Source organism: Ascidiella aspersa, chromosome 2 (genome assembly GCF_963924565.1).
Source record: "Ascidiella aspersa chromosome 2, kaAscAspe10.2, whole genome shotgun sequence".
In the NCBI taxonomy this organism is placed as follows: domain Eukaryota; kingdom Metazoa; phylum Chordata; class Ascidiacea; order Phlebobranchia; family Ascidiidae; genus Ascidiella; species Ascidiella aspersa.
The window spans coordinates 16,800,811-16,851,896 of NC_139448.1; the positions used below are offsets into that span (position 1 = coordinate 16,800,811).

A 51,086-nucleotide genomic window follows, 5' to 3' on the forward strand; every position below is an offset into this window, starting at 1 on the left:
AACCCTTAACGTAAATAATGCGCACATTTAAACTTACGCAAAAGTCAGTGTAACGAAGTTGTGTTTATTAGTATTTTTTTGTCTGAAGGCTTAATTGTTGGGGACTGGAATATTTTTAGCCCACTAATAAAGCCGTTTGTAAACCACGCTGTTTGGCGCTCAAGTCCCTCGCTGGGAGGTGTGTTGTATGCTCCCTAGCCAATAGGAAAACGGTGGCAAACAGAGTAGAAGGCGTCACTTAAAGGACATGGATGGCTAGCTTCCAAAATTTCAAACATTCTGGAGAAAAAAGTCTGTCCTATTAGTTAGCTTCCAAAAAATAAATGCGGAGATGGTAGTATAAATAGCACCAATGTTTGGCGACCTGCCGTTTTTGTTTTGTTTGTTATCTACCTAGGCGCCGTTTTAGTTGGAATTCAATGTTACTAGGAACGAGTTGCCGAAATGTTAAGACTGTTGATTAATTGATTGTGCGATATAGTTTACAATAAATCCACGAGTGCCACTGTGTCGAAATGGAAATAAGTATGCCTAGCAAAAAAAACTCAACTTAAAATGACATTAAACACCACTTTTTGTGGGCGTGTACAATCGTAAAACTTAAAATACGTTTATTACATGTATTCACAACGATGTGACGAAGGCAAGGCCTTCAAACTTAACGAACAAATAACTTTTTCCACAGGTTTTACCTAGGCCCGCAATCATTATATTTAAACCGTTACTAGCCCCAAAATTGGAAAAATGTCCTGGAGAGATCGACTAAGAAGTTCAATGTCGCAAGGCCCTGGCAACAATGGGTGCGTCAAGATGCTCAAACGCCAGGCTCTGCTCATCGCAACAGTGGCGGCCGTGATACTGGGACTTGTACTTGGGATTGGTATGCGATACGCCAACCTGTCCAAGCTCGATATTGCGTACTTTGCCTTCCCGGGAACGCTCTTTGTCAGGATGCTAAAGATGGTTATCGTGCCCATCATTATTTGCAGTCTGGTAACAGGTATACTTTACGAGTTTCTTAACTTTTCTTCGCGGCGACCCAAATAAGTGTAAGATAACAACGAAGCTTCGGCGACACACATATCTTTATTAAGCTTTTTGTAAACTTAAAGTGAACAAAACACTAGTAAGAATATGCCCTAGCACCTAAACCTGTAAAAACTTAAATAAAATGAGCAACGTCTTCGTATTGCTTCCGCAATGTTCTCTAACTTCGAAAAACCTTGCTCCCAACCAATCTATATAAATATAACCATGTGAACTACTACCGTTGGCAACCTAAATCAAACGGCGACAAAATTCTGGGCCGCGATCCATGAGTTGAGAAACACTGCACGATATAAACACTGCACCAATACATTCAATTCTCCTCTCTTTTAAACTTTCAACCATATTTCATATAGCTTACAATCGAAAATAAAAAGTTATTATTCTAGCAGAAGACCTCAAAGGTGTACAAAATATTATGTAGTTGAAAAATGCTGCAATTTAACAAAAGTTGTATTGCTTAATTTGAGGATAATACACCAATACATTGTATATGCAAGGTGGACGTGTATTTTTTCTGATTTACATTTATATATCGTACAAACAGGTAACAGGTATACTTTACGCCAGTGTTTCTTGACCTTTCTTCGCGGCGAAATAAACTAAAGTTTAACAGCGAAGCTTCGGCGACTCACACTTTTTTTTTTCTTTTTTGTAAGCTTAAATGAACATAACACCAATAAGAATAGGCACCATGGCACTAATAAATGTAGAACGTTTTCGTATTGCCTTCGCATTGTTCTCTAACTTCGAAAAACCTTGCTCCGAACCAGAGGCGTAGATAGGGGGGTGCGGTGGGGTACATATGTCCCCGGGCGCCAAGGTACAGGGGCGCCAAAATGAGGCTTTCAAAAGCCAAAATAAGGCTGATTCTTCTTTAAATACAATGTTGTATTAAAATTTGAAATTTTTCGTATAAAGTAAGGTATATTATGTTATTGTAATAGAAAATGTGATTAAACATGAAGGAAGGGGCGCCAATTTTATAGTTTGCCCCTGGGCGCAAAATACCCTGGCTACGCCTCTGCTCCAAACCAATCTATATAAATCTAACCGTGTGAACTAGAACTACTGCAGTTGGCAACCTAAATCATTTGTGTGAACTAGAACTACTGCAGTTGGCAACCTAAATCATTTGTGTGAACTAGAACTACTGCAGTTGGCAACCTAAATCAAACAACGACACAATTTTGGGTCGCGACCCATGAGTTATGAACAAAGCTTCACACACTAGAGCTCATTAAAATCGATATGCAGATATGTTTTTTATTTTGTTAGAAATTGCATTTATCAAACATATAATTTAGCAGTTAGAATTGGCATTGCTAAAATAGGTTTCCAGCCTTCCCCTTGATCATCCTTAATGATTTAACACAGGTATTTATATAAAGATTTTCGACTTCTGAACTGTCTTTAAAAGTCATTTACGCTGAGACCTGTTATCAACTTGATGGTAACCTCTCAATGCATTGGGCTGAAGGAAATAAATTCAGTCTCACCAAATACGGTTTTCAATATCCATATTATATTTATTGGTTTACGGTAATCAAGCACGACTTATTTTCCACGTGTTCATATATTTAACAATAACACCTATTAAAATTTAAGCTGAACGACCAACAGGTTTGTTTGGTTACTCACAATCTGATATTGTGTTTTAGCTGTGGCCACCATCCCTAGAACTGCGGCGTCTAAACTTGGAGGAAGAGCTGTGATTTACTACCTGTCCACAACATTGCTCTCCGTTATTATGGGCATTATTCTTGTTGTCTCAATAAATCCAGGTAAGTGTTCTAGAGTCTGCTGGGTAAAACGCTTTTGAATTACGAATAAAAATGGGCCTCGATTAGATCCTGTGGAATACGCAACAGTAATCAGTGAAAAGACTGAAACAGCAATAAGCTGAAGTAATTTTCGGTTTATATCAATTTATAGGTGGTGCAAAAAAAAGCTGGGCACGTAACCATGTTACCACGATCAGGCGAGAAACTAGGATTTTTGTTAGGTTGGGGTCATGACAATTTTTACACAGATGACGTCACAAAGTTACATTATACCGTGACGCCACACAGTTACGCCAACCGTGACATAAACGTGACGTCATAAAGATAAAAGTAATCTTAAGAACATCACATTGTTCGTTTATTTTGGTGAAGTTATAGGTTGGAGAGGTGTTACTATTAATACAAAAGCTACTTTACAGAGAAGTTATCGATTCGCGCAAAACGCCTTTATAATGTTTAAGTTGCTAAGCGATGGGAAGCACGACTCCTTTGGCATCAAACCATTTTAATAAATGGGCTAAGATATACTGCAAACGTGCCATGGCCATGTAGCCCCCTTGGATCCGCCCCTTATCACTTTGTACATTGTTAACTAGACCAAGCATTTTGGGGTATGATTCAAAGTCTAACTAGCCAAGTTGCTTGTGTTTATTTAATTGTGTCCTTTACCCATGAGGGGCTTTTTTGCTTAAATCTCTTGTGTTTGTTTATACGTTTTTGTTGACTTGGGTTAAACATAAGCTATAGACGTTGCTTAAAATTACTCCTTAAACGCAATGACAGTCAAAAAATTGTAGGGCAAATATTTAGTTTGGATTTCCATAAAGTTTGCGAAATTAACAAGGTAAATGCCTAAAATTTTCAAAAGGCCTGTTTTTCGACCGCTTCTATGGCAGTGGCTCATAAACGTCGCACCTTGTTTACAATTATAATCGATTGCGACCAACCTCGAATAAACCACACCAAAAACAAACAATGAAGTACACCCACGTCGAAATTTATGAAATAAATTTATTTTATTTTGTAGGGGGCAGATTTAACCAAAACCGCAGTGGATCTGTTCGCAACGTAGCGCCAGTGGACACGCTTCTTGATTTGATCAGGTATCGACTTCATAGATCAGGGTTTCCCAAACTGTGGTCCGTGGCGATATGACAAGAAACTAAAAAGTCGCACATATACGTTGTACAGCACGTACTCTTTCATATATGATTGCCGCAGTTATTCACAACTTAATAATTTCGAAAGCTTTTGCTATCCAGTATCGTAAATCTTACTTGTTGCGCCTTTGTTGTAGTCAAAGAGTTGTTTACGTAAAATTCTCGTATTCCTCGTCTATGACGTAATAATATAATACTAATAATATAATAATGCAAAAGTTAGTGAAACGAAGCAGAAAGAATCAATGGCATTCGTCCCACTGATGTTGTCAGTTTCGTAAATAATTAAAGTTCGGTTTTATTTATTATTTGCTTTGTATTGCGGTCCACGAAAAAACATATTTACAAATAGTAGTCCGTGGTCCAAAAAGTTTGGGAAACCCTGTCATAGATAACATTAATGGTCTAAATATTCAATCATACAAGCATCAGTATTAAAATGTAATAACAAAATCTAAAATATTTGATAGAATCAAAATATTAAAAAGGTTCGAAAAATATCTGTGATTAACATAGTCCTACATTTGCAGAAATATGTTTCCGACTAACATCGTGGGAGCAACTTTCAGTCAGGTAATAGAATGTATAATTACTTTATGTATGATTATAAGTTAATAACTAAGGTACAAAGGTTTACAAGGACTAAATAACAAAAACTGTTTTGAACTTCTATTCATCGTAAACGCTATACAATGACAAGACCAAAAAAACACATTGATATACCCACCAAAATTAGAATCAGAAACAAAACCGATCAAACAAACCCGAAGCAAGCTAAATTCAGTGAATTAAGTCGCATAGAAAGAAATTCAGCAATTTATAATATGTCCCTTTATAAAATGACAAAACCCTAAAGTAGAGTAAAGGTTCGAAACTTTGTTCTAAAATGTCATTTTTAAATAAGACGACTAAAAATGGTTTTGGGGCATTTATTCTTTAGAAAAACAAAAAACGATATAGGATTAAATGACGTCACTTCAGCTTAATTTTGTTTCCCAACACGATAAACGTGAAAGCAATTGAACCAATGAATGGAATTTTTCAATTTGCTGCTATTTTTATTGAAGGAGTTCTCTGAACGCCTGCCCATAACTGAGCGCAAGAATGTGTCTGTACCGGTTACAATGGCACCCGGTATCACTGGTACTCCCCAGCCAGCCACAATGTATGAAGAGCAAGATGTTGTGGTGGATTATAGCTTGGTAAGCGTATACTGGGTAACCTTTTTCTTCAACAATATAAATCTGAAAATCTAAATCCAACTTTCAAAACAAGATCACATTTTATGCGATCTTTTTTATCTCTAGTTTGTTATAGCCACTTTTTTGTTTGTATGCTTAAACCTTAGAACCCGTAACTAATAACTTGTAAGACCCTTGCAAAAAATCACCAAAACTGAGTCGGGGTGGTGTCTAAACTAACCAATCGGCCTCGCGGAAGCTGATACTATACTTTAATGTAAAAATTAGATGGCTTTTTACAAAAAATCATCCTCAGAAATTGAACCTAATATAGTACTTTCATATTTAGTGTTTTTGATGAACCAACGGGTTTTTTCACAGGCTCTCAGAAGCAAATCTGGTCTCAACGCTCTTGGCTTGATCGTTTTTTGCCTTTTCTTTGGTGTTATCATCGGTAAAATGGGAGAAAAGGGAAAGGTTGTGGCCGATTTCTTTTCCGGAGCAAATGAGGCAGTGTTGAAGATGGTTTGGATTATTATTTGGTAAGAAAAATAATTCCAAAATGAACTGATATATTGGTGTAAAATCAGGAGAGAGCTGTTTTTGTTTCTGATTAGCCAAATAAAAAATGTATAAAGATAGGTCGAGACAGTTTAATTTTTAGGAAAAAACGTTTAGTTTTATTGTTTAACAGACTTTTGTTTCGATAACACACAATCACCTAAGTCAGCGTCGATGGGCATCGTTTGTTTGACACTTCCCTGTTTTTTAATAAGTTAACCGAACCCAACACTCATTTATAGTATTAACCTTAAATTTTGCCAGTAACTAGTTCAAGTCAAATCAAGAGGCACTTTTAATATAAAAATCACGTCAATTTACAAGGCACAAATGTTTAAAAAAAAGTATTAATTTCAGCTTGGGTGTCGGTAACTATAGTAACTATACAATTTACATTAAAAGCGAAACAAATAGAAATGATGAAAGTGGAGAAAAATATTTATCATTGCGTCTTATAAAATAGGTTACTTTGATTATGCCAGAGAGTTAAAGATCCTTAATTGCTTGAAGACATTGTCGTTACTTACCTGTAAAGAAGGAATCTTTCTATAAACAGTTGGACAAATATAAGTAAAGTAAGACATTTGAACGAAGTATGCTATATTTGGCGTTAAATATTTAAAAACAAGATATCGTCCGAAATATTATTTTCTAGATTACATAATTCTTTTCAAAGGCTATGATTCCTAATATTGAGACCTCCCCCTATCCCCGACAAAACACTATAGCGCTACTCTTACGTTGGGCAAGACGTATTCGATTTCATTCTGGTTGTACGAATTCGTGGTAAACGAAATAAATTGCCTCCGTCTTGTTTGCGGAACGGGGTTCCTTTACGTGTTGCCAAGGAGATGTCGACAACCTGAGGAATGATGAATGCCCCGAAGTCACGAACAATGCGTCAGGGGCTTTTGGATTTGCTTCAGTGTGATGAATTACCTGCACGAATATATATATAGGATCAGAAATGTAAAAGTTAGACGTAAATTTATTTAAATTCCAAACTTATATTTGCTGTATTTTCTTAATATACTAATTAATGAAATATTGATTTCTACCAAAAATGTTTTAAACCTATACAATTGCTGCATAACATGTCCAACCATAGTCAATAAAGTCAAAATATTTTCAGGAACTCGTCTGTCCACGAATCAAAGAATAAAGTTGTTTTCAGCACCTAAGGGATGGTTTCTAAGAAGTTTATTGGTTAAAATAAAATTAAAATTTACAATAAAGTCAAAATTTTCAAGAAACTCAAAATTTGTCAAATTATGGCTTTTAACAAAGTTTTTGTGTTTCTTGAGAGTAGTTTTTGTATAAATCGTCGTGGAAGAATTGTAAATCAGGAAGTGCGACACAATTAAACCATATTAACCCATAAAAGCAGGAAATATGTCACAATGCCCACTTGGATCAGTAGGAACTTTTATCGCAAATTGTCCATTTTTTATTCATAGTTACGCTTACGCATTTAAATAATTCTTCCTCTTCATAAACGTGGTACTTTCGAACATCAACAGTTTGGATCTTAGGAACAGCCTACTGACATTCTGTAATACAAAAATGCTTAAGCAAGCTAAATCTAACGCCAGAAAACACGACGCACTTTTTAAATCCATAAAACACCTTGACTTTTCGACAAAATGTTACGTTTGGGTAACTAGCATCAATTCAAGGAAGAACTGTAGCCTCTACAAATAAGCAATTTCGTTAGGTTAAAATAAAGTTAAAATTTGATAAAAATAAAGTTAAATTTTTTTTTAGGTTGAAATAAAAATGGCCCTAGGCTATTTATGATACATCGAATTAGAATGTGCGGAATATGGCTTAGCCTTGGGTTATCAGGCTAAAAACTAAATAACGCTTATTTCCCAACATTTAAAAATAAATTAATCTTGCCATGAAATGTAAAAAAAATACTTGTTTTATAGATAATTGATCAATTGTACTAAATCTAATTGTCTTATAAAGGTACGGGCCTATCGGCATCATGTTTCTGATTGCTTCAAAAATCATGGGAATGGAGAATCCTAATGAGGTAACTGCTGAAAATGAGTCGCAATGACTTCCTCATATAAATAAAAAAAAAAGCTATGGACTAACTTAACCATGCCATTATTTTTTATTACGCCTCTTTTGTATTTATTTTACCTATCATAAAGTCTTCTTTCTTCTTCGTTTTCTCTATGCAAGTTTATGAAGACGAATTAAAAAATGTTCTTGCAGGAATTGGCAAGATTTGGCCTCTACATGGTAACCGTGATTGTTGGCCTCATAATACATGGATTTATCGTGTTGCCGATAGTTTACTTTGTGGTCATCCGACGAAACCCGTATAGCTACTTGCTGGGAGCGTTGCAGGTCGGTAACAAGGATTGTATGCATAGTTTACACAACGTCATAAAATTAACCCTAAAAACAAAAAATTGGATTCCTAGAATGCAAAGCAACGTATTGTACTCGGCCGAAATGTTGCGTGATTTTAACAAACGCACAAAAATTGTTTTATTTTGGAACTAATTACGTTTTAATGAGGAATACCAATGTTACATCTTAGGGTACAATATATATGCAGAGCGCGAAATTCTTTTTGTTGGCATTGGTGCCAATAACTGGTCTATGGTGGCCCATGACTGCCATCCTGTTTTTTTTCAATTTAACAAAAAAAAAATTATTTAAAAAAAAAAAAATTATTTTTTTTTTTTTTTTAATAATTTTTTTATTTTTTATTTATTTTCATTTTTTTTTAAATTTTTTTTTTTTTTTAATTTTTTTTTTTTTTTGTTAAATTGAAAAAAAAACAGGATGGCAGTCATGGGCCACCATACTGGTCGCAAATTGTTTGTTTCACATTAAATCTTAGTTCAACTTTGCGAATATGAAGCTCTTTAACTGGCAAATCTTGTGTTTAAAGCAATCGCGGTCTTTAGGCCTACTTGGTTTTTCGAAAAAAATATTTAATAATATATTATTGACAAACAATGAAGAAATTGGCATTTTAAAGCTTTTGTTAATGCAGCGTTGTTTTTGTTGGAATATATATTTTGCTCCGTTTATATCAAAAACAATGGTCAGGCTATAGTTATATGGATCTGTTTAGTGAGTATTTTCCTCCAGTTACCTTAGAACAATTTTGCCAGTCTAAGCAACAATTAAGTATAATTTTATCTATTTACTCTAGCAAAAGTAGATCAGGCAAATATATAGTCGCACTTAGTGGCACATTTTACGTCTTTCCATCGTGGGGGTTTATGGCCTATTTTCTGACCTAAAATGATTCCAAAATACTACACAATCTCACCAATATACATAAATTGTTTTCTGGGCTTTAAATGCATGCAATATTAGCGTATTTATAATCATTTTTTTAGATATTAGTTTACTCACTGAGTTAATTCTTATGTCAATATATGGCGTCATTTCGTAACATCTTGTTTAAAAACTTCGGGCATCAGGACCTGGAAACAGTAGCCACTCTTAAAATGTTAGTAAATGTCTTTATTAAAGGCAAGGGAAGTTGAGTTATGCTTGATTGGTTATGGACGCCAAATACAAAATATAGCGACTTCGGTCACTCGAACATGTTGAAAAACAACATGACTGCTTGTCAGTAACGCTCGGTATTTTCAATAAAAAAAATCGTTGAAGCATGCACCAGTCAGCGGTAAAGTTTATATGTTCCAGGCACTGCTTACCGCGCTCGCCACCGCTTCAAGTTCAGCCACGCTTCCAATTACAATAACTTGCGCTGAGAAAAACAACAAAGTAGATTCGCGTGTAGCCAGGTAACGCTTGCATGTAGACCAACAAATACTATTTGTTCCTTTCTGTAACCTACTTTTAAAAAAAGCTTAAAAATTTATTGTACTGTAATGAGCTGAGTTATTCTTTTTCTCCTTTTTACTTTTATAAAAGTTGACATTAAAAAAATTTAAAGTTTATTTTGAACTCTTGATAAGTTTTTCTATTTTTGATTTTCCCTATAATTTATGAAATAGTGAAGCCCTTTGCTTGTAAAACAACGAATAAATGTGCTTGTAGATTTGTACTTCCTATCGGGGCCACTATTAACATGGATGGCACCGCGTTGTACGAAGCTGTTGCTGCCATTTTTATCGCACAAAGCAATGGGATTTACCTCAGCTTTGGACAGATTCTCGCTGTCAGGTGCGATATTGGACAAATATATTTGGTATTGCTATTTATACTCACTTCGCCGAAACGTAATAAAAATACTTATTTTTATAATACTATAATAATAAAATTCTTCAGCCTATAGCAATCAAAACACAACGGTAAGTGGTGTTGCTTGATGATAAAAAAGTCAATATTTTCATCCCTTTGATTTAGCATAACAGCCACGGCCGCTAGCATTGGAGCTGCAGGAGTGCCACAAGCTGGATTGGTGACCTTGATTATCGTTTTAGCTGCTGTTGGTTTACCGGCTGACGACATAGAACTTATCTTAGCAATTGATTGGCTTTTGTAAGTATTTTATTTAATAAAAGTCCTACAAATTGATTAAATCTGTTGGCTGAACATTTTTAAAAACAAAAACACGCCAAAAGTAAATTGGTTTAAATAAAAAGCAAAAAATTAGTGTCTTGCGAACAAACATACCACGTAGTAAAATCTATGATTACTCACTTTGGCTACCCAAACTGCGAACGAGGTTGTTCAAATTAAATGAGAGACTTTTGACATGACACAAATTAAGCAATTGACACAAAGCAAATTTAAAAACGATAGCCTACCCAAATCAGATATTTCTGAAATTTTTTTAGCATTGTTTTATTAACATTTGAGAATTTGTGCGTTCTGTTAATATTTTTCACTAACTTGCAAAACATTTATAGGGATCGTTTCCGCACTAGCATTAATGTGTGGGGAGACTCTGTCGGGGCGGCTATTGTTGCCCATCTGTTGAGGGATGAGTTTGAAAAACTCGATGAAGAGAAAGCAGCCGAGGCGAACTTAAATGGAGTGGAAAACCGCGTTTTTGAAAACGGCGAAGACGAAACCAAAGAGTCAAGCAGAGTTTAAAAAAAATTTAAGTTGTATTTGTTACTGAATCGTGCATAACACTAACTCTTGCATTTATTGTAGTGACGGTTCCCGAAATCGCTAACTCTTTCTAACTTTAAGAAATGGCTAAATAACAACATGTTAACGAGAGGAACTATGTTGTATAAATGACTAAACCACACGAAGTACAACAAATTGTTTAAAAATCCAATCGTTAGAGGCTGAAGTAAATAATATGTTCTTTTGTTTAAAAACGCATTTGAAATTCCATGTCGCCTTGATTGACTGCCTTTAGGTTTTTTCACAAATCTTCCAGTCAAGCTACTGCATAATGAACGTAATGTACAAAAAGCTTTTCTATACTTTCAAGTACATGAACTTTGAAATTAAACAATGTATATATGTTCTTATTGAATAAAAAATTACTGCAGCTATGAACTTGGCGAAATCCAAACTGCCTGACGGGGCAAAACGGACAACGCTAATAACAAAAATAATTGTATTGCTTTGGTGCGTGTACGTGCCGGATCAAAATTTTTTTATTTAAGAGGGGCATCAAAAATTTAAAGATATTGTTACAATTTGCGTCACAACGTAACTTCATATTTCAAGGAATGGTTTAGACCCACTTGGCGCCTTGTAGGCTGAAAATATTTTAATAAAAGTAGGCCAAAGCATACTTGCAAACCAAAATAGCAATAACCTATGCGTAATGGGCAAATTGTATCAATATAAAAGTTAATGGTTATAAATAGGACGTACAACTCATCAGTAATTAATTAAATATCAATCGACTTTTTTACAGGAGTTCTTATGAAAATTTCTGATTGTCTAACCTTAAATATAAATGTAAATCTACAAAAATAATAATCTAAAACATACAAAGTACTGTAATAATCTAAAACTCTAATTTTTTTTAAATTGGAAACTCAAAAAGTCCACCTGTTTCGAATTAATTAACAGCCCATAATCTATTAATTATTTAGCCAAACAATAATATCGCCTTTTATAGAACTTTAGTAGCCAACACATAATTTTTCAGTGCTATTCTTATATCAACATCCCAAAAACACATTTCCTCCCCTTTCCGGTTTTTCAGAAAGTGCTTAGAATTTGAAGCTTTTATAATTTACATTACCCTTGAAAGTAGGCTACTCTGCTGCGTTTTGCTGGTAAACGTATTTGGGTGGCTATAGGAGGGTCACGGGGAAATGCTCCACCCAAACACTGTATTATTTGCCTATGAAAACCAGTGCTCCGCAACTCTTTCATTTGCAGTATACCAATAGAGCTAAAATATACGACGATCTTTTTTGTGGTTTTACGCCCTTCTTAAAGTGTCTTAAGACGGTCAAAGGGATTTCAACCGTTAGAAAGGGATTCCGACTGTTAGAAATTAAAGCAACATATCAACGTCGGAATAAAACACTGTTCGGATGAAGACCACACTAGAACTAACATCTAATGGTCGTAAGAACGTGTAAATTGGAAGAAGTCCCAAACCCGTCTGAGTAAGACCTAAATCCTTTTACCTAACCTCAAATTCCAAACCCTAAATTCATTCATAACTCCCCCAAATATTCCAACCCTAACTTAATGTATAACCCCACCATTACCCACCACTAACGGCGTCATAAGCGCTGTTCAAACTAGAGCGACTAAACGTGGACACTAACATTCAAGATTGGCGCTCCTAGAGCACGGAGCAAAATGAGCGAAAAAGCTAGTTATGCACAAGCGGCAGGCGAAAGCGCAGTGAGTGCACTAAAAAGGCCTTACTGTTTAACCTTAGTGGAGCTATGCAGCTTAAAAGAGAACACTTATGGAATTTATTGAAAGAGGTTGATTTTTCTCTGAAAAAAATTATAGCAATTGCTGAAATGAAAGGGACGCTATAGACGTGACGTGTACGACCAGGGAAAATGTACTTGACCTTCATAGAAGACTACTGAATGTGTCATACATTCGAAATGCTCGTCTTTACGAGTCCGATGTGATTAATGTGGGAATTGGTTGGGTACCAATTCCACTCCCGAATAAAGCTATTGAAAGCCGGATTGAAGAACAGTTTGGAGAAGTCAAAAAAATGACACACAGAAAAGACAAAGAAGGGTTATTAACAGGAATGAGAATTGCAACAATGAACAAAGCGGATGTAGAAAAAAATCCAATACCAAGCTATATAAGAATGAACGGTTGTGAATTTTATGTTACCTACCACGGACAAAAGATTACTTGCAAGTATTGTGGCGAAACTGGCCACAAACAAGCTGATTGCGCAAAGCGAAAAGCTGATTACCCACAGCTTCACAGTAAAGCAAACCAATCAGCAATTGCGCCAGGCCAGATTATCAGCTCATCAACGCCTCTGCGCTCAAAAGCGGGTGACAAAACTGCAGTGCAAACGCTCGAGAATAAAAACGACCGGGGTTGATGCAATCCCCGTTGATAACCAAAACAACGCAGAATCTCCAAGCTTGCAACTACAAACATCCCGAAAGCGATTCCGCACCAGTCCACCTTTTCTCCCTGACAGTAAATCAAGAAGCATGAGCGAAGTTACCGTCTCACTGGATTGCCCAAATTGTCACACGGACAATCTTCTGGATCCCCAATGCCGTCATTTTTACTGCTGCAAATGCAAACAAGAATATAGAGTTACCAACGCATGCTGTGATGACACCGTCTTGAGGAATATATTCGTGAATCTTTAAGAATTTGATTTTTGCTCGACTTTTACAACGTTTTGTGTAAGATTAGAGTTGAAAAAATACAATTCAAATTTTCTACGTTATGCAGAGTTGATGTGTGTTGTTCCAGTTCCGTTCATTGTGACATTCTAGTAATTTACCCACGAAACAATCTTGTAGGTGTGCCGCAAGTTATTTATTATTTCTGAGGGGTTCCCCAAGCCATAAAAGGTTGAAAATCACTGGGTTAATAAGGTATTTTAGATATTATTCTGTCGTGGATATTATTGCGTATTTGGCTTTATTATGTCGTTGTTTTTAATACTATGGTATTGTACATTATTCTTATTTAGATATTGTTGATAAATTGTAGGTCCTATTATGTATTGTCGGTCAAAGTCCTGTAAATTGTACCTCCTTAGAATGCCGCATCAGACAACATTGAGGGCTTTTAATAGAATATTTAAAAAACTACCTGACATGTATTGCTTTCGGGCGTGTGGATAACCTCCTTTTTCACTGGTGTAAAGTTGGAAAACATATGACGGTGTATTTATACTCCTGATAGTTGAGTTAGTTTTTACCTGTTTTAAAAATCCGGCGTTTAAACTATAGGTTTTTAAAAGGCTTTAAATATTAAAGAAAGTTCATAAAGTTACACCTGGATTATTGCATAAGGTCAAAACGCCTACCTTGGATGTACCATTTTCTTTTCGTGCTATTTTTACTGTAAAATATACCCTTTATAAACGCAACAACTCAGCTGGCATGGTCTCACACCGGTTGCGGAATACTGATTTGGAGCACTGTAATAAAAATCTGCGCTTGGCCCGAATGTTTTTTGATTTGTAGCCTACTGTGTTTAGCCCGAAATCGGGCTTCATTGTGGCCGAGGGGTTCTGTTGGCACCCGTTATTGAAAGTTTTGCCGACATAGCTGCACAAAATTATTTTTGCGATTTTTGCGATGCGGATGTTTGCTGTTTAAAGCTTAATGTACATGCACCCACTACCAACAAACGTAAGTTGTTTATCGATCGGTTAGGTTAATTTATTCAAATCAGGGGGTCGAACCGAAACCGAGCGGGAACTTTATGAACCGGTTTTTGGTCAATTTTTTGTGAACCCTAACCGAACCTTAACCATTTTTGTAGGATTTTAAGGAGTCGAACCGGAACTGAAACGAATAATTTGAAAGAACATGAACCTTAACGAACCAGAAACTGTAAACTAAAGCAGTTCATTCCAGCATGACGTTACAACTGTTATTTCACAGAGTCAAATTATGCTTTGTTCGAAATTTAATAATAAAAAATATAATAAAATAAATAAAACGTTGATTTTCTATTTTTTCGATATTTCAATAATAAGTTTCTGCTTTTTTAATGTCGCGTATCTCAGATTAAATGGCCTTCAGTTCAAAAATTATTCTCTACATTTATTTACCCACATTTTTAGATTTAACAAAACTTAGCCCAGTGCTTCTTAAACTTTTTTAGTTGAGTTCACCCCTAGCATCTATATCCAGATTTCATTCACCCTTGACTCATGATATGTCAAAACTATATTGTCTATAAATAGCAGAAAAGTGACCTAGGTTGTTTCGTTTTTTGTTAAGATTTACTCACGCTTAGTTTTACCATTGCAAATCTACAAACAGGTTGAAAACCCGGAATATCCACCCTGCTCGCAAGCTATCATCCATTTCTGACAGTTCACCCTTATTCACTCCTTTTGGTTGGTTCACCCCTGCAAAAAAAAATTTCACCCAAGGGTGAAGCATTCACCAGATTAAGAAACCCTGACTTAGCCTATATTGTGGGCTATATCCGAACCGGAACTTTATGAACCGGTTTTGAAATAACGGTGGTAAAACCAAAACTAATCCGGATTTTTTAAATTGCTCAAAACCGAACCTGGAATTGAACCGGATTCCGAAAAAATCCCTAAACCAGAACCGAACCTGAACCGGAGAAATCAAACCGTTGGACTCCCTGATTTAAATATGATGTCAAAAAATATTCAGGCCATAAAAAAATAATTTATGGTTAAAAAATCTAGGTACATCCAGTTGTACCATATTTAAAAGAATTGGATCGGCGCCAATACCCCCTAGGACAAGTATAAATACTACCACTAGGCTAGGGTTACCATGTTTTCGTGGCCTAAAATCCGGATATTCTTTAGTCCCCACTAGCGGTTTTTAAAATGAGGTATGAACACATTGTCTGTCAATAAGACGTCACACTGGCAATTATTTGCCTATCAATTGTATACTGGAGCGGATTTTTGAACATAGTGTCGTGAATTCACTAGACAAGGGGTGTTTAAATGATTTCTGTTATGGGCCACCACAGCCAACCTGACAACATTATGAACATATTGGACACGCTTTAATTTTTATGGTGCTTTATTTAGGTAAATGTACCCTACAACATATTAATAACTTTGCAAAAGTCAAAAGTGAAGTGTGCTACAGCAGCAAGATTGTTTCTGTGAGAAAAATGATGAGTTGGTTTAGTCCAGGGGTCGGCAACCTTTTTCTAGTCGCGGGCCAACACCAAACTCAGAAAGGTCTTTGCGGGCCGCACAAAATGTTAACTGAGAATTGTGTTATTAAAATGTTAGAACAACTTTTGATCAGGCGGGCCTCGGATCGTTTTTTCACTTAAAAGCGTGTTTAATTACATTTATGGAGGCAGTAAAGTGTTGGCGCAAAGCGCGGAAAAAGGCGTTGTTTGCCCAAACGTCGTCATCCATACTACTAATGAAAAGTGTAATAAAAATACTTTGAAGAAACGCGATAACTTTAATAGTTAATCTTGTTTAGGTTTGTTAACTTTTTTAAGTCAAGGCGCACCTGGCGAGCGAAGCGAGCGCGATTTTTTTGTATACAGACATTTCTTTTAAATTTCTTGCAAGTTTTTATTACATTGCCGAAAATAAAAATGTTGAAAAATAAATGTGCAATATTTTTGAATACGTTTTCATTAACGGCAACGAAGCGCTTATGTAGTTCAAAAGAAAGCATCAAAACGTTATGAACTTTGACGTAGAAAGATCATTCGAATTTTTTTGCACGTATAGTTAAAATACCCAAAAAGTATTTGAAATGGACTCGTATCTAGTTTGTTAAAGCAGCGGCGGACCAAATGAATTACATTGACGGGGCGCATCCGGCCCGCGGGCCGTAGGTTGCCGACCCCTGTTTTAGACTTTAGGTATTACAATAGCATCGAATTGGGGCTTTTTGTCGCTGACTGATATCCTCAAACGCTCACAAAGATTAGCATTTGAGAGTCTCGTTCAATGCTTGATTTTTTACAAAATTCATCAACACTGACAATTAGTATTCACATAAGACACTGTAGAAAGTTTATTTTTTAAGACTACTTTAGAAGATGCGCACAAAACGTTGAAAAGATCCGGAACCGGATCTCGATCCGCCATTTAAACATGACCGCCATAGACTATTGGGTCATCTCTAATTTGACCTCTGGTGATCGCTAGTCTAGGGTTACTATATTTGATACTGCGCAATCCATAACAAATTTACCTCAGTTGCATGGTAAACCAATTTTAGAATATTACCAAAGTACTTTACCGCCATTGTTTTTTGTAAAAGAAGGATAAACACGAAACTATACACTAACAGAAAAGAAATGTTGTATTGCAATACACGAATGCAAGTCTCATTAAGCATTAAACAAAACGACAATTTCCTTGGTATTCTCATTTGGTCTGCAACAGACTTCTTGTTGAGCTATTTTTCTACTGCTTTATAATTTTTTTCAGCGAACATACGCTCTTATCGTTTCAGACATGTTCTAAATTTTGCAATATCGACCAAGATATAAGGCCTTCAGCTACTAGCCGAGCTCCACTCATCCATGTATCCCAAATAAACCGCTGTATTGTCGTTTTTGACGTAACAATGAAATTATTACCCGCAAGCCGCAACGCAACAAACAATTTTAAAAAATTCCGGACATTTAAGCATATTTTGGCATTTCTCCCCGGACGCAGTTTGAACACTAAAATTCCGGACATGTCCGGGGAAATCCGGACGTATGGCAACCCTACACTAGGCCAAAGGTATCGGCTCCGATCCCAAATTATATTATCAGACATCCCAAGAACAATTTGTGTTTTGCTTAATCTTTTTAATTGAAAACTTTGAAGAAAATAATCACAAGTCATTTCGATTCGCCGAAAAATTTTCAGTTAAATAAAATTCTATAAACTTTGGATCAAAGACTTTAGTTTATAGAAATCTGTGAAATGTATAGTTTCTATGGACTTTTGGATAGTGAGTTTTGTTAATAAAACGTCAAAATTCCAAAGCACAAAAATGCACACATTGTGATAGTTTTTATAGGCTTTCATTATTTATTTTGAGGTAACTCGTTTTCCCAAAGTAATAAATATTTTTCTCAATGTAATATTTATATTTAAAATTGTTAGTTTTGACAATTTTTTTTTTGCATAGTAGATTAACAACACTTTGATACCGTGTCAATCTCCCTTTACTTAAAACGTTCTATTACAACACATGTTACATTTAAGAAATATAAATATTAAAAATGACTTGTCGATGCAGAAAACACACAAACTTAGAATTAGTTGCGTTAAAAAAGTCTCCATTTGACTACAACAACGTGTAATACAATACAGATCAATTTATATTTGTAACGTGCCAGATATTTATATATAGAAAACAAGACCGATGTAATACAATATATAGCACTAAATGACTAAAGACCTTATTTTACAGCTCAAGCTTGTAGATTACTCCAAATATGGCTGTTCATAACAAACGAAAGGCGAAGTTCAGCCGAAAGGCTAAAATGAGAAAACTTGAAAGTTCTGAAAAGAATGTTGCTGATGAGGAAGAAATAACGAATGAGGTTACTGACATGGCACCAGTTTCAAAGGTAACACCTTGTTATACTTGAGTCTTTGTTTCAAATTTAATAAACCAATATTCATATTTATAAGGGTAAATGGAAAAATAAGCAACGTGTGCTTGTATTTACCTCTCGTGGAATAACATACAAAGGAAGACACTTGGTAAAAGATTTAAGAAACTTAATGCCTCACGCTAAAACAGGTAAATATTTTCAAACTTTTCTTCTGCATAGACACAGTAGGCTTTGCACTACAATTTACACTTGATTTTGTATACAGATGTCAAAATGGATAGAAAAAGTGAACTGTTAATTGTAAATGAAATAGCAGAAATAAAAAATTGTAACAAGTGTATATTTCTGGTTGGGAAGAAAAAGCGCGATGTCTATATGTGGGTATCCAATGTACCACATGGCCCCTCTGCTCTTTTCTACATGGAATATTGTGAGAAACTTTGTGTTAAAGCTGAAATTTTAAAGCATGTTGAATATCACTATATTTTCCTTATTAAATTAATAAGAGGCTATTTGCTATGCAACCTGGTACCAAACTTCGAAATTCAAAGTACGATAACCAATCCATTTTCCATATGGGGAAGAATGAGCCAGTTCCTGAAGTTCAAAATTTAAAGTTTGGTAAAAGCTATAGAATTAGTTTGCAACTAACATCTACCTTCTCCTGAACAATATTTGGATAAGGGTACTGGTTAGTGTTTAGAGAAGGGTGGGTCAAGTAATATTTTAATTATTATCCAATAATATTGCTTGACATACCCAAACCGAAACGGTATCCCGCACCTTACCAAAATAATGATTTATTGATATAAAGTTAATTGAACTAGAACTTTGGATACGTGTGAGCCGGGCAAATAGCCTCTTCTATGAAATTAAACCTGAAATACCTACATGTTTACCTATATGTATGATGATATATATATAACACATGTATTAATGGTAACTTACAAAATTAGGCAAACTTAAAAAACAACAAGCAACAGTAAATTGGGGTTGAAATATTGATAGTTTTACAGCAATGGCAAATAAAGTTTTGTCTATAGCAGTGGTTCTCAACCTTTTTTTCACTGCATACCAACAAAATGTTGAAAAACTCAACTTTACTCAAAATGTATACAGGATTATTTAGCTAATTAGTTAGCCTGGAAATTTCAAAATAACTGCGGCCCACTACTCTCAAAAAAGTTTTCCTTTTTTAACTTGCAAGATACTGGTAATCAAGTTTTGTGATTCTTTGTTGTTTTGCTATGATGTCATAAAAAAAATTTGCATAGATGTTCGGGAAAGATAATAGTTTCTATCGTTAAAGAAGTATAAAATATTTAACTATACAATCATTACGATGAATGTATAGTTTATTACAATAAAAAAAAATGCTTAACCTTTTGTTAAACTGTAATTTTACTTACTGCATACAGCGTACCGCCCAAAATGACTTCGCGTACCACAGGTTGAGAACCACTGTGGTCTATGGGTATTGTTTTTTGTTTTTTTGGAGTGAGCCATAAAAAGTACATAACTAGCAATTTATATTAAAAACTGATGAATATTTGAATTGTTTAAAATAATATTACACAATACTGATAATAATGCATGTGTTGGTTTGCAAGTGAATATGATGGAGGAATTGAAATTCACAGGAAACTGTTTGACCTCCTCAAGACCTGTTCTTTCTTTTGATGAGGTATAATTGGTTGCATATAAAATTATTATTTGGACTAGGATATAATCAAAATGGTTCAAAGCGCATAGATTAAACATAAATTAAAAATATTACTAAACTTCCTAAAAAAAGTTTATTTGTAACAGAAATTTGATGAGCATCCACACACAAGGCTGTTAAAAGAATTGTTTATTCAAGTTTTTGGCACACCAAACTACCATCCAAAGAGTCAGCCATTTGTGGATCATGTTTTTAGTTTTAGCATTGTGGATGGCAAAATATGGTTTCGTAATTACCAAATTGCCGAGGAAAATGGAGATTTGGTTGAGATTGGTGAGAAACAGGAAATGCAAGTTTATTTCTTTGTTCACTTAATTATTTACATCTGTTAATTTTAGGACCAAGGTATACAATGACTTTAGCCAGAATCCTATCTGGAAGTTTTGGAGGTCCTGTGTTGTATATTAATCCTGAATATCAGTCGCCAAACTTAGTAAGTTGTCATTTTGTATATTTTTCTGTTACATACTGTGTCTAATTGACAAAGTTCTTGTTATTTAGTAATCTTGGTAGAAACAATCAATTAAAACATAAAAACTATGCAGTGCAAACAACAAACTTTTCCCAATGCAATATATGCAAAATACACAGGTACGCCATCTGCAAAAGAAAGGAAACTCAACAAAATATGTAAACAAGCAAGCAGCGATAAGAGAACATAGACTTAAGAGAACTGACAAAACTTTTGCAACAGATGAAACTGATTTGGTGTTCGCAACGAATGTTCCAGAGAGGACTTGAATGCGATAGCTGTTTTCCTAATGTTTATAATAAAAAAAGCCACATTCGGCCATATTTTGCTGAGAAAAGTGTAATGTTAAAATTGACATTGAACAATGTGGTCATCTTGAATGCAATCCAGGGTTGCTAAGCAATTCCTTGAATTATTTTTTGAAAAGAGCAATTTAGTCTGTAATATGCAAACATACAGAGTGCTATAATATAACCCAAGACTGGGGTCTTAAGCTCAAATCGCTCTGTGGGTCAAGGGAACCATTGAGAATTTAGATTAACCGCCGACTGCATCATAAGATCAAAGATTGTCATTACCCTTGGTGCACAACATTGTTTGCGTATATCCTTCGCGGCTAAACCCTTTTTAGCAGTTGTTATGTAAAGTTAGTGGTTGTTTCGGCATACAATAAAACGAAATCCTAAACACGAAAAGTATTGTATTCACGTTTTTGAAATTTGTAAAGTTTTCGCTCTAAACCAGTGCTCATCTAAAGTTTTCGCCCTAAACCAGTGCTCTTCAACTGGTGTGGGTGCACCACAATATGCATGGGGTGCACCAGTACGAAAAGGTATACAAGGCATCACTAAATTTCAATAAGCCATTAATATTTGACATTCAGGATATTAGAAAAAAAAGTGTAGGTTTCAACTGACGTATATAAATGCTGTTTTGTGACATGTTATAGAACTCGCGAGCAGCCTGCAGCCATGATCGAACTCTCCCTGACAGTGTGTAAAACTTTTGACAGCTCCGCTCGGTTTAATTGACATGATGATATTTGATACGCATAATAATTTTTACTTCAGTTTACCTTTCAAGCTTTTTACTTCAGTTTACCTTTCAAGTAAACGGAGTGCAGGAGTTAGTCAAAACAACTAATGGTTAACCAAGCCAAAAAAGGTTGAAGAGCAATGTCCTACACCTACGCTACGATGATTTTGGAACAAATTATTACAGCCATATTGCAAAAAACGGTATAGATTCTCAAAAATGACAAAAACGCATAAGTTGCATTTGTAGATATCCTGATTCCAAAGGACGCTCGCCTCTGGTGACACAGAAAATGCGTAAAGTTACTTTCGGGCAGCGGGATGTTTTTTATCGTTTATCCAGTTTTAGTTGGTCAACAATAGCAAAACCGCGCCTTTGGGTTAAAAAGATTTGCACTTGAAGTTGTCATACAAATTAATTTTAGGAGTGACATGACCTAGTGCCCCAAAACCACCAAATTATGCCTGCTTGTAAGTTTTTGATATTTTCTGTTTGGGAGTAGATCGACATACACACTGTACCTACTTGGCGAAATAAGTTTATAGCCAAATTAAATAATGTTCCCCGGGCCACCAATAACAATGTCGCTTTCCACGTGCGACCCACAGGCCTCGGTTTGGACCACCCAATACTGTATGCCCCAAAAATTAAAAAAAGGTAATAAGCAAAAAAACACCTGCATATTACGTTTAAATTCATCGCTGAAGATTTGTAATTGCCTTGATATACAAAGCAATAAAAAATTAAATATTTTAATTCAACAAATTGCGTCCTGGGCCGCCCAGAATGTTTTCACAAGCAGTCAAGCAGCGTGTTTGGGACCCGTTTAAACATCGGACAAAAAAGAAGTTGAGTGATGTTGTAACTTTTTTAAAAAACAAAGCCTCCCAGAACTACGAATCTTTGTCAATTTAAAGGTGTCACGCATTTATGCCGACGCCTGCAAACCCGTAGGCCTATGTTGAAATCTTTGCTTCTGCGAAAACCTCGTATTAATTAAGAAATCACAAAGAACTCTTACCTACAAATACAAAATCGAGTAAATGTAAACCACCGTGCTCATCAAAGCAGATTGCTATCTGTTAGCCTGGTATTTGACAGATACAAGTACAAAACATTAATAGGAATGAACTGTTAACGCTATTATTTTACATATCGTTCGAGGTCAAGATGCCTTGCAGCTCATTTCCTAAATCACTGCAATACAGTCGAAATAGTAGTAAAAGCTTTTTTTCACAGTGAAGTAATCTGAAGAAGCTTGTCGTTCTTGTACGAGCGTGTCTGCAACAGGGCTGCGGAGTCGATTAAAATAACCCTAGTCCGACTCCTGTCAACTGTGCGATTTCGTCGAATCCCAGGCAAACTAATTTGTTGCAGTCTATTACACGATAAAATCTAAACTTCTACAAAGGCTTGTTATCCAAATCACGCTGTATTTTCTACCAATCATGAAAACTGTATACTTTGGCGAAACGTTTTCCATATACAGGACGGCAGTAGGAATAACACGCAGCAGCAAATTTCGCGTGGTGCTTCTATGTACAACAAAACGGTCCACCGAAATTGCATCATATTTAGATGTTTGAGCTCTTGATTGCTTGCTCAAGCTCCAGTCTTCGCTGCTGAACTTTTGAGTAAAAGTATCGGGACACCGCCTCCTGTGACCACGGAGCGTAGTAGTAGTCCGCTATTCTTTCTTCCTCCTTGTTACCAGTTGCATCCGTCATAGTCTTTAGATCTTTCGTTTGAGACGAAATCCAGTCGCCAATAAACTCCTGGGGCAAAAGAAAAAAACATGTTGGTTATTCATGAGTTAGTAGGTAAGAACTCACATTCAAATTATACGTTTATATTTTACTCTAGGTGAGATTGATTTTACGACATATATACATTTTGCTAAGTTATTAATATAATTGAAACAGAAATTTCCTCAACCGGCCTAAATAGCGAAACATGACCAAAATTGGGCCTTGATTAATACCTGAGGACTTTCCGAGAACCCCATGTAAAACTCTCGCTGAATGCGATGCTGTTTGACCTTTGCGACAGTGTCCTGAATGCGACGTTCCAACTCTGCTATTTCTTGTTGGCTAGCCGACGAGAGAAGAAATGACGTCATCTGAGTCTTTAAAGTGTCATCCAATTCAACCTTCGAAGATTTTATTAATTTTTAACAGTTGTACAGTATGAAATTGCATTAGAAATATATGATATAAATTCATGCCCAAAGTCTTTTTTGCAGGAAAGCGGGCTGCTGTGTGACAAATTTAATGTCGTTATGCAAATAATTTCGAAAAAGTCAACTTTGTAAATTTCTATTTTTTGTAGTTGCACTATCAAAGCTCAAAAAAGCTCATCACAGACAGGCAGTATTTATGTCCGACAATTAATCAGAAGAGATGATGATGACCAATGCCACGTCATAGTACCCAGTTATACAAGAATTGTATATTGTGCTTTTCAGCTTTAGTCATCTATAAACGTTTGCACGTTTCAATTTTTTATTATTTAATAAATTTTGGACCATAGCAATGACGTCATTTGGTATCAAATCGGACGGTAGTACTTTTTTTTCCAAATATCGGCTATCCGAAAAATACAAAAAAATATGGATTTTCAGTATTATTTTTTTTAGACAACAAAACTTTTGTGTGCTATTTCTAGTTCTTTCACCAGTATGAAAAACAAATATAAATTACTTCAATATCATAGCAAGCTTGCTTCTTAGCATCTGCAGGATCAACACTGATAATGTGATGGATAACAACCGGATCTGGTGGGTGAAGAAGGGGCTGCATCAACTGAGGAATGTCTGCAAATCGAATTCTGGCTCTACCCAAAATCTGCTCAAGGTACGGATCGCAATTGATGAACTCCCTCTCATGAGCATCCTGTAACAAAAGAAACATCAAACTGTGATAAAAACAGAAGACAAAATTCCTAGTATTATTATTGATTTATTTGTTTCTATTAAAACTTTATACACTTTTGTTGAAATATAACGAAAAACAACCGCCTACAAGGTTGATTTACTTCTGAACAGCAACAAACTTGCCAGCGCATATTACAATATAGAACGTCACCAGTTTCTGTCGAGCAGTTATTTTTGTTTTTCAAACCATCAGTGAGTAACACTTGGTATCAGAAGAACCTATTTTGCTCATGAACTTACTTGATCAAAGCATACAAACATAATTAAACAAAAAAATGCTTGTAGCTTTACATGCAAAATACAATAACCTGTGACTGCGGTAATTATGAGACATATGTTTATCTCTACTTTCGGCATAAGAAAACAGAAAATATAGTTAAGCTGTTGGTTTTCAGCCTAAAATTGTATTGCAAACCCTAGTATCATGTTACTACTGGCTGGATCAACTCAGTTTTTATTAGTAGTACCTGAAGCTTGTGTGATTTGATGTATTGCCAGAGACCTTGAATAATCACTGGACGCGATTGAGTATGGATCCCTAAAAGCCGAGCAAGTCTGCCATCCAACTTAAACTGTGGTGGCATGTAGTTCAACATAAATAGCATTGTGCACTTCACATTTTTATCTCCATGCCGCTTCACCTATTGGTCAAGAAAACAATTGTATTTCTATTGTAGCCTAAGTTAAATTAATTTAGGTGGTTAATATATTAAAAATCTTTACAAAGCAAGAAATATACCTGGAAGCCATCAGTCTCTTGTGTGCTTCCAGTGCGATGCCACTCTACCAAGTGGTTGTCAGGTCCATACAGATCCTTGTCAAGCTCTATGACCAGGCTTTTAAAGAAGGAAGAAAACTTTCTTTTATGTTTCAAAGTTTCATGTTTGTTTGGGTGAATTGGGTCATCCAAAAGTCTTCCCTCAACTCGCAACTCCCAAGATGGCTTCAAAATAAACAAAATCATGTTGGAAATAAATAAAAATATTTTGCCTTACATGCAGTTCACATGAGATGCAAACTAAATTGGTTTGATGGGCCAATTTCAGGTTTAAAATATGTTTTTATCTTAACCACTTAAAAAGGAGTGTGACCCCACTTAGTTGATTTTTTTTATCATTGCATGCTTTGAAAGTGCAGAATGTTCAATAAGATAAGCCAAAATAAGGAAAAATAGTACTTGAAAAAAAAATTATGCATCTGGTAGTCTTCCATGGATAAATATCAGTGCGGGGCATTAGTTAAGAAATGCTGTAGATAGTATTGTGAAAAAGCAACAAAGACTTAATAATTACTGTATTAGAGCAAGGATACCTAATAATTACAATATATTTAAAAAAATCTTTTTTTTCATGTTGTTGGGTTTTCAAGCTTATGTTGGACTTCAGGTTATTTTGTTCATTGACGACTGATCATCAAAAAGTGTTTCATAGCAATTGTTTTGATTGTTTTGTCATGCGAAGCAGTGTGTTATACGGCATATCACAAAGCCAAACTCTGTGGGCCGTAATAAGTTTACAATTTATGTCAAAACATGTAGTTTTTAAGCATCTTATTATAACAACTGTCAATCAGGGGCATACCTAGGAGAAAGATGGTGGTGAAATGCATAAGATATACAAAAACAGTTTGTAAAAGAGGTAGTGAGCAAAAAGTAAGTGGCAGACAGCTCGTGGGCCTAGGCTGCCGACCCCTAAATTTTAAATTTAGGGCGTCTAAAAATGCTCTGCAAACCCACGTTTGGCGCCTATGATTCCAAAAAAATATATTTAGCTTTTGGCATTCAATACTTCCATTCCTTGATAAATTCACAAAATACATTGCAACTCTTTTACATTTATTTTCGGCCAAAAAAAAAACAAAAAAAACGGTTTATTAACAAATTACACTCTTTGTGATTTGATAACATGGTAATTATTACGTACACTGTAACTACTTTAAGTAATTTTTGCTTTAAAATTTTTCTTTTTGGTATTTTGCTGAATTAACAATCCAAGTTGTTCAGTTCATAATAGAATAGAATCTGACCTACTAAATTAATTAATCAAGTTTACAGAGTGGTGATGTAAAACAGTGCCCTGTAGTCTAATTTAAAATTAATTAAAAAGAATAATTTATTTCAAATGAAAAAAATGTATAACATACAGGTGCATAGCAAAGCACATCTCACGAATCTAAGTTTAAAAATACAAATGGAATGGGTTTATTACCTTTGAACTGTCCTCTTTAGTATCTCCTTCTGGTTTTGCAGGAAAATACTGATTAGATATAAAAACTCTTAGCTTTCTTTTGACCTTTACTGGTCGCTTAAGAGCTTCTTGGATGTCAAGTCGCTTTCTCATAATAGTAGAATCTAGTTTTCTCTCAAAGGCAAGAAGATCCATATATGCCTTCAAAAAAAACAAAGGCCCCATAAAAACTGACATCTTGTTATAGTAACTATTAAAAGGAAAAAAAATACTTAAATAAAAAAAATATATCCTTGCTATGAATATTTCGTAGTAAAATCTTTATATAATTGTTTTTTGTAACTGGTAATGATTACCTGCGACTCTGGGACTAGATCACGAACTGTTTGAGGAAGCACTTTGTCAGACAATTTTTTCTTCTTCAGAAGTTGTTTGTTCCTATGTAACATTGAATTGGAAACAAGAACTATGAATTTATATTAAACAAAAGCAGGGGTGTCAAACTTTTGGGCTCAAATAAATATATTTATTAAACTTTACAGTCATACCAGTATACGGGGTCGGGGTATAGTAGTCAAACTTTAAAAATATCAGGAAATGCTTGTTGAACACCCCACACAACAAAACTGCTTAGAGAACCGCTTTTGTGATTTGCAGATTATCAGTTAAACAAAGCATTGTGGCCCTTGTAAGTGCCCAAATAGACTCTTTTTTGGTCTTCAGTTATTATAACGTTATAATCTGTAATTTTTTGGGGCTTGGTTTGTCCATCGCATAGATGTTTGCGTTGCAAGGGAGAGGCGTTGCAATAGGCGCGGGAGAGCACAAGAGGAGTCGCTAGATTTTTAATTAGAAAGACAGTCATTTTCTTCCAAACATAAAAATTACTATTTATTTAGAGCATCGTGTTTGCTTAAGACATGATAGTTGGCCCCCGTTTCTTTCCTGTTTATAATGACATAAATTCAGGCTGCTCATTTAGTCAATCCATACAGAACACAACACACAACATTTTTTTTTTGGTCTATATCAGCGTGGTCCAACTGCAGGCCCGCGGGACAAAGTTGGCCCGTGAGTTCAGCTTTTTTGGCCCGCGAACTGATAGTCAGCTTTGGTTCAATCTGGCAATATCACAATTTTTGTTTTTTTAAATTTTTTGGTGTTGAAATTATTTCATAACTACCGTAACTGAACAAAGGTATACATTCCATAAAGTTAATATGCATACCATAGACTATGTATAATTTGCCAGCAATATGCCTAAGAATCGCAATTTAAAAACATTGGCCCGCAAGATAAAAAAAACTTGTTATTGGCCCGCGATGAAAAGAAGTTGGACCACCCTGGTCTATATTATAACTTTGCATTGTACATTTTTTACCAAAACAATGGCCTAATAGTTTTATCTTTGGAAAGTCCTTTTTAGTATTACCACTTCACTATGTCTCAACCTGTAACACTAAAAATAAATCTTTATTATTTTATTTAGAACGTTTGTAATGACTATAAGTTTTCAAATAACACTGGTCAACAAATTTTAACTTTTTTTTCTAAACGAAATTGCGAGTATTTCATCTTAGATGTGTTTTTCGTGCTGCTTTCAAATATACCTTTAGTTTTTCTCTAGCACATCACATTTTAAAAATATTGTCAAATTTAAATTTTCCGAAAAAACGCATTGAAAACAACGCACAGCTGTGATAAATGGCCCTTTAAAATGTCTGACATAAAACTTTTTTATACACATAACTCAAGTCATCACCACAGAACTTCTATGATGGAATTTTCAAGTATTTCCCTCTTTTAAAATCCTTTGTGATGGGGTTTTATTTCCTAAAATGTCGATTTTTTTGTCACTAACTGAAACTAGGTTTTCTAAAAAAAAAAAAAAAAAAATCAACTAGATGCGTGGAAAATGCACTTTGGGGGACATACATAGCCCATCTATATGCTAAGCTAAGCAGATCATCAACACCAAACGGAAAAGAATGCAATTCGCATTTTCTAAAAAGTTAGCACACAGTCACCAAATGCCACTGAGGCGCGTATTACCACAGTTTTACAATGTGCATCCTTTGATATCCTCAAGCAGGAAAATTTTCTATGAGGCGCAATGTTTGTGATATCAGCCACTTACGGTTCTTATAGCCTTATAGTCTCTTAGTAATGCAGTTGGTAGGACAACTGTTGTAGCAAAAGGATCACTTACTGTAGGCCGTCTCAGTTTTATTTCCGTTATGTATTAATACTACATCAATCTCAAGCAAGTGGTTTTATTTTAATCCTAATACAAGCAGTTTTGACTTTTCGTTTGAAAAAAACATGCATTTACAGTAAGGCTGTTTAAATCTCTCGCTTTCGTTATGTTCTTAAAAAACCCATTTAATCTTCAACTTTATCAGGGAAAATTCATGACTTTTATTAGGAGAAAGTGAAACACGCATTGGGGCATTATGTAGTATAGGTTTCCTTGCTTAATCTAACAGCTTAAGTACAATTGTGCAACTTAATGATATCCAAAGTGATTCATTGCTTGTCGTTGGTCACTCAAATTTAAAAAGGTTTATGTAACAACATTTCTGATTAAAATCTGGCATTTCCGAACATTTATTCATTTAGACTTTTTCTGCTGTAGTGCTACGAGAATTTATTTAAACAGCATACTTAGCTCGGATGCTGTTTTTACATGTGGAAATTAACTACTTAATTACAAAAATCGTTGATAGAAATCCTTTTCTACATGTTTTTTGTGGAGATATCAGCAAAAAAACAGATAAAACGGTGTGTGAGTCACATTACAGTTGGATTGTGCCAAGGTGCGTAATTTGCCTATGTTAATAATACAGCAATACATTAAAAAAATTAAAATGCGAATATCTCAAAAACCTAATGTGCTAGAAAAAAAATAAGGGCATTTTCAGAATCAGTGCCGAAAACACATTAAGGATCAATTGATCACATCTCCGTTTAAAATTTGCTGTTGACCAGTGTAATCGATAATGTTGAACTTGTAAGTGCTGATAAATCCGTTAGGAAATGCTTGGTAGTATGGAAATTAGCAAACGGGCATGCAGTATTTTTGGCAAGTGTTAAGTGCTGATTGGTAGACACTCGCCTGACCGGTGAATGCAAATTTTAATTCAAGGTCAACTCTGAAGTATATATTTATATATACTATTTTTGTGGTATTTTTGGAGGAAGTAGCAAATTAAATCAGAGCTTTAAATAGGGTCTAAAGAAATGATTTTAATAACATTAAAGTAATAGAGTCCATGGCCACACAACCTAACTTTTTATCACCTCACTACTAACCTGGCATCAGCTGGTGAGTTTGCCATTGGTGCTCCTGGAGTTGGTACGGGACGCTTTCTTGAAGATACAGGTTCTGATCTTGATGGTGTTGAAGGGGTGTACGGAGAAGAAGGATTGCTTCCCCACATGTTTCTGCTCATTGGCTTAGGTTGTGTTATGGGCTGTGGTGGTCGATGCATTATTGCTTCTTTTGTATTCATTTTTATCTGTTTCTAAAAGGCTAAAACAAATAACTCTACAAGTTATTATACATCTTACCACACTGCCAACCTTTGGGCAGATATTAAATTTTCTCCTCACTTTTCGGAATTTTTACCAATTGTTTGTTCATCGCATATTTATTGCATGAAGTCCACGAAATAAAAATGAATATGCACTGTGTAAAATATTGCAAGTCCATCCACAGGTTTTTACACCAAAACAAATCAAATATGCACCAGATTTGTATTTTATGTTACACTAGCTGGGTCACATGCGCTCATAAAACGGTAACTTAAAACATTATAGAACATAATTATAAAAAATGGAAGAATTATTTGGGACTATTTCTACTGGGTAGTAAAAAGTAACGCAAAAAACGTCTACAAACACCGCAACGCATAATATTTAGGTTAGGGTGTCGGTTAACGTTTGGGTGTGGGTGGCTCGGCAAGTATTATTAAATTTAATATTAATAATAATGCTTGACACACCCAAACCCTATCCCAAATAATGTGCGTTGCGGTATGCGGTATTTTTAGACCTTTTATTAGCGTTACTTTTTATACGTACCAAATTGATGGAGCGCCATAAATTTATGGTCCAGAAACCTACCACTTTTTTTGTACAGTAACCAAACGAGTGGCAAAAATTGAAATTGAAAGAAAGAAATATGGAAGAATAAATATAAAACAAATAACTGACTCACCCAAGCCCTAACCCAAATAATGTTAGCACTTAGCAGCACATGCAAGGCTGCCACTCTAAATTTCCATTTTTCCCTACCACACATGCCAGTTTTACCCTACGTTTTCCCTACGCTTTTGCGGGTAAATCTAGGGGCCCTACAACAACTCCATTGACGTAAGTGGGCTAAAAAACAAAATAGGGAGAGGAAATTTGCCCGGCAACCAGCTTCCGTACTTAAAATTTTTTTAAGTTATTTTATTTAATTTTCCATTTTAGAAGAATGAGCCAGTCCCCAAAGTTTGAAATTTAAAGTTCAGTAAACGGCTAGTATAGTGCCTTCTTTCTGTAGGCCTAATATTTTCACACCAAGTTCTATAATTTAATGTTATTTGGTAAATAACTCCATTGCACGTGTCTAAACCCCATAATTTTCTTTTTTACGAAAATACCCTACTTCCCCCTACAAAGTACGCTTTTCCCCGTAGGTATTCCCTACCCCCTACTTTAGGCGAAAATACCCTACCGTAGGTGCTGCACATGCTACAGAGCCCTTGCACTAAAAATCAAAAGAAAAAACATTTTTCACTGATATATCACGTGACAAAATGAAGCTAGTCTATTCGCTACGATAAAAGTTAAGTTTTGTTCATAATGCAGTGGTAGCTTTTCAAGCTTTAAAATCTGTTACATTTTCGTTAGACACAAAGGATATTAGCTTTGTTGTGAAATATTAATCGAATTGTTAAAATATTAAATGTTAATCGAATTGTTACGTCACTTTATAGCGTTGTCCAGTGGTAACTTTATTGCAGTGGTCCCCAACCATTTTGTGGTCGCGAAACCTATGCACATCATAAAACATATACAATTTGTTAAAATGATCCCATTTCTAGATAATTGTTTATAAATTATGCAAGCATGCTCTAGTAACTCGAGTTACGGATTAGGGTGAATTGCGTCATAACGATTTTTAATCCCAGGGAAGAAAACGTTTAACGTACTACATGTACGCTTATAAAGTTACAACGAAAGGTAACTTGAATAAAGCAATAATAATTGATTTACCAGTATTCAGTAAATTGATAATAATGGATATTGTCATATTGTTTAAGTGGGAAAACATTCTTCGAGTTTCGCAAAACCGGTGTATATTTTAACAGGGAGACAATGACCACCGTTCTATCTGACAACATTAAATCGAAACTAACAAACTGTCACGGCATTTAAAATTGCATATTATCAGCCTGTAAAATTCATTTTACATTAGAAAAATACAGCATATACTGCGCTTTCAACAAATGTAGGTCAGGGCGCAGCAAAATATGTCGTGTAAGTAAATGCAATATAATAGTTTTTATTGTATCGACAGCAGCTGCGCGAATATAATATGGCGAGAAGCGAAGTATCAGCTGGTCTGTTTCCTACTAAATTAGCTAGGCAGGTCAAGCAGGAAAAAGGAAATCGAGGTGAAACATTCACAGTTTCATGAAGCGAAAACGCTATTACATCAACAAACAATCAAACATACGTCGCTGCTATGAACGTGTCTTCGGGAAAAAAATTGGCCATTCACGTTACTTCTGTTAGACCAGCGGTTCTCAACCTTTTATATGTGTCGTGTCCTCCTTAGAAAGGCTTTTAATCCTCGTGGCCGCCCTCGATTATAAAAAAATTAGCTAGAATTTGTAGCAGCATTATTCTTTCTTTGAGAATGCTTTTTATCACGGTGATTTATATTAACATCACCACCGAGCAGTGCAGATTTGCGAATTTGCGACATTTGATCACACAAAACCTTGTTTAAGCTTTCTGTAACGTATTTTCAATAGTAGGCTAAACATCTGAAAGTAACGTATTTTCAATAGGAAACATCTGAAAGTACCGGTATGTGTCTTATACTGGCTTTAATACAATTAATTTTACAACTAAAAAATCAATGGAACAACAACAAATCTCTCTCTACAAGCCAAAATGGTAGTATCGTTATTTGACGTTTTGTGAAAAAAATGTTCAACTTGCTTGTATTAGTTTTGCTATCATTCTTACTTGCCGTTTACAAACTAATTAAAATGCTGGTTTAAACGTTCCAAAGAATTACGGAGTAGGCTAAACTAAAAAAACACAAATGTTTATTGTACGTGACGTAGCAAGTGCAATTAGGCGACAGGCAAAGAATTGCAAGCTTGAGATCGACTGTTGCAAAACTTCTCACGAACAGCAGGTAGTAACATGTAAGAAAAATGCGTTACAATAGGTCAAAATAGGTTTAACACTACAAGTTTGAGTTTAACTGAAAAATTTGAAAATAGTGACACGGTTTTGCAATACCACGACATTGCTACAGACTTATGCTCGTGGCCCCCCAATGACAGCTCCGTGGCCGTCGTAAACAAGAGGTCTGTTACTTGTGTTTTCCGGTATTTTTAATAATCAGTCGAATTAACCGTAAAATGTATACATCATCAAGGCATGTATTTTAACCGTATGTAATAATCATGTTGTAATTTTATTAACTTTCCATAATACTTGAAACTTGTTTTGAAACGTATATGTTACTTTCTATATCGCCCAAAAAAAACATATAGAACAATTGTTTTCAAACTTTACACCAAAGTTGAAAGGGAGTTTTAACCATACGCTCGAAACGCATAAAATTTCATTGCAAATATATTATTGGCATTTTGTGATAGTATAATTAATCTTGGCAGCTGTTTTGAAATTTCAATTCAACAAAAAACTACAAAGCACCAATATCAGGTATTATTTTTCAAATATGCTGTTAAAAGCCCACAATGTTCTCTAATTAGTTATTGCAAAGGAGTCCAATTTTTCAGCTTTTCTTTGTTAATTGCTCTTTCTTCTCTTGGCTGCCTAGGATATTTGCTAATGTTGTCTGTCAACATACATTTCTTATGGTGTACCGCTCCATTTTTTTAGCGCACGTAAAAATATGTTCACTGAGAATGTAGCGAAAGAGCTTAGCTCACTAATTTAACTGCACTCCCTAAAGTCGTAAAAAAATTTTAATCTGCATTTAGCATATTAACCATTAACGCATGCCAGCACGGTCACGGCCACCAACACGTGCTTATTAAAATACGTGTTAACGGCCGCACAATTCTTCATCGACGGCCGCAGGTTGGACACCGTTGGTATAGGCTATATTTTTTACCTCGCGTTTTTTATAGTGGTCCTATTATCGCTGTAAGAATTTTATTGCATTTGTCGTTAAGTATTACAATCTAAACTGATTTTACCCGTGTACTAAAATTTTGAACATTTTAGAACGAATCAGACGTATATCTTGTTAATGCTTCCATGAAGTACATCTAAAATATGTATAAGTATATAAGGGATCCCTGAGATCAATGCAAGGATCTCAAGGATCGCCAAAATTGATTGGAACGATCGTCAGGATCGCCAAGAACAATCGCACGGAACGCAAAAAGATCGCTAGAATCGGTTGGTTTAGCAACGACGATTATAATAATCCCTACAATACACGTTTAACAACGTCCTCTAGGATATCTATAGGACCAATCACAAGGATGGAATTGATCGCTTAGGATTGTGGGGTGGGTTAACGCTCGGGGTTAAGGTTGGGGTTATGCGATCATGGGTCAGCCCGGGAAGGGTGTGGCTTCAGGGTTAGGAGTTTCCTAAAAGGGTGTGGCTTCAGGGTTAGGAGTTCCTAAAAGGGTGTGGCTTCAGGGCCTCAATTCATCGGAATATAGACTAAATTTATCGGAATAAAGCCTAAATTCACCGGAAGGAGGCCTAAATAGCCACTAACGCCCGAACCTGTGGGTAGAGTGTATGGGACGATCGGGGGCCATCGGTCTGGCATTGGCCGTGTTGGTCACAAGGTTTGGACGCCCTAGTCTGACCGGCGCCGCTGTTTTGGCACCGGACTTTTGGTCCTGTTTGGGGTTATTGGTCGGTAATGGGTGGGGTTAGAAAATGGGTTAATATAGTGTTGAAATTATTAGGGGAGTTAGTGATGTACTTAGGGGTGGGGTTTGGGGTTAGTTAAATCGTCATTTAGGTCTGATTCTGACCTTTTAGGTCTTATTCCGACGTATTTAGGACTTTTCCGATTTAGACGGTACTAATACCAATAGGTATTAATCGTATTTTGACCTTATTCTTAATTGTGTTTTATTTTGACGTTGGTGTTGTTCTCATCTTGGTATTATGGCTGGAGTCCATCTAGTTGTGTCAAACGTTGTTCTAAGGACCTCGTTGGTGAATATTGCTTAACATCATTTTTACATCGCTTACTGATCAACGAAATTACCTTTGAAAAGGTTATAGCTATAGACATAAGGACAGTTTAATAGTCGGTAACGGGATGACAATTTTTTTTAACTAACTATATCACTATAACGATAAACGAAATGACACTGAAGTTAAATACCAATGAAAAAGTCCTATGTTCACGACTGAACGTTTATTTAATATAATTGTGGTATCTTGGTGTTTCTCAGTTAACAACAATGGAACGCAACACAGAAAAGATAATGAAAGGTAAGCACATGTTTGTATAAGCAGACACCGAAACATGAAAAAAACGCATCAGCAAGAAACAGCAAAATGTTGCTTTTGAAATTTTAATCGCAGTCAAGAATACATTGACCAACGTTTGAATTTTGGTGCAATGAATAAACAAAAAAAAAGTAAGTTGACTGAAGTATGAATGGACTACTCGTCTTTACTAGAATCACCTAGGCGCCAAAGGGCAAACTGCCTTGTTTGTACCATGAAGGATGAGTACGCTATAGAGGTCAAAAATAGTTTTTAGAAAAGCACGAAGCATGAAATTACTTCTAAACTAATGCACCACTAAAGCGAGACACAAGTCGGACTGGGTAAAATAAATAAAACAACATATTTTACGCACAAAAATGACCACAGAATAAGACAAAACAGTGCAGAAAAGCAAGTAGAGCGAGTATATGTAGAATACTCAAAGTGTCGATGCCGGCATATCACCCCATTGTTCAACAAAGCTGCTTTCAAACTTTTCCTCAACGGCATCTTTGTCAGGTGTTGGCGCGTCATAGAATGGACCTGTTCTGGGCTGAACGCTGTGGACGACGATAGGGTCATCGGCAAATTGTACTTGACTCGGTCCCGCTTCCATTGGACCTTCGTAGTTGCGATCACTTAGCTTGGCAAAAGCTTCGTCGCTGTCCGTTGAGGCCGGTTTGTAATCCTTTTTTTCTTTGTTTTTACTCTTTGTGCTGTGAAGAACAAGAAATGATAATTATTACTATGGTTGTATTTTTGTTCACAATTTTGCACATTTTTAACAGCAATAGTTTGGTTTTACCAAATCTGGTTACAGTTTTTTTTGGTAGTAGCGACATCGATTAAAAATGAACAATTTAAAAAAAAAGGATAAACAACAGATTACGGTAATGATTGTTAAAGAGATTTCATTAAGTCATAATAAAAACATTTATTTGTCAACTGGCTAATATTTAAAACATTATAGGCTCGTGGTCGCCCTTAAACGGCACCTAGGGAGCCAATAGCTACGGTTGACAAACCCTGTTCTACACCATTTTTTTAATGTCATAAAAATACAAATTCGATGCATTTAAAACTAAATAGGTAACTCCCAGAATTACAGGGTAAATCGTTCCTAAAAAAGGTAATTTGTTCCTAAGTAAAGTATTAATATAAACCGTAAGTCACGAATAGGAAAACTCGGTGCTTACAACTGTCTGTAAAAGTGAAAAGACACCATGACGATAACTCCAACAAGAAGCAAGGAAATCGTAATGGCAAAGGGTATCAACCAGATTTCTATGGAAGTTCCGGCCTTTAAGTGGATCGATGTTAATTGTTGCTTCTGTTCTTGAGTTAAAGTAGACATTTTGTTTAATTTGAATATTCGTTACAAACAATGACTAAACCTAAACTACAAGAAAAAAAATTATACATATAGGCTACACCTTCAAAGCCTTATATCAGTGATAAGAATCATGTAGAACAAACAAATACGCCACGGTTGAATAAGTAGTATGGGCTATCAATGGAGTTCATTCATCAAAAAACCCGCAATCCAAAGCGCCAGGGCCATTGGCTGACGCGAGTCACGTGGGTCAACACCTACTACGCTCTTGATAAAGATCCGGGTATGCGCTTGCGCGAAGCCCTTTTTCGCTTAGTTTTGACAATAAGCGCTTCACAACGTAACGTCGTAACGGGATTGTGTACAATACAAAACCCGACAGTCACATGTAATGGGTAAAGGCTTTACTGCGTTGGTTTCCTTCGTAAATTACTGCACTAAACTTAAATCAAAACATAGTTTTTTACGGAATATTTAGATCTTTAATATATATTACATGATCTTCAAAAGAACTTAATTATTATACGAATTTTATACCTAAGATTGAATAGTTTGCTTGCTGAACAATATGTTTACCGTAAGGTTAAATTAGCACATGTTTAACAAACCAAAAAGCTAAATCTATACTTGCCTTTACATTATGGACAATAAGTGTACACTGTACAGCTATGGTTTTTGTGCTTTTACACAAGTTACTTCTTAGTCTGACCTAAGTAAGTAAATTCAGATTATTGCTTTTGTTGTTGTATCAACGTTATGCGCCAAAATAATAAACATTGAATTGAAGATGTATCGTACCTCTGGCTAAGTCACATGGTGGTCGGGTAAAACTACACGCTTCCCTGGCGAATCGCTCTACCAATCGCAACTAACCTCACTGCTGCCTAACAGGAAAATAACGGCTGACGCAACATCGAGCATAGGGACGTGTCGCGCGTGATAGACTACACACTACTGCGAGCTACCGTATTATTACGCCTCGCGAAAAGCTTGAGCGGTCGCCTTTTTTCCGTAAATGGCTACGTCACGCGCCCGCGGGTTAGTTCTTTATAGTACAGTTCACTGGACGGTGTGCAGCGTCATTCAAGAGGAATGCCACCTCTAGTATAATGCGAAGGATGACGAGGTGTTTTTAAAAAGTTACCGTTCACTTTTGGGAAAAGTTCGCGTTGATAAGGAAAGCAATGCGTTAGTGGCAAAGACATTTTAAAAGTAATTATTCTTTAAATTCACTGTGCGACTTGTGCGTCAAGTGTCACTTTACCAATGCGCCTCATGAGAAAATTAATGTGCAGTAAACGTGTGTGCTGTGTAGGTTGTAAAGCATATTGTGTGTTTTTAATTGAAATATCTGTCGCCGAACTGCTCTGGCTAATCAAGCGTTAAAAACAACACAAAACCGTGTCACAAAGCGGATACCATATTCTATGAGCTGCGGCGTTTTCAAACACTTACGACAAGAACAGGAGATTTGAGAACCTTTGTTCATTACATGAGAGAATGTTTTTCTGACAGAATTTAAAATGTGACTGAGTAAGGGTAATTATTACTGTTTTGCAGAGTTGTTTTACAAAGGCTAAAATGAGTGAAGTGCCTCTTTACATTATTGACGCATTCTCTGATAAGCCTTTTTACGGCAATGCTGCAGCCATTTGCTGGATTGGTTCAAGGTAGGCAATGTAGGGAGATTCTGGTGAAATTGAGAAGGCTAGTAAAGTAAACCTATTTTTATGTTTATTTTGTGTTTTAGGTTAAACAGTTGTTTTTAAATAATCCAGGGTTGAAGGTATGAATAATTTTTTACCCGAAACGATACAAAATTTTCTCACCGGAACGCATGGCACAGAGTTGCGACATAGCGGGTCGTCTAAACTTTAAAACAAGTAACCTTGTACTTGTAGGTCAAATGAGGTTATCCATCGATTTCGTGCACAAATATGCAACCGAAATGTTAGTTTAAATGCTTTTACGGAGATTGCGGAATAGCCCGGTGAAAAAAGGATATGACCTGGTAAAAAAGAAAATTTTACGTGTACCGCGTTACGCAAAGATTATATTCCGACCGTTCAGGCTTACTTTCACCACTGGAATAATATTATAGTGCAAAAGTATATTATTGTTCCCTAAACATTTCTGTATTATTGTTTCTTAAACAAGATCATAGGTCTGTGATTCTTAAACAGTGTTCCGTGGCACACTGATGTGTCTCGAGAGATTTTAGGTGTACTGCGAAACTTTTAGAAAACAACATTCTTAAACATTTTAAAACAAGCATATGACAGACTTAAAACGAATATTAAAAACAATAAAACGACGCATCAGGGGGCCACGACGTTTTCCCTACGTTTACTGTATAAATACAAAATTCAAAAAATAGGGGATTCATTTTTTCTACGTATTATCCGTTTTAAGGAATCGAATCAGCCCAGAGGCTCTCTATGCATAACAGGTTGCGCTGTGTGACTTAGACTCCACAAAGCGTAATTTCTGTTAAACTAGACCACAAATTCTGTTATTTCGAGCAACATGAAAATTTATTTTATGTGACTAAGGCGTCACGTCTCTTAAATTAATAGCATTGCCAATTTTAACCAAACAATGGTTTTTAGACTGCGTTTGATCTGCATTTTGCGCACGAATTCGCTCGGCAACAACGGGTGTTTTTAATTTTTTTATGACTTAACTATGTGTACTCATTTCTAAAAAAATGCATAAATGGCCCAAAACAACAAAACCTGGATCCGCCCCTGTTTATTATATAAAATAGCGTGATAATTTTCTAGTCATGGCAGATGGTAACCATGATGATACCCCTCAAAAACCCTCAACTGTCATAGGGCGTTTTGCACAGAAATATCTCAACACTGAGTCGTCTTTATTGAAAAAATAACACGCATTCTTATAACGTAAAAATCGGACAAATGCAGTGACTTCCATATTGTTCTTTTAAGGAAGCTTGAAGAATGCACAATGCAATCAATGGCGACAGAAATGAACTTATCCGAAACCGCTTTCATCACCACTTCGGGAGATTACGCGAACGACGCAGTATTTGGTCTTCGGTGGTTTACGCCAACTAATGAGGTTAGTAGCGTTGTGATAATACACGCCACTCTCACTTACATTGCATAGTCGCCTCCGCGTAAATAGCCCGTTTCTATTTGTGTACGACTAGAGACCATTATTTCGTTTTAAGTTGATTGTGTTATTCCAGTTCCATTTATAGTGACATTTCAGGTTAAACATTTAACGAGAATTCCAGTCGGGTGCCGTAAATCTATTTATTTTTTAGAGGTGCCGTAAGCCATAAAAGATTGAGAATCACTGACTTAAGCCAATGACGTTAGTGCATGTAAGTCACTGCTAATGACTTGACTTGTTGACTTAAGAAAATTTGGTAAAATGACTTAACTTAAGTCTTTTGGACTAACGATTTGGTTTAGACTTTAAGTGTTTTCATTGGCCATTTTATTATAAATTTCGGTTTTATACATTTAATTTTTCACTAAAACAATTTTCTTTGCTTCATGTTGTTTTGTAAGTTATTTTATATCAGAGATTTTACTTGCTCGGATAATGGCTTGCCCAAAACTGGACTTGTTATTTTTTGAAGACTTGACTTTGGTTATTTCGCCAATGAATTACTGGGAGTTCAGTCATTTCAAAATGACTTGTTTACAACATTGCGAAGCACTTATCTAAAGTGACATTTAAAGATTTCCTTTGGCCACGCACCAATGAAAAGGCATAGTGAAAATTTACAGCCATGGACTTTTGGGGGGATTAACTTAACTCTAATGAGGACGTAGTTTTGTATTGCGTTCGACAGTTTGTTTATTTGTGCTTATCCTTCTTGGTAATTTGAATTAGATTGTTATGAATTTATACCTCCATCCTGTAGCTACCAACCCAAAATGCCGCATTAGGGATGACGACGTCCGAAACTTGACATTCAGGGGAAAATTTCCAAATTATCAAGACAAAATTGAATTAAGCGTCAACAAGTTTAGTTACTATCTTTTGTCTAGTATAAAAGCAGCGTTGTGTCTGTATTAACTTGCAATGAAATCAGCACCGATACCTCCCTAGCATCAGATTAAGACCGATACTACCATTTGGTCTCGGCTGCGATCCGATATTACCGGACATCCCTAATGGCATGTAATTATATTGTTGCTTAGGTACCTTTGTGTGGTCACGCAACGCTCGCCGCGGCCGCTACCGTGTTTGGAATTGCCCTAAACAACAATCCAAGCATTACTTTCTCCACATTAAGTGGGGATTTATTTGCTCACAAAAAAGGAGGTTGGTTGCTACTAATTAGATTTACAAAAAATTTATTCGTACAATAATGCATCGTTAACACACAGATTACATCCAATTGGACTTCCCTTCCAACGCACCGGAGGCGATCAAGGACGAAGATCAGCTAGATCTGTCAAAGATTTACAGGTCAATTTTCGGCGAGGTCCCTCGAATCGACGAAGTACTCATTTCCCGACGACAGAAAAAGCTGCTCGTTAGGATGCCGGCCCATTTTACGCGAAAAGACCTCGAAGCGATTCGTCCGAACTTTGCGGCGATGCTGTCCGCGCACGACGGATCGATTTTTAAAGGACTGATCGTCACGGTGGCGGGTACGGACGGCTACGACTTTTTTTCACGCTACTTTGCTCCTTGGAATGGCATCGACGAAGACCCGGTGACAGGTTCGGCTCACACAGTGTTGGGTCCGTATTGGAGCGGGAAAACGGGAAAACGGCAGCAGCTAGGTCGCCAGTGTTCAAGGCGGGGAGGAGACGTCCAGGTAACGGTACGGGATGATGGAAGAGTTAACCTTGCTGGGAAGTACGCCGTGGTGTTGAAGGGAAAGATTTGCCTGCCTTCTTAAATGAGCTTTTTTTGAATGTTGTAGACGGTTGTTTTGAAGTTGTAATTGGGGGTGTACGACATCAAATATAAATATATAAATTGAGGTTCAAGCACGCCTGGTAATGTCTCGGATGTACTCGGATGCCTGCGACTTGTACAAGCTTAAAAGTCCGCCAAGTGCCAGTCCAGCTCCAGCGCCGAATAGGAGTCTTCCAGCAGGAGGAAGGCGACTAAATAAAATCACTTTTGTTGACAGAATACAAAATACCAATTAAAAAAAATTCACCCCTATACTTTAACAGTACTCTCTCTGTTGAACTTGCAATATTTACTAAAATGTTAAATAAACTGGGAAAAAAGGTTCCCAACAAGTTTAGTATACTACTTAACAAATAAACTTTTATTTTTAATCACTCCAACCTTACTTAACTAAAATAATTTAAACACAAACAGTTTTTAGATTCCGTTCTTCAAAGTTATGCCTACTTACTTAAATGAACTTGACATAAAATAAGATGTTATGGGTTTTACTTTACTAAAAACATCACAAAACTAAATAATAATTTGAAAATTATAATGAATGTTTACCGGATAGTTTTCCGAATAACGCCAACAGCTTCCTCTTCAGTTGCTTGTGGTCCATGTTTTTTAACATTTAGAACACCTTAGAATTTATAAAAAATGGTAAAAAAGATAGTTTTTATCCAATTTTAACAACAAACAAGTGTGTACCTGGTAAGGAGTACAGAGCTCCAGCAGTGGCACCTCCAATTAACGTGTTTAGGTCATCTTCAACACCTCGTGATTTTTCACATATTATAGAGCATGCACAGTAAAGAAAGGCAACTGAACCGAACTTTTGGGCCATCTGGCCACCGTTTTTCAACACAGCACTTGTCATTTGCATTCGCTGTGACTTTCCCTAGATTTCAACAAAACAATAAAATTGTATTAAAAAATATGCATCAATCCATTTCAATTTCAGGCTGTTTAAACTTTTACAAGTATTCCAACTCAGCCAATCAGGTAATTTATCTATAAACTTGGTACTACCTTCAGCAATTGCAGACCGCTATATCGCAGACTTTCCAGGCCTCCAATTGTGGCTCCGAACACAGTGGCGGAACCAATGATTGAAAACATTGTTTGAGCTCTTGAACGTACTGCTGATGCATCTTCTGGCAAAATGTATTCTTCTGCCCCGCTTAGATAATTGGGGTTGATGCTTAAATATGGGGTTTGCATCATGGGGGAGGATGACCCTTGTTGTTGCTCCTGGTTGGAAGAGCCAAACATTGTTATTTAACTTTGCTTGTGGTTGCAATTATTGGTCCGAATCCAATTGAAAGGCAAGTGGTCAAAGACTTCAGTTTAATTTTTGCTTGATGTTGCGAATGTTTGTCTCAATCCAATTTAATAGCAGGTTGTCAAACACTGCACATAAGAAATATCTCTTAAACAAAAATTGTTGAAAACTGCACAGGTCACTATTCTAAATATTTATGGCTTTTATTTAAGGTGCTACGTTAAAACAGAATAGGTTACTTTCCAAAGACTGAATGAATTTTGCACTATGTTTCACAATCAAAACCCATAGATGGAAGATTAAGCTGGCACCAAAGAGCAAAATTTAAAGTTTGATACCCAGCTAAATAAAAACATGTTGCATGCTTTAATACACTACTTCATGGTGTATGGGAATAAAAATGTATTTGGTGATCATTGCGGAGGCAAATAACGTGTAAATTTTGGAAGAAATGTGTATTTGGAAACGTAACCAGCAGTTTATGCGACAACACAAGTAGTGGGTATACTTTGTTTGTTAAAAAAAGGTATAGAGAGTTTTCTTTCCATGTACTTTTTCACACTTTATTAAAACATAAAGATATGTTTCAAAAGTATGCAAGGGTGTCTTCAAAATTGTTTTTTAAACTAGTCAAGCTGGTAAAATCATACATGGAAAAGAAAGATACGAATTAAAAGGCTTTTCGACCTTTCCAGGAATATAGTTTTATTGGAATTAAAAAAAATAACCGGCTTAACCTTTTAAAATAACATTCCTAATATAAAACCTACAAAAACCCGTAAAAAACTAATGGTTTCTATCAAAAAGCATCTTCAGACACGGTAAAAAAGTAGTGCACGCGCTATCTCGCTAAAAACGCGTTTAGTCGTGTCTGTCTGCTGTGCGTAAGATTTGCGTCAAGTCTGGTCGGTGGAGACGCGACAACAAAAGAAATAGCGTTCCATCTCATTAGTCGCGATCAGTCTGCTTTAAAGCGTTTTTGTCTAACCGGTGGGGATTCAGCCTAAAGGCATGTGATAAAAACGTTGCTAAATTTAAATGAAAAAAGCCTTTTTGCCGTATACATTGCAAAATTTTGGTGTAAAATTTTGGCCAAAAACAAAAAAGTGAACATTTACAATGAAAAGCTGGCCAAAGTGCAACTCAAGTCTTCTTAATAACAAACCATTTCCCAGTCTGCATTGCAGGCTGGCAGAATCTTGCCAGCCTTCTGGTGACAAGCATTTTTGGCGATATATTGTGACATTAAGTCAATAACAAATACATAAGGGACATGTGAAGGTACAACCAGGGGCCTGGGGGTGTACGTACATGTCTGCTTTTCTTGCTTTAAAAGTGTTACATAGATAAGTTGTTTTCAGGCAAACTTGTGTAAAAACGTGCTGCTCAAAACGAAAAAATATTCTTTGGCTAAATTTCCAATTTATATTGCTCGAAATAATGATATTTAAAATAAAATTTAATAGAAATTGTCACAGTCACATTGCAACATGCCCCATAGAATGCATATTACCTTTAGGATAGATTTGTTGAAAACAAAGACACATAAACCTAGCAAAACCACGGTGAAGTTCGCGCTGAGCGCGAAAATTTTTTGCATTTGCGTAATTAAACAACCAAAAATATACTTTAGGCTTTATGGGGAGAAGCATAGCCTGGTACATCCTTAATATGCCGATGTGAATGTCATACCTGTACATTTAACAGGAATTGGGTATTCAACTCAATATACAGGAAATCAACTCACTATAGAAGTACTTGCCAATTTCAAAGTAAAACTGCCAACACGTGACAATTGTATGATCAAAAGTGTGTACTTTTTAAAATAATAAACACTCTATATGCCTTACACTGGCTTTTTCTCACTAAACAACGTGTTTCACACTACCTTAACTTTTTTCAAAATGACACAACAAAATTAATTTCTGCCAATTGTAGTGTGTAATGTTATTACTTATTACATATTTCCGCTTTTTAAAAATATATGTGATTAAATATGTGTGGAAACAACCACAAGGTATTTTGCAAATTGGATGTTGAAAAAAAACTTAAAAAAAAAATTTTTTTTTTACTTAAATTTTTTTTTTGCACCAATTTCTTCAGTTTTCTGGCTGATTCTTCGGCCGACATAGTCGCCAAGTCGCCAGCATTCTGCCATACTGCTGCATTGTGTGTTAATAACAAACCATTTCCCAGTCTGCATTAAGTGCACACTATGGTTCCTCTTTTTCCCGGATTTTTTCACTCCAGGTAAACGGGATTGAAAAATAAAGATTACTGGGAATCCTGACAAAAAATTATACATAATTACGTCATTATGATGTTTAAAATCATTATATATCAGCTCCAAACATTTAAGCTCATTTATGTTCTGTAGTATTGCTTCTGCAATCTGCTGGGCGCATTTTTATTAGTAGAATAATTTTAAAGTTTTGCCGCTGGTAAGCAAACTCAGACAATGACTTCAATAGATTTTGTAATAATTTTTTTCTTGATCAGTTAAAACCGACAAGTTTTTTAAAGTTTTGCTATGTTGCCGATTGCCGAATAACTGGGACTATAAAAAAAAATTCCGAGATTCAGGATCGTTAGTTCACGGGAAATCCCGGGAATTTCCTGTCAAAACATTCCCGGAGAGGAACCCTAGTGCACACCCAGTATTTTTTTAAATATTTTTTTGTGCACACCTAAATTAGCACAATTAAATTTTGAAAAAGGTAGAAATGTGGAGGAATCAGTGGACAATTTCCGCCACTAAGAAGTGTTTGCATGATTGCGACATAGTTTTATAAAAAAATTCAATTACTTCTTAAAAAAAGTTGTAGCCTTCTAAATAAAATTAGATTACCCAACATTTTTCGAATTATTTTAAAACAAAACAGTAGAAATTCCGTGGTCAACATAATAAAAAATGGTCAACATTTTTTTTTGAACCAGCTCACTTAACCCATAAATTGCAGCTACACATTATACAAATTCAATGACTCTTCAAATACTTTTGGATAAGCAACGAGTTTTTTAAAGACTTATTAATTCGTAAATCAAACCAAAGACTTTAAAGAGACTTTGTGGCAACCCTGGTTTACATCATTTTTTACACACTACACATTTTGGGTTAGTTTACATGTTCGTTGTAACCCTCAGTCTTTTGTTTTGGGTAAATATAGGGGAAAATAAGGCGCTGGTCTAAAATCCTACCACATTTATTTTAACACTAACCAATATGTTAGAATAAATATAATAATAATACTTGACCCACGCTAACTCTCATCTTGACCCAAATATTGTTAGCAATATTGTAGCGCATGACTATAATTTACCGACTAAGAGATTGTGTTTACAGTAACTTTTGTGATGTATTTGCTTATGCCACAGATGTATTGCCTACTCGCTCCAAAGTGCAAAGTAGTTACTGGCTTGCATTATCTCTGTGCTGTCAGCTCAGGGATTTGTGTATTTAAGACCGCCTTCCGCTTGTAAAAGAAAGGCTTCTTCTCAGTTATCGTCTGGCTGTTCGCAACTTTGATATTGCAAGTAGCATCTCCTATATGCTAACTTGTCCGCCTTCTATAGTTTAACTGGTTGTTCGCTGATCATATAATACAATTCTATTAACCTATACGTCTTGTGGTTGGCTAACGAGTTATACGCACGCAACCTTAAAACGAGAGTCAGAAGCTTCAACTAAACTAATCTCGTGCCCCACAATATAACCCCACGGACGAAAATGTGGTAGGATTCCAGACCACCGCCCAACCTTGGCAATATAAGACCCCGATGAAAATGTGGTAGAATTCTAGACGAGACGATGAAATATATAAAAGGCGTTCAAATCAAGTAAAATAAATTTTAGCACTTTGCAAACTAATATTATTTCACAAATGCCAGTTCGCACACCGAGCAGTCCGAGCACAATAGCACAGTATAGCACATGTTCCTTTTTATTTTTGCCATCAACCTTCAGCATATAACAGATAACACATCAACATTTTCAGTAGGTATGCACGAATCGTTTTAAACTGTTGCGAAAAAAGTATACAATAAAACTTTCTTTTATTGAACAAGTAATTACACATACTTAATACAATTTAATATTTATTACCATGGGTGCTATAAAATATTATTATTTAATCCTCTATCCATGACGCTCATGCCTTAGAAGTTGACGTAATGGACTAATTTTACTATTGTCATTTCCTCAAAATATAATTTCTTAATTTTCATATTTTTTTAATGCCGTTTCCCATAACGCTAGCAATCAAGGTTTGAAAGTTAAAACAAAATTTAAACACTTGTGATATTAGGGTATACGGATATAAAATTTGTACCGCAACTAACACATCGGTAACTTAAAGCCCTAAAAAGCAAAAAAAAACATTATAAGTTTTACGTAGGCTATTCTAATCTTAAATTTAGGGTCAACCCACCCCACAACTTGATAAACGCCCATATATCAAGCAATGTATATTTTTTATTTGAGCCAAATGCGTCATACCCCCCTCTAATTCTAAATTAAACTTAACATTTTAAAACCAATATAGTCGAAATTTTTTCGCGCTTCACACGACGCCTTGTGGCTTACTTTAATTTTGACTTAAATTGCACATTTTCGCACAACTCCAAACGTAATAACAAGTTCGTTAGCTTATTTGTTGTATAGCGTCAGAATATGACGTCATATTGCGTGTATTTGTGATCCTATTTTTGACCTGGCCAACTACAACATTTTAAGTTTGTGATGAGGCCCGAGGTTAAAAATATTTGCCCACCCCTGTTTTTGTTCTACTTTCGTTTTACTTGCCGGCAAAAAAATGTCCTCTTTTTGGGTGCTAAAAATATGGTAGCCCCAATCTAGCTGTTAACAAGATGCCACCGAATCAGTGACAGGGTGTAGCACAGTGGTCGGCAAACTTTTTTGTCGCGGCCCAAAATACCAGCTATTGAAGGGCAACTATACGTAAAACCAGCACACACATCTGGGACGCGGCCCATAGTTTGCCGACCACTGACCTAAAGCGTTCTCTCATGCTGTATTGAGCTTTATTTAAAAACGCAAAACAGATTATTAGTCGAAAGGCTTTATTAAGGTAAGAATACCAAAAATGTCCTTGCATCACTGATTACTTCTTTTTCAGAACCACTGATCTGTCTTATTCGGTATTCTTTTCGTCAATAACAGCTTCAACTTATAGGTGAAACGACAAACCTGTTTTTGAAATAAACACGGGTTAAGTATTAAGTAGGCCTACACTTTAGCGTTATGCTTACTCATCGTTGTCTACAACTCGTGGCATACATGTAAGCAAATTCGACTGGTGCATGACCAGTCCGACTGTAACCTTAATTATTCTATATAAGTATAAATAGTTGTTGCATAGCGACTGTAATAATTTCTCCACGCTCCCCTATTGTTATAATATTACATGTGACGCATGGTTGCGCATCGTGATACTATAGCATTTCGTTTCGTGATTTTTGTAGGTTGTTTCAGTTGAATTCGTTAAAAGTTATTTTGCTTGTTGTTGACTGGTAAATGTATACCTAAAGGTGTTTAAGTAAAAGTAAACCATCAAGATAAGTGTATTTAAGTATCTGTATTTGTATACTGCAGATGTACAATATGTAAATTGTGGCTGTAAATGCAGTGAACTGTTATGCCTGAAACTGTCGATAACTCGGTAAGATAGTTTGCATTTTTTACTAATTCTTGGTTGCTACATAAGTGACTTAGTTAAACTGAATTTGTGATTTATTTCCAGTTTGAACTTTGAAGTTTTGTTGACCAAACTCTTGGTACTGTTTCGTTATTTTCCTTCCACGCTTTTGGTGAGTTGAATTGTACATACTGACGTCATAGTGTTGCGTTGTGCTAATGATAATTTTATATTCACAGCTTGCTGCGCTGCCACTGTGGGCTATACGTCACGGTTTTAAAAATGTTAGTGATTACCCATTAGCACTTACCAAATGTGGAAGACGTATAAAACCAGCTATTTTTTGCGTCGTTTTTTGGGGAGATTTTCTGGCACTTTTCCCGTGATGTATCAACCAAAAAATTCTGTTGCAGTTAGTTTTAGGTTTACGCACCAAACGTACATACAAATGCTATACTTTTAAACTCAAATATCACACTAAGAGGAATGCAAGAGTCTGCGGTCTAAACTTTAAATTAAATCGAATGACAAATGTCTGTTTTTCATCGTCTCCCTAATTCTCTAATAAAGAACCTATACCGACATAAATATATATATAAAATTTATTAAAAAGTCATGAAATACAAAACAATAAAATTTTAAGCGTCTTTTCGGCGCCGAATGGTTTTGGTCCGTGCGATTACATTGTCTTTAGAGAAATATATGCAGAACACTCAAAACATGAGTGGATTGACTTGCAACTGGTTGGGGATCTTGCAAGCCAAGCTTCAACCTCATGTTCCTCTGTGTCACTTATCCTGTATAGAAGCGGCGTTCGATCGCACAACTGGTGGATATCTTTGTTTGTTATCAGTGGCAGGTCGTCGGGAAATTCGTCAACAAAATCCAGTAGTTGTGGTTCCAAATCGAAAAAGCTGGAATCGTCTGACTGTAGATCAAGGTAGTGTTTAATGCCATACGAATATTGAATCAGCACTAATGAATGAAAATGTTTTACCTTTATTTTTCCTAACCGCCGTGCACCACCGGAAACGCATGGGACAAGGTTGAAATGTTTCGCCAGTTCCTTTATTTCATCCAGGAAATCAACCTATTCCAAGATTCTCCTCCTCATCCTAGATGGCTTCCTCGTCTTGCCGACGACCGAGGATGAGGTGCAGCGATGCTCAGGGTCATCTTGAATCCTAAACAACTTCTCCCTTGTTAAGGTACTCTACTTGTTTGCCATCCAATATTTTTTTCTTGTCCATTTTTGGTACATCATGAACAGTTGGAGACTAGGACATTGAAGGCGACTTAACTTTGGGCACCACTTTAAGCGCATAACTCAATTCTTTCGGTTTAATCTGATGATTGGATCCACAACGCTTGGACACTGGCCGTTCTAACTTGCTTGGCTGTCGCAGTTTTGACTGGTTCTGTACCGCAATTTGAGCCTTGTGGTTGATCGGCGCATGTAATTTCGAGGAAGAATCAACTTTGCAGGGTGCCTTAAGTCTTGTTGGTGAACAAAGTTTAGAAAGAGAACTATTGGGTGCTTTGTGAGAGCTAGGTTCAGCTGACAACTTAGAGGTGCTCACTTTTATCGCTGTCTTAATTGTGTTTGGTGTCCGCAGTTTGGAGTGAGATCCAGCAGCAGCAAGTTTTTTTGTCTTGGTTGTTTCCCCAAGTTTTGACGTGAAGGAAGACCTATCTTCTGTTGATTTTTTGGATCTTGCCTTCTTTGCCAGCCGCTGCGCGTCATCGTTCGCCTGTTCCACCAACTCCTCTTGGTAGTACCGTTCCCAGTCTTCTTCGGTGGGAGACTGGCGAACGTGTTTTTTCTTTGGTAGTTGATTAATAGTTTTCATAATTTCATCAACTACAATAATTGTATCTTTGCTCGTTGTATCTCCGGGATTACGAAGGGAATTTTTGTCCTGTCTTTTGCAATATGCCTTCTGTGCCATTCGCTGTGCGTCCTCTTTCGCCTGTTCCGCCAACTCCTCATGGTAATACCTCTCCCAATTTTCTTCGGTGGGAGTTGTTCCAACGCTCTCTTCATTCGGCAATTTGTTAATTGCCTTTATGATATCGTCATTGCTGCATTTCGAAATTTTTACTAAAGGGTGCTTGCTTTTGGACCACTTTTAAACCAGTATTCATGTTCAGGAGCAAGGAATCCTCCTAGTTCATCCGAGCCTGGATAGCTAGTGACGACAACATGGGACTTGCTTAGTACCGGACGCAGTCATTTTGCTACTATGGAAAATTTGTCAGTTTTATTTGCTTCCTTCGAAGTACTTTGACCAGCCCTTGCTGGAAGAGTAGTAGTTTGTGTTCCTTTGTTAAACTTCGACCTGGGTTTTAGAGCCGGCAACATTCGAACAGTTCCAAAAATGGTTTGGGTGAATGTGGTTGCGCTTTGTCGTTTTTGTAGGGTTCCAGTGTCCGATGTAATTACATTACCCGGTTGAGTTTGAGTTGTTTGTGTGTTT

The 51,086-nt window shown here is 36.0% G+C and overlaps 6 protein-coding genes and 1 pseudogene across 6 annotated transcripts; 4 read left to right on the forward strand and 3 right to left on the reverse strand.

Moving 5' to 3' along the window:
- The first annotated feature begins 689 nt into the window (after nucleotides 1-689).
- LOC146164040 (excitatory amino acid transporter 3-like) lies at nucleotides 690-11,190 on the forward strand. The gene is made up of 12 exons (XM_083382922.1): nucleotides 690-1,000; nucleotides 2,709-2,831; nucleotides 3,859-3,934; nucleotides 4,522-4,564; nucleotides 5,059-5,193; nucleotides 5,554-5,714; nucleotides 7,705-7,771; nucleotides 7,960-8,094; nucleotides 9,418-9,518; nucleotides 9,775-9,900; nucleotides 10,084-10,218; nucleotides 10,590-11,190. The coding sequence occupies exons 1-12, from the start codon at nucleotides 745-747 to the stop codon at nucleotides 10,774-10,776; spliced, it is 1,545 nt and encodes a 514-aa protein (XP_083239048.1). The 5' UTR covers nucleotides 690-744; the 3' UTR covers nucleotides 10,777-11,190.
- Nucleotides 11,191-12,468: 1,278 nt separating this feature from the next.
- LOC146164041 (uncharacterized) lies at nucleotides 12,469-13,192 on the forward strand (annotated as a pseudogene).
- A 5,033-nt stretch (nucleotides 13,193-18,225) lies between these two features.
- On the forward strand, nucleotides 18,226-21,252 carry LOC146164042 (ribosome biogenesis protein BRX1 homolog). The gene is made up of 7 exons (XM_083381938.1): nucleotides 18,226-18,381; nucleotides 18,446-18,557; nucleotides 18,635-18,799; nucleotides 19,980-20,053; nucleotides 20,179-20,365; nucleotides 20,431-20,525; nucleotides 20,684-21,252. Exons 1-7 carry the CDS (start codon nucleotides 18,247-18,249, stop codon nucleotides 20,831-20,833), a joined length of 918 nt encoding a protein of 305 aa, XP_083238064.1. The 5' UTR covers nucleotides 18,226-18,246; the 3' UTR covers nucleotides 20,834-21,252.
- A 1,122-nt stretch (nucleotides 21,253-22,374) lies between these two features.
- Nucleotides 22,375-30,979, reverse strand: LOC146164043 (SWI/SNF-related matrix-associated actin-dependent regulator of chromatin subfamily D member 1-like). The gene is made up of 9 exons (XM_083381060.1): nucleotides 30,937-30,979; nucleotides 30,030-30,249; nucleotides 27,074-27,155; nucleotides 26,739-26,918; nucleotides 25,271-25,474; nucleotides 24,999-25,172; nucleotides 24,299-24,490; nucleotides 23,581-23,748; nucleotides 22,375-23,374 (listed from the first exon to the last, which is right to left on the reverse strand). The coding sequence occupies exons 2-9, from the start codon at nucleotides 30,227-30,229 to the stop codon at nucleotides 23,174-23,176; spliced, it is 1,401 nt and encodes a 466-aa protein (XP_083237186.1). The 5' UTR covers nucleotides 30,230-30,249; nucleotides 30,937-30,979; the 3' UTR covers nucleotides 22,375-23,173.
- Nucleotides 30,980-35,345: 4,366 nt separating this feature from the next.
- LOC146164044 (uncharacterized) lies at nucleotides 35,346-37,716 on the reverse strand. The gene is made up of 2 exons (XM_083381949.1): nucleotides 36,641-37,716; nucleotides 35,346-36,160 (listed from the first exon to the last, which is right to left on the reverse strand). Exons 1-2 carry the CDS (start codon nucleotides 36,796-36,798, stop codon nucleotides 35,884-35,886), a joined length of 435 nt encoding a protein of 144 aa, XP_083238075.1. The 5' UTR covers nucleotides 36,799-37,716; the 3' UTR covers nucleotides 35,346-35,883.
- Nucleotides 37,717-38,263: 547 nt separating this feature from the next.
- LOC146164045 (phenazine biosynthesis-like domain-containing protein) lies at nucleotides 38,264-41,753 on the forward strand. The gene is made up of 4 exons (XM_083381947.1): nucleotides 38,264-38,447; nucleotides 39,729-39,861; nucleotides 40,959-41,082; nucleotides 41,148-41,753. Exons 1-4 carry the CDS (start codon nucleotides 38,359-38,361, stop codon nucleotides 41,666-41,668), a joined length of 867 nt encoding a protein of 288 aa, XP_083238073.1. The 5' UTR covers nucleotides 38,264-38,358; the 3' UTR covers nucleotides 41,669-41,753.
- Nucleotides 41,058-43,166, reverse strand: LOC146164046 (mitochondrial import inner membrane translocase subunit Tim23-like). The gene is made up of 4 exons (XM_083381948.1): nucleotides 42,703-43,166; nucleotides 42,382-42,571; nucleotides 42,238-42,313; nucleotides 41,058-41,879 (listed from the first exon to the last, which is right to left on the reverse strand). The coding sequence occupies exons 1-4, from the start codon at nucleotides 42,943-42,945 to the stop codon at nucleotides 41,756-41,758; spliced, it is 633 nt and encodes a 210-aa protein (XP_083238074.1). The 5' UTR covers nucleotides 42,946-43,166; the 3' UTR covers nucleotides 41,058-41,755.
- Nucleotides 43,167-51,086: the final 7,920 nt, after the last annotated feature.

Excerpts from the sequence above, each read along its gene's own strand:
- LOC146164040 (XM_083382922.1), top strand. The coding sequence starts at position 745 with ATGTCCTGGAGAGATCGACTAAGAAGTTCAATGTCGCAAGGCCCTGGC. Across the intron at positions 1,001-2,708 it reads TATTTGCAGTCTGGTAACAG|CTGTGGCCACCATCCCTAGA; the intron begins GTATACTTTACG and ends ATTGTGTTTTAG. Across the intron at positions 10,219-10,589 it reads TTAGCAATTGATTGGCTTTT|GGATCGTTTCCGCACTAGCA; the intron begins GTAAGTATTTTA and ends AAACATTTATAG.
- LOC146164042 (XM_083381938.1), top strand. The coding sequence starts at position 18,247 with ATGGCTGTTCATAACAAACGAAAGGCGAAGTTCAGCCGAAAGGCTAAA. Across the intron at positions 18,382-18,445 it reads ACATGGCACCAGTTTCAAAG|GGTAAATGGAAAAATAAGCA; the intron begins GTAACACCTTGT and ends CATATTTATAAG. Across the intron at positions 18,800-19,979 it reads TCTTTTCTACATGGAATATT|TGAATATGATGGAGGAATTG; the intron begins GTGAGAAACTTT and ends TTGGTTTGCAAG.
- LOC146164043 (XM_083381060.1), bottom strand. The coding sequence starts at position 30,229 with ATGAATACAAAAGAAGCAATAATGCATCGACCACCACAGCCCATAACA. Across the intron at positions 27,156-30,029 it reads AACTCACCAGCTGATGCCAG|GAACAAACAACTTCTGAAGA; the intron begins GTTAGTAGTGAG and ends AATGTTACATAG. Across the intron at positions 23,375-23,580 it reads GGTTCTCGGAAAGTCCTCAG|GAGTTTATTGGCGACTGGAT; the intron begins GTATTAATCAAG and ends CTTTTGCCCCAG.
- LOC146164044 (XM_083381949.1), bottom strand. The coding sequence starts at position 36,798 with ATGTCTACTTTAACTCAAGAACAGAAGCAACAATTAACATCGATCCAC. Across the intron at positions 36,161-36,640 it reads TTTCACTTTTACAGACAGTT|CACAAAGAGTAAAAACAAAG; the intron begins GTAAGCACCGAG and ends TGTTCTTCACAG.
- LOC146164045 (XM_083381947.1), top strand. The coding sequence starts at position 38,359 with ATGAGTGAAGTGCCTCTTTACATTATTGACGCATTCTCTGATAAGCCT. Across the intron at positions 39,862-40,958 it reads GGTTTACGCCAACTAATGAG|GTACCTTTGTGTGGTCACGC; the intron begins GTTAGTAGCGTT and ends ATTGTTGCTTAG. Across the intron at positions 41,083-41,147 it reads ATTTGCTCACAAAAAAGGAG|ATTACATCCAATTGGACTTC; the intron begins GTTGGTTGCTAC and ends GTTAACACACAG.
- LOC146164046 (XM_083381948.1), bottom strand. The coding sequence starts at position 42,945 with ATGTTTGGCTCTTCCAACCAGGAGCAACAACAAGGGTCATCCTCCCCC. Across the intron at positions 42,314-42,381 it reads AGCTCTGTACTCCTTACCAG|GTGTTCTAAATGTTAAAAAA; the intron begins GTACACACTTGT and ends ATAAATTCTAAG. Across the intron at positions 41,880-42,237 it reads GTTATTCGGAAAACTATCCG|TCGCCTTCCTCCTGCTGGAA; the intron begins GTAAACATTCAT and ends GATTTTATTTAG.